The sequence below is a fragment of the Lissotriton helveticus genome, chromosome 6 (assembly GCF_964261635.1).
Source record: "Lissotriton helveticus chromosome 6, aLisHel1.1, whole genome shotgun sequence".
Taxonomy (NCBI): Eukaryota; Metazoa; Chordata; class Amphibia; order Caudata; family Salamandridae; genus Lissotriton; species Lissotriton helveticus.
In genome coordinates, this window is record NC_136067.1 from 236282330 (window position 1) to 236354418 (window position 72089).

The following is a 72089-nucleotide window of genomic DNA, read 5'->3' on the forward strand; positions in this document are numbered from 1 at the left end:
CCCGATAGACATTCACGCCTAGATTACAAGAAAGTTTTTCCTCCTCCCGTACCAGAACAGTGTTCTCTAGAACAAGTATTCCAGGCCACCGATAGAATTCTGAAACTACGAATAGGTTATAGTGAGCTTAGTACCATGCATGAACAAGAACTAGCCCGATCAGCAGTCCGATGGACTAGTGATTCTACCACGTTTCCAGATGAAATAGTGGCCCAAACGTTTCTAAAACTGCCCCCAGCCGAGCAGCGTCTGGTGGGTATGTATATGATCCAGCACCTCATTACACTGTATGGGGATCAGCATTCTGATCCAGGTCCTTTACATGATGTACTAAACGAGTTACTCCTAAACAGATGGAAAGGTCTAGGTACCGATTTAATTAGTGTCATTCTAGAACAGCGCCACAAATACAGAACGTTCCTGAATCCACATTTTGTTCCTGTTCCACCCCCAGTAAGAAAGTCATTCTACATAGACAGACAGAATCCGTTGCGAGAAGTACATCCAGTTAAGGGAGAGGGGGGTGATCTAGAACGAGTATTTGTTTACACCCCTATCACGAAAATAGAACTTCTGGAAATGAAAAAGTTAATACCCTGTCACGATAAAGATCCAGCAGGGTTCCACCGTGAATTAAAAGACATGCTCCGTATGGGAGAATACACGTATCCTGATATCATCAAAATGTTAAAGGTCCTGTTGCCTGCGGGCATATATGAAAAACTTAAAGAAAAAGAATGGGAGGTGGGAGAGAAAAAGATAGATTGGACCGCATTAGAGACTGAAGATAATACACGAGTTCCAGGTACTGGTCTTGGGGAAAAAGCTAAAGCATTGCCCGAATTGTTAATACAAGTCTTGCCAAGATTACTAGCCACGAAAAAGGAAGACTGGGATGCCATCTCAGCCTGTAAACAGAAACAAGACGAAGACACTAGTGATTTTTATTCTAGATTGGAGAAATGTTTCATTATAAATAGTGGTCTGAAAACAAGTAGTGAATCGTATCCACATCTTTTTGTTACCAAACTAGTTGAGAATTCTTTACCGCAAGTTAAAAATCGAGTACTGAAAGTCGAAAGTACCTGGCAAGCTAATACTCCGTCACAAATGCTCCAGATGCTCCAGTATCACCAGAACAGAATCAGGGAAGAGCAGGAACATGAGAGGAGGCGTATGAAAGACACGAAAATGAAAGTACTAGTTGCACAGTCTGTTCCACCAGACAGTCAGAAGAGGGGTACGAATCAAGCTAGTCATCCTGCAGCTCCCGTTAAAGGGACATGCAATTACTGTAAACAGCCAGGTCATTATATAAACGAATGTGCAGTTCTGAAACACAACATAGCTACAGGTAAAACGAAAGAGAGACCACGTCCTCCTAGACAAGAACAAGTTCCGCAGAATTCTCAGCCACCGCAAAATGCACAACAGACAGTTACTGTACCGCAGCCTATAGCTGCCACACAACACGTTACACAGCAGATGTATCAGTATGCACAGTCAGAATATCCAGACTATCAGCAGTACTCATGAAACAGCCTAGAGAGGGAGGTTGGCTTGCCTCTCATCGAGATTCCTGTAGATCAAGAGGGTCCCTATGTACACAGTCAAGTATTAGGGAAAGACAGAAAGTTTCTGATTGATACAGGGGCAAGTAGGACTACCATCAGTCATGACGAGGTTCCAGGGGCTCCACTCTCAGGCTCTAGAAATGTTTCCCTTGGATTTTCAGGAAAGCCTATTGTTAATGAAATATCGAAACCAGTTTCCCTAGAAGTTGGTCCATTGTCCCGAACTACAGACTTGTTACTCACGAAATCATGTCCAGAGAATTTACTAGGTATTAAGACCCTGAAAGAATTAGGAGCAGTTATATGCTGTTCCCCAGAAGGAGTGAGATTGTTTTTGCGAGATTTTAAAGGTCATTATGTATTACGTGATTTTGATCCAAGATTATTGAATGTACCTCAGCATTTATGGGCGCAAGGTCCAACTGATGTAGGTTGTATGCACATTACACCCTATCGTGTCACTCTGAAGCAAGGTGTTGTATTACCACGAATCCGACAGTACAAATTGCCACCTGAGGCCGTAGTAGCATTATCGAAAATTATTGACGAGCTCATTGCTCAAGGAGTAGTTGTAGAAACTGACTCCAATGTATGTAATTCCCCTATCATCCCGATTCTAAAATGTACAGATCCCAATGCACCTCCAGTTTATCGATTAGTGATTGACCTTCGAGAACTTAATAAATGTATCATACCCCAGTACCCTGTGGTTCCAGATATTTCTTCCCTATTGACAGCTATTGATTCCGAAGCTACGTTCTTTACTGTTATTGATCTCAAGAACGCATTCTTTAGTGTCCCCATTCATCCGGACAGCCAGTTTCTTTTCGGTTTCTGTTTAAATGGAAGAAGCTATAAATTCACACGAGCTCCTCAAGGTTTCACAGAAAGTCCTAGCATTTACAGTCAAGCACTTAAAAGACAACTAGACAATATTCACATGCCAACTGACACTGCTCTGCTCCAATATGTCGATGATCTATTGATCACAGCCCGTTCTGAACGTGACTGCGAATGTGCGTCACTTACAGTTTTGTATTTCCTGGCCGAGATGGGGCACAAGGTGTCCCCTTCGAAGCTGCAATTCTGTGTCCAGCAAGTGGTCTACCTTGGACACTTACTGTCCAAGAGGGGTAGGCAGTTGACACCTGACCGTATCCAGTTAATAGCACATCTTCCACAGCCCAAGACTCAGAAGGAGGTGCGAGCTTTTATCGGCCTCACTTCTTACTGCAGACAATGGATTCCTCAGTATGCATATCTAGCTAAACCACTGATACAGTTAACGACACAGGAGGCAGCCACATTGACTGTCCTCCCTTGGACCCAAGAACATACACTTGTTTTCAATGAGTTAAAGAAAGCTTTATGCCAAGCACCTGTTCTAGCGACACCAAACTACAGTAAGCCTTTTACACTTTTTGTTACTGAACGTGATGGTACTGCATTATCTGTTCTCACACAAGATCAAGCAGGACAATACAAGCCCTGTGCTTATTTTTCTAGCACATTAGATCCGGTGGCCCAGGCTCTGCCTGTGTGCCTCAAGTCAGTTGCAGCCACAGCTCTAGCTATCAGACAGAGTGATTCCATAGTGTTAGGACACTCCCTGACAGTACAAGTTCCACACTCTGTGGAAGTTCTTTTAAACCGAACACAGACTCAGCACTTGACTATTGCACGTTTAACAGGATATGAACTGACATTGTTTCAGCCACACATAGAAATCAGACGCTGCAACATTTTAAATCCAGCTACACTGTTACCCTCAGTTACTTCAAATCCTGCCACACATGACTGTGTGGAAGTTGTTAACACTATGACAAAGCCAAGACAAGACTTGACAGACATTGCATTACCTGATCCCGACCTGACATTTTATGTGGATGGTTCATGTATGAGGACAAGTACAGGAGAACTAGTAGCCGCGTATGCAGTGACTACTGAAACCGAAGTTATAGAAACGCATCGTATTGACATCCTGTCTGCTCAAGCAGCAGAGCTCGTCGCTCTGACCCAAGCCTGCATACGAGCCAAGAGCCTGAAAATAAACATATACACAGATTCACGTTATGCATTCGGAGTCGTACACGACTTTGGAGTGCTCTGGCAAGAAAGAGGTTTCATGACTTCTCATGGAACCAAGATTCAGCATGGCCCCCTCATTCAAGCTCTGTTAGATGCAATACATTTACCGACAGCCATTGCCATTATGAAGTGCAAAGCACATACGAAAGTCACTGGCATCATTTCCCAGGGTAACGACCTGGCAGATCGAACAGCCAAGCTTACAGCTCAGACTCCAGACATTCCAGTTAACACGACACAGACAGACGTTCCAGTTCAGACGACTTGTATGACAGTTAGGGACCCTACACAAGACGTACTAGATATACAGTCACATGCTACTCCCGACGAAATCAAGAAATGGTCTGAACAAGGAGGGGTCCAGACAGATCAAGGATGGTTGACGAAGGGAAAAGCCACATGGTTTCTCCCCGACTCTATGGTTCAAGTCATTATTAACACCGCACATAGTCCAGCACACTTAGGAGAAAAAGCCATGTTAGACAGTATTCAGAACCTCTGGTTTAACAAGCATTTACGAGCAGCAGCCAAGCAGAAAGTGCGTACCTGCATGATTTGTTGTCAGTTCAATCCAGGTAAAGGTGTCCCGGTGGAACAAGGTGGATTCCATCCTCCTGACCACCCTTTTGAAGTCCTCCAGATGGATTATATTCAGATGGATCGATGTCGAGGTTTCAAGTATGTCCTCGTAGTTGTATGCGCTTTGTCCAGATGGACAGAACCATATCCAGTCCCATATTACACTGCCGCGACCACTGCCAGGCAGTTGGTTCGTGAATTTTTCCCGCGCTATGGTTTACCCAGGGTCGTGTATTCAGATAACGGCCAGCCATTCTCCTCTGAACTTATGAAACAAGTATCCCTTCTGTTAGGGTACCAGTGGAAGTTCCACTGTGTACGACATCCTGAAGCAGCTGGTCTCGTAGAGAGACATAATCAGACTCTGAAAATCCGCATTGCCAAGGTATGCGCAGAGAAAGGCGTAGATTGGATAGTAGCACTGCCAGTCGCCATTTTCTACATGAGAATGGTCGCTCACTCCCGTTCAGGTCTGTCACCTTTCGAGGTAGTTTTCGGTCGTCCCCCAAACATGTGGGGTACACCTAGACCACGTACAATTACCGATGTTGACAGTAATATGCTGACAGATTACCTGGCTTCCTTGATGTCTGCACTACTCTCTTGTCGTTCACAGGTTGCCGCTGCTTTTCCAGACAACACTCAAGTGAAACCGCACGAGGTCATACCTGGCGACCTCGTATTGATTAGGAACTTTGATCGTTCAAGTCCGCTGGAGCCCCGATGGAAAGAACCAAGACTCGTTCTGCTAACAACAAGGACTGCAATCAAGGTCGAGGGTCGCAAGGGGTGGTTGCACTCCAGTCATGTGAAACGATTTCATGGACTCCGTACAAAAACTGTTTTCAAAGACTGCCCCGTTCTCAAGGACTGCCCAGATACTGACTCTAAACTTCCCCTGTTAGAGAAAACTCCGCAGCAGGAGTATAAAGAAAAGTTAAGGTCTAGTAAGTCAGCCAGTTTAATTGTCTAAGTCCCTCTCGGGTGACACGGTTAGACAGGTTCCTGATATGTATGAGATAGACCAACATAGTGAGAGAGTTAGTCAAAACTCTAAGAGAATACGTTATTGTAAGAATCTTCTAAGTCGCTGCATTGTGACTCTATTATTTTTGTTATTTCTGAGTCTTATGGTTACCTGCATAAGTTATGCCTTACATTTATGTTTTCCTATTAATTCACATGTACATCTGTCTTCTAATGTTACAGTAGAGCACACATTCAGTGAACTGCCTCCTCACGAGTTATCCTATCGTCTTGCCATGTGCAATAATACTTTTATCCGAATGTTACATTATTCACACCAGACTAGCAATGCCACAAATTGTTGGGTGTGTGGTCGACTCCCCCCTTTTCAGACACCGAAGGGAGTTCTGCCACTCTTTCCCTATCCGTTTTCACACAATGGTTCGTGTGGAGCATGGTCCACGTTAACGTCATCCTCAAACGATATGTCCCTTCTGAATAGAACATGTTTCCCAGACAAGGAAGGTCTTTCCCATAGAACAGGGTTAGATCTAGAAAATGAAGTATATGATCTAGGTAATTATTCCTCGAATTTCATGGTTTTGAATGTTCAGTCCGAAACTACTCCAGATTTGCCTGCTATTACAGTTCTACCAGTGAAAGGCGAATTATGTGTCCGAAAGAATGGTACAGTACACGTAGGACACAGTGATTGTACTACTGTGGTCGAGTATAGTGACAGTGGGAAATCTACTTTCAAAGCCTCACGTCATTCTTATTTTGTATGTGGTCAGACCGCATATGTACGTCTGCCCCTAGATTGGGATGGAACATGTTACATTGCCTTCCTACTGCCACCAGTTTTCCTAGCCCCATCCGATTATCACAGAAATACACATCTAGTACACGTCAGACATAGAAGGGAGATCGAGTCCCCAATTGTCGATCAGACTGAAACTGCCTTAGAACAGTATCAAGATTTCAATAAAGGTTTCTTTTTCTTCATAGGTCCTGTCCAGAATAGTAAGCTAATACGTAGGCTAACCAGAACCCTTGAAGCCGTAGTGAATGAGACTACTTCTGCTCTAGGTAACTTAACAGAAGAACAATCTGCTATGAGATTTGTCGTGCTCCAAAATCGTCTCGTCCTTGACGTCATACTGGCCAATAGGGGCGGAGCTTGTAGAGTCATCGGATCTAGTTGCTGCATTTTCATTCCTAATAACGCACCGTCTGTTTATTCAGCTATAACCAGACTTCATAAAATTGCCCATCAGTTACACCAGAATCCAGGCACCTGGACATGGTCCGGTTGGCTCTGGAGTATAATATCCTCCTGGGGATGGAAAGTATTGTCATTCCTAGGTATAGCAGTAATGATCATATTCAGTTGCTGTCTCTGTTTACAATGTGGCCCTGCGATTTGCGGCTTGTGCGCTACCTCCTGTATTCCTAGTCCTAAGTCCCGTCCCAAGACAATTCGAGACGAGCAAATGATGCTCTATGAACAGATAGATGGTATCATGAATATTGATGTTTCCTGATGGAAACGTAGGGCACAAGGAGGGAATGAGGAAAATTGAATTTTGCCTTGTCATGTGTGCCTACGTGTTCCCCATCCTATGTAATATGTGCATGATCAATATGCATATATCCCCCTATGATCGATTGAAGACGCAATTATAGTTGTGTCCAACGTTAGTATGCCAGTTTCCAGTTCTCGTGAAAGCAACGAGTATTAGGCCTATGTTGCCAACGTTTTACATTATGCACGTTAATTCATCGAATTGTCCCCGTTACCAGGCCTCAAAAGGGCCTGAACACCAGATTCAAGCTCCAGTCTCCTAAACCCACTCCGAGGAGCGATGCAGCCCCCACCTGCATCCCTGACCCTTCACTTACTTCCTGCCACGCAGCGCGGTGCCCGGCCTGGCTCTGCCTGCCTGTCTGCCAAGAATATGTTATGCCTCTAGTTATCAGTTCAGCTCTCCGTCTTCACATTCCTAAGATAACGAACCGCATAAACATCTCCACTTATAGTCTAGTCTTCCTTTCTCCATGCAAGAGAATTACTGTATTAATATTCATAGAAGATTCATAGCACACACAATACATGTAGAATATATGCCTACACCAGTCTTAGTGTCCTGTAGCCTTTGCTCTGATAACTTTTAGATTCTATCAACATGTACTCCAAACACCGGATACCAGATATGCTATAGGTACATGTCGTCCTGACATCGCAGACTTTAGTCTCCTCTTCTAGCACAGAAGTCAGAGCCCCCAGCCCTCCCCAGTTACACGTCATGGCCCGTTTGCGCGCACCACTAGGTTAAAGGTTCCAGCTGCCCAGGTAGCCCCCTCCATGTATCCACCCATTTATGACACTTCTGTGACGTTCTCATCACATGTCTACGTGCACGCCCTGTGCACGCCTTCTTTGTACGCCCATTTGTTCTTATCTTACGTTTGTCACTTGTTACGCCTACTGTATGTAATGCAATTATAATGTTTTACTATATATACCTTGTACTGTCAATGAGACGTTGCAGCTGCCAGTCCATGCCATTCTATTTCAGGCTGTTCCGATCCTGTCCCTTCCCTTATGCCTGATTAAAGCCTGTTAGACTCAGATTCCACGGATCCTGCCTCTTATTTATTGAGCTATCTGTTTTCATTAATGTATTCAAAAATAGTACCGGTAATTAATTATTTATTTACCACAAACCTCACCACCTGTGCTGTCCTGTGGTACATTACGCGTTTGTGATTTAATTATTTCAGCAGGTGCTATATCCTTAACAAGAGGTACAACTGAAGGTGCAGCTGAAACCCCGTGGGCTGTGTTCAATACTACAGCGTCCTTCTGGACAGCCGGAGCCTTTTTTCCACAGGTTTTGGCTAGTGACTTAGTGGCCACGGTAGTAATATCCCTTAAAGGGGGTTCTACAATTCCCTTGAGGTCATACTCAATCCTTTTTAAATGGACCTCAATCTTACCCAATCTATCCTCTAGTGGACCTAGGAGAGCTCTAAGAGTATCATAAATGACAGTTGAGTCTACATCCGTCACCCCTTCCCTGTCACCTTGACTGGGCAGCCCACTTGCTACCTGGTGCACCATACAAGGCAGTAAAGGATCTACTATGCCCGGAGCAGGAATTACAGAGTTGCCCATAACGGGCTGCTCCAGAGTGGTTGGGATTTCTCTCATGTTTTTTTGGCCTTTCTTTTTCCTCCCACCATTGTTATTTGACAGCCCTTGCTTTTTTTCCGGATTGCCCCCTGATCTCTCCCACGCAGTTGTCTAGTATTGTGCACCTTAACTACATTGGGCACAATAGGCAACTTTTGGGGAGATAACAACAGTGATTCTGAGGCCGTAGAATGACTATCAAGGGAGGCCTGTGATAGGTCACAAGAGGGGAGATGTGGAATGGGGAGTTCTAGAATTGGTGAAGCCCCAATAACACCATTAGCACCTATGTTAACAGGAGTCCGCACATTCGCAATGTGTCCCATAGAAGACCTTCTTGCAATTGCGAGTTCCTGGGAAACACGTCGCTCCATTATCGTAATCCCCTCATCAACGACACAATTCATCCTCGTTATGAACTGGTCAATGGCTCCCGTAAAGTTGGCAGTGTCCACTCTCCCCTTAGCCTCCTTAGGAGGCATTGCACAAATTCCCAAAGGACAGCAATAATGTAATTAAACAGAGTACTCACAAGGGAAGGCCGCGTAATAGCTGAAAGGGGGGTGGCCCGACCCGGCCTTGTCCTGTCTTGAACGGGCTTAAACGAGCCCGCCCTTGGCCCGGGCTTCGCCCGGGCGCTCCCATGCGCGACTCGCGGGGCGAGATGCGTTCCTCTGTTTTGACGCGCCTCTGGGTGCTCTGCTGGCGTCACTCGCACGCCACAGCCACCGGGGCACCTGGGATTTGAAGTCCCTGCCCTCCCGGCGGCGTTGGTCCTGGCGCTGTGAGCCGTTCCCCTCACGGCGATATGGTATTAGCCCCACAGCAGCAAAGATGAGCCGTTCCCCTCACGAAAGCGGGTAAGTCTCTCTTTCCTCAAAAACAATGCTCCCAGTGAGCGCTCGGCGTTCCTCTCTTTTGACGCGCCTCCGGGCGCTCTGCTGGCGTCACTCGCGCGCCACAGCCGCCGGGGCACCTGGGATTTGAAGTCTCTGCCCTCGCGGCGGCATTGGTCCTGGCGCTGCGAGCCGTTCCCCTCACGGCGATATGGTATTAGCCCCACAGCAGCAAAGATGAGCCGTTCCCCTCACGGCAGCGGGTAAGTATCTCTTTCCTCAAAAACAATGCTCCCAGTGAGCGCTCGGCACTCCTCTCTTTTGATGCGCCTCCGGGCGCTCTGCTGGCGTCACTCGCACGGCACAGCCGCCGGGGCACCTGGGATTTGAAGTCCCTGCCCTCGCGGTGGCGTTGGTCCTGGCGCTGCGAGCCGTTCCCCTCAAGGCGATATGGTATTAGCCCCACTGCCGCAAAGATGAGCCGTTCCCCTCACGGCGATATGGTATTAGCCCCACAGCAGCAAAGATGAGCCGTTCCCCTCACGGCAGCGGGTAAGTCTCTCTTTCCTCAAAAACAATGCTCCCCTGCTATTATTACAATGCACCCTATCCTTGGGGCACCTAGAGTAGGTATTAGGTGTGTAAAAAGGAATTTAAGACTTTGGAAGTACCTTTAATTCCAACATCGAATTTGGACATTGTTTTATTTTAAAAGCAGCATGCAAAGCAGGGCTGCCTTTAGAATGATAGTAGGAGCCACAGCAGTGCACACTTAGGTGCATTAAGTCCACTGGCCCTCTAAACCTACATGCCCTACCATATATTAGGGACTTTCAGGTAGGTTGTCAGTACCAATTGTAATTACACCTAATTACCATACTTTTCTTTAAAAAGAGCAGTGGGCCAGGTTAGCAGGGCCTAGGGCACAAGGCACAATAAGAGTCAGAAAACACCAGTATCAGTAAGAAAATTGATGCAAAAAGTGAGGGACAGCTGTCAAAAGCCCGGTTTTCTCACACTATTTTTGCTGCCGGTAGAATTTAATGCAATTTACCCCTGCTTGGCTATGGACACTTATGGCCTACTTTAGGAGTGACTTATCAGTATTATAATGGAAGGTTTAGGCCTGGCAACATGTTTATTTTGCCAGGTCGAACTTGCCTCTTTAAGATTGCATAGCTAAGCTGCAGTGCTAGGCTTAGAGTCATGTTTACCTTATTACTTTAGTGGTGGCAACTTATGTGTTGCGCTCCACTAGGGACATTTACCTCACAGGCGCTAGGCCACAGAGTTCACTATACTAGGGACATATAGGGAAGTTAAATTTACTACTCAGACATTGGCAAATTCTACATCTCGTTAGCAGTCAGAGCAGACACATTTGGAGCTGGACGTCAGCACCCTAGTGTACAGAGTAAATAGACAAGCTGTAAGTCCAGCAAAAATATAGGAGAAAAAGAGTGGGTGATCCTGCAAAAAGGGCATTTTTCTCACAATGATTAACAGAAAGAAGACTTCTAAACCCTCACTCAATATGCCAATTTATTGAAAGCTGCTATGGTTACAAATTCTGCACTTGAGCACAGATCTTTACATAAGCCATGCCAGCAGATCGTCCAGAGAGAAAACATTGTAGGCAAGGACTTTCTTGAGGGAGGGAAGAGTCATCACCACATACTTGAGGGTCCACCTTCTTCGAGTAATTTCCCTTTGAGGACTTACATTTCATATGCCTTTCTGTGTTTACAAGTGCAAATTCATTGTTAAGCACACTGAAGCCTTAGCCTTCTTGCATGTTTAAATGTATTTTAAATTCACTGCTATTTGCTATCCTGTGTTGTACAATGCACATTTAGCCTGACTATTTTAGTTGGCAGAGCTCTGTTCTAAATTTGGCATATTGAATTGAGAACTGCAGATATAGTGAGGTGAGTTTTAGCCACCCCTAGCTTACTGTATCTCTCCTCAAAGACATCTTGTATTCTTCCCAAGGGGAGAGCCCATCACTGCTCATTAGTACCCACTTTTAGTTTCATTTTTGTTGTGTTGTGTGTGTTACAGATAGCGGGACCCCTGTGGTCCCTGACGAACTCCACACATAGTGACGTATGAGATTCTGAGTGGTCAGGAAACTTCATGACTTAGTATGTTTAGTGAATGGTTACACTCTAAAGAATAAAGACATGTAATACAGAGTTCTTTGTGTAGAATGATCATTTACATGTATCTGGTCTAGGAAGGATGCTACAACTGGCGATTAGATTGGGGATTACGTAAATCTTGCAACCTGAAGAACCAAATGTGGTCCAGCAAACTGCTCATGCATACCACGTGGGCCTCAGTCGAAGTGAAATATCGATTGTTGGAGTACATGGAGTCAAAGCACCACTCCAGCAAGTGCAAGGCCTGTAAAGAATGTGAAGGCCTAATGGAAAGTTTGTTTGTCGTTGCCTAGAAATTTGCTGGTAGAGACAAGTGATACTGTCCATAGCCTAACACAGAGCCATCATTCATACAGTACGACAACGCCAAAGGTAGCGACAACCAGGTACAGAAAAGCGCTAAAGGCAGTGATAGCTGAACGCTAGGAAGCACTAAAAGCAGAGACATTTCTGACTCAAAGAAACACTAAAGGAAGAAGAGACCAGGTACGATGCAAAGAGGTGAGAGTGGTGAAGGTCCCATACAAAAGACACAGCAAAGAAGAAGACAGCCCCCCACAACCAGAGAGCGGGTGTGCCAACCCAAATGTTAGCACATGGCTAGTGCTTAACAATGGTGTTGGTCCAAGTGGGCAGCAGATGCTGCTGGAGCGAGCTCCGCTCTCGACAGCAGAATGTTCTACAGGTTATGATGTTGCTGCATTCGTTACACCACTGCCTTCCTGTATAGATTTTTGTTTTACATGTGCCATTAGCCCAAGGTGTAAAGATTGTGTCCGTTGAGGTGGGATTTCACACTTCAAAAATCTTAATGCTTGCTGGCTATATTTGTATTAAAGATGTGTAAGACTTCAAGGAGATGTCCGAGTGTCTGTTTTCTTTCACAACTTCCATGAACTCTACAACGGTAACAAATGACACATCAAACAACACTTCAGATTAACAATCACATTGTCATATGCATTTAGGTGATACAAAGCAAAAGGGTACAGTGGAAGTGGCAGCCTACTCTGAGCTGCTGCATCTATGTAAAAATACATTTTATTTATGATATTTTTTATGAAAGGCTCAGGTTGAACCAACAACACTTTAAGTCATATTTGATTCTCTCTGATCAGTCTGTTTGGGTTCTTGGAAGCTCAAGCACAACATTAAGGTATGCTTCAAGAAATGTAAAGAAAGTTCAGTTATTTAATGCATTTGATAATTATTAGATGCACTGAATACTTTCAAGCTGATTCCTGACCTAAGCATAAACAGGAGTTTATTCATGGGTCAAAATTAACTGACCCACTTGTAACTAGGCCGATTGAAGTGTATAAGGAAAAATAAGACAGCAAGCCTTTTCCGTCTTGGCATCCTGGATCCGGAACAACATCACCATACCCACCAGGGCTGCCACATTGCTGATTCAATTTAAGAATCAGTTGGAGACTTGTCTCTTTAAAGAACACTACATCATAATGTATTAACTGCGCATGTAAGAAATTGTGTTGTTAGTTCACTGGTGTGTGAGCCCTGGCCAAGAAGCAACAACAATCCTTGCCAGGGTCAGGCAGAAGCAAAGCCCAAATTAACCTGTGCTCACCCTCTGGTAGCTTGGATCAGATCAGTCAGGCTTAACTTAGAGGAAATGTGTAAAGTATTTGTGCAACACTTCAAATAGTAAAACTGTGAAACCACCTCCCAAAAATATTGCACAGCAGGGTAGGGCAATAGAGTTCAATTTAATGAACAAGACCAAAATGACAAAGATCCAATCAGTAGAACTAAAATTATAAATAAAAAAAATAGTAGAGTAAAGTAGCACCTAAAAGCACAAAAGTGCCAACTACAGCTATCAAGATGCACTACACTGGGTCAAAGTCAAAAGTTCAGGCCAACCACGATGAGTGTGGGCCAGATCCAGTTCCAGATTAGTCCTGCTGAAGAATTACCATCTCAAGTTTTGTGCCAAGAGTCCCGTTTGCATTGGAAAGGGCCACATGAAGGAAGGAGAGTGTCGTTGGAGGCTGTCTCTGAGGAATAAACAGTAGGTCAGGTGTTTCTGATGTGCAAGCTGAAGCTTCATGCTGAAAGGTCACCTCGAGCAGTCGCTGGTGCTGTGCGAAGAGACGGGCTGACAGCTGCTCATGTTGGTTTTTGGTGCTGGTGGTGCAGTATCGGTGCCCAAAAGCTTGATTTAAGCTTGCTGAGCCACACAACGGGTCCTTGACCTGAAGGGCACCACTTGGGGGTCAGGACTATGTTGCACCTTGGTCTATGAGCTGGTTGGGAAGGCTTTTATGTCCCTAAGCCTCAGAACAGAATGTCAGAAGATTAGCCCTTGGAATCACTCTGGGGTCCTGGGTTCAAGATGAAGTTGCAGGTCCAGTTCTCCTTCCCTAGGCAAGAGGGCAGCAACTTGTAGGTCAACACAGCAGGGCACCAGTTTGTTTAAAGCAGCAATCCAGAAGAGAGGCAGTCCTTGTAGCAGTGCACCAGTCATTTGTCCTGGCAGAGTCTCCACAAGTCTAGAAGTGTACTGAAAAGTTGGTATCTGAGGTCCAGTGTTAGTACCCAGTTGTGCCTTTGAGGTGGGAAGAACCTCCTGGAGGCATGCTTTTAAAGTGCAGAGATGCCCTGCAATTGTGGTCCTGGCTACAGGGGGTATGCAGCATTTTGTATGGAGACAGGACAAAGCCCAATTATGTGTAAGTTGGACAAGACAAAGCCCCTTCCACCTATATTGCCAGTGATAGCACACCTAGTCACATCTGTGTTCCCTGTTTTGGGTCACTGTCTAGAAGGAATACACAACGCTCAACTGGCAGCTAGCCCCAGTTAGGTGACAATACCCAGGCTGCAAGCACTACATGACTACAGCAGGAATATGGCAACTTTCAAAAAGTGGCATTTCAGAATAGCAATTTATTATCCAACTTCACCAAAGTTAGGATTTTGATTTCTGATTCCAGAGACTCAAAACTTTAACTGGTTAGTTCTTCCCAGTTGGAAATTACACCTATAAAATGTAATAATAGAACTCCAATGTTATCCTTTGGGAGAGATAGCCCTTCCTTTAATCTAAACAAATGTAAGGGTTTTTCACTACCAGGACATGTAACCTTAAAAGTACCTATCCTGCATGGCACCTTGCCCTCTGGAAGGAAGGTTGGCTCTGGCAAAAGGTTTATTTTGCTAGGTCAAAATGGCAGTATAAAACAACAAGCACAGGTTCCATAATGGCAGGCATGAGACATGTTTAGAGGGCTAACTTAGTGGGTGGTACAATCAGTGCTATATATCTATGAGTAGCAATTAATTTGAAGACCCTGGGTACATGTAGTACAACTTAACTGGCGACTTATGAGTAAATTAAATATACCAATCGGTAAAAAGTTTAGAGGAGAGCGCACAAGCACTTTAGCACTGGTTAGCAGTGGTATACTGCACAGAGGGCCAAGGCCAAAAAAATAGAATTCAGCAAAACATAGGCGATGAAAGGAAAAAAGTTAGGGCTTGAACCTGCAAAAACGGTCAAGTTCAACAGTCCAAGCTTCCCGCTCCCATTAATCGTTGACTTTATGCTTGTCTTTGACTATTTACAGCACTCCACTGCTTTTGGGCTTGGTTTGTTCAATATTAATACCATTTAAATATATATCATATGCATACATAGACACGCGCACTGCAAGTCCAACAGTCGTATTGACCAATTCAGTGCACACAGCCACATTATGCAGAAAAGTATGAGACAGACAATATTTCCATTGCCTCAGAACGCTTACAGTCTAACAGCCTTAAAAACTCACAGTAATGTTTTATTCTTCACTATGAACCTACTACTTACAGTAGAATGGGCTAAAGGCACAGTAGCTCAAAGATGAATTTCCTTTTTACTTGTCGGTTGTCTCGATTGACTTGCGTTTAACTCTTGCCTTTGAAGGTTCCAGTACTGTCCGTCAGGATATGTTACCAGAAGTTACACTTCAGGTATCTCATAATACATCACAATCTCTAGGAGGTTGTTGGGTAGGGCAAGACTCCATCACCCGAGCACAGAACAGCCCGACTTCTGTGCGCTGAGATCATCTTTCACCAGGCTCTGTGCACTCCAATTCTGCATCACCTCCACACAGGGAACCTGGGGCACTCGCATATTTTCAAGCATAAGTTGATGATACAGTTTAACTGCCAGAGCTCTTTCCCTACATGGACAGCTGCAAAGGCATGCCCTGGTCATACCTGTTCCCTCTTCGGTCAAGTTGAATAACTTGTTCTGTATTCTTGACAGCTTTATGAGACATTGTGTGCTGATGTCATGCCCACAAAACAAAAACATCTATAGCTGCTTAGTGGGTTGGCAATTAAACTGTTAAGACAGGGATTTGGTATGCCAATGGTTTACCTAAATTAATTTCATTTTGTATGGTGCTTGAGGTAGATTTTCCGTTTCTAAGCACTGTCAGGAGTGATTATAGCCAAAGAAACTGACACCCCGAAGGATATAAAGCTAAGCTATAGCTTTAATTAGTGGAATAACTGCGAAACACCTGATGTGCTCTGCATCACAAGCCATTGCTACTGTCTGTGTTTCATATTCTGAAATGGTTTCCATTAAAGGACCTTCAAACCAGCTCTAATTTAAAAATGTTCAGCTTTTCTTATTATGTCCTTATAGGAGCTGAGCATTTGAATGATGTGTTTCCGATATGCATGAGCATGGTTTACCAGATTCTACGTATCTATATGCCATCGTAATATTGCCAGGTCGAAATGGCAGTCTAAAACTACCAAAACAGGCACTGTAATGGCAGGCCTGAGTCATGTTTAGAGGTCTACCTTAGTGGGTGGTACAATCAGTGCTATAGACCCACGAGAAGCATTTAATTTGCATGCCCGGATTCATGTAGTACATCTTTACTGGGACTTATGAGTAAATTAAATATACCAATTGCATATACATTTAGAGGAGAGTACAAAAGCACTTTAGCACTGGTTAGCAGTGGTATAATACACAGAGTCCTGTGGCAAAAAAAATTGAATTCAGCAAAAATTAGGAGGAAGGAAAAAAGTTAGGGGTTCAACCTGCAAAAATGGTCAAGTTCAACAGTCCATAACCCAGCTTCCCGCTCCCATTAATCGTTGACTTTATGCTTGTCTTTGACTATTTACTGCACTCCACTCCTTTTAGGCTAGGTTTGTTCAATAATAATACCATATAAATATGTTTTAAATACACACAACGATACCAGCCATGCAAGTCCAACATTCTTATTGACCAATTCAGTGCACACAGCCACTTGATGCAGAAAAACATGAGACAACCACTATTTCCATCCCCTCAGAAGGGTGACAGTCTAACAGCCTTAGAAACTCACAGTAATGTTTTATGCTTCACTATGAACTTACTACTTTCAGTAATATATAATAATAATAATGGCATTTGTAAAGCGCAACAGCTACCTCATGCAGAGGTGTCCTAGTGCTTAACATAAAATGTAGGTGAGGATCATGCCCAACAAAGGAGCTAGCCTTGACTAAAAATCCAGGTCTTTAACGTCTTCCTGAACTCAAGTTCTGATTCAGTCAAGTGCATATGGGAGGGTAAAGAGCTCCCCAGCCTGGCAGTCCTAACTATTAAGGATCTGCCTCCCATTAGGGACTTAGCATTGTGAGGTACACAAAGCAGGTGCTGAGAGTTGGAACTCAATGTGCGTTTTTGTTGATATGGGCAGAGCCTGCGACACCACAGGCCTCTGTCATTCTTGGCTCAGAAGGCCATGGTCAGGGACTTGACCTTTATCCTTTTAGCTACAGGGAGCCATTGAAGTTATCTGATGTGGGGGAGATATGAAGACTGAACGGTACCTGTTGTATTATTCTCTGCTGCATTCGGTACCATCTGTAGTCTATTGATCAGGTAAGCAGGCATCCCCAAGTACACACTGTTTGCATAGTCCAGCTTGCATGTGACAGTAGGATGGACTTTGCGGCTTTCCTCCGGCAATAGGGGCAGGAATTTCCTTAAGCAGTTCAGCTTCCCAAAGCATGAATCTGATATATGGCGGACTTAGGCCACGAAAGATAGTTCTGTATACCATTTGATACCCAGACTCCTTTCTGAAATTGCCGGAGGTGAGACCATTTCTACCGGCCACCATAACCCTGCGGAAGGAGGGGAAGCCTGTCCTAAGAACAGTACCTCTTTCTTGTAGTCATTTATTTTTAAGCTGTTATTGTTCATCCAGTTCGAGAAGTCCTTCAGACACCCCTGAAATCTGGCATACGAGTCAAAAGAGTGATCCTTAAATGAGAACACCAACTAGGTGTCATCTGCATAGGAGTCAGCCTTCACTTCCCAAGATGCAACGAGAGTTTAAAGTGGCACGAGATAGGTGTTAAAGAGCAATGGATTCAAGGCAGAGCCCTTAGGCACTCTGCACCACAGTGGCTTAGGTTCAGATTGGTGGGGTTGGAGAAAAACCCATTGAGAGCGATCTTTAAGCTAGGACTGGAGCCAAGAGAGTACTGCCCCACAAGCCCAGTTGTTTGATTCTGCCCAGTAGAATTGGGTGCGAAACCGCTTCAAAAGCTGTAGACAGATCTAAAAGGACCTGCATCGCTGACGTCTCTGCATCTACAAACATTCTCACACATTCTGTCACTTCCACCAAAGCTGACTCAATGCTTTATCGTGACCGGAATCGAGGCTGAGTGTCATGCAGAATGTCAAGTGCATCTTTGAAATTGTCGAGCTGACGTTGCAACAGTTTTTCCAGCACTTTATGCAGGTGCTGGCAATAGTGAGATCAGGCTGTAATTACTAAGCTTTGTAGGGTCAGCATTCGTTTTTTCAGTAGGGCTAGTCGGAAAGAATGTTTCTGGATATCTGGGAAAATGCAGGTGGATAGCGAGGTGTTCCAAATGTGGTTGTCCCGAATGACTAGCATTTAACTATGTGCTTTGAATTGTCCAGTACTGTCAGTCAGGTTATGTGGTGGGAATGTACACCTCAGTTATCTCATTATACATCACTTTCTAATGGAGGTTGTTGAGCAGGGTGAGACCCCATCGCCTGAGCACAGAACAGCCCGGCTTCTGTACTTCGAGATTACCTTTCACCGGGCTCTTTGCATTCCAATTCAGCATCACCTCTACAAAGTGAAACTATGGCACTCGCCTATTTTCAAGCATAACTTCCTGAGACGGTTTAACTGCCCGAGGCCTTTTTCCACTTGCACACCTGCGAAGGCATGCCCTCGTCATACCTGTTCCCTCTTCAGTAAAGTTAAATTACTTGTTCTGTATTCTTGACAGCTTTAATGGCTGTTGTGTGTTAATCTTAAATCCACAAAACAAAAACGTCTACAGCTGCTTAGTGTGTTGGCAATTGAACTGTTACTACAGGGATTTGGTATGCCAAGGGTTTACCTAAATTATTGTAATTTTATATGGTGCTTGATAATGTCGTTTTTTCTGTTTCTAAGCACTGTCATTTACAGGAGTGAATAAAGCCGAAGAAACTGACACCCTGAAGGATACAAAGCTAAGCTATAGCTTTAATTAGTGGAATTACTGCAGAAAACAGCTGGCGTGCTCTGCATCACATTATGTTCGAATTTAGGACCTTCAAACCTGCTCTAATATTAGAATGTTCAGCTTTTCATAGAACGTCTTTATAGGTGCTAAGCATTTGAATGAGCATGGGTTACCAGACTCCACTCATCCATTTGCCTAGTAATGACTCGGCCTGCACCCAAGTCCATTGTTGTAGAAAAAGACCATCTTTTGTGTAGCATACCCCGAGTTGTTTGCCATAACTGTTTTTGCTGGCTGTAGAACTCTACGCACTTTATCATTGTTTGGCTATGGACACTGAGGGGCATATTAACAAGGGCTTTATCTCTGCTTTTTTGGCTTTAAAAGCCAAAAAAGTAGAAATAAAAATAGCGCCCTATCAGCAACAGGGTGCTAACTCGCAAATTCGCATGTTAGCACCCTTTTACTCTACGCTTCCCCTCTCATCTCTAATGAGATGCAAAGGGGGCGTTCCAGAGTAAAATATTAGGAGAAATTTCGCTATTCTCCTATTATTAGGGATATCGCCAAGCGATAAAAAAAGCACCGCTAACTGCGGTTAACGCTGCTTTTTTACTTCTGGTATTTGTCTGACTTAGCCATGATATCCTATGTAAGGTGGATATCATGGCTAAGTATGTCTATCCCTATCAGCAAGCTATCACCAAACCTTGTGGGATTATCGCTGTATTTTCAGCGATAATCTCACAATTGGCAGCTTGCGCTCTGAATTTTATCGCTTTGGAGATAAGCGTTGCTGATAGCACGCTATCTCCGCGATAAAATTCAGAGTTGGCCGGCGATAATTATACTAGCGCTAAGTGTGCTTAGCGATAATTAGCGCCTGGCCTTGTTAATATGCCCCTTAGAGTCTACTGTAGCAGTGACTCATACGTACTAAAATAGAGGGATTAAGTCTTGAGAAATGTTTATTTTAGCAGGTCGAATTTGCAGCATTAGAACTGCATAGTTAGGATACAGTGACAGGCCTATAGTCTTGTTTTCCATGCCACTTTAATGATGGCAATCTAAGTGCTGCAGTACACTAGGGACATTTAACTTACACGCACTGGGCATACAAAGTACTATATGCTAGTGACATATAGGTAAGTTAAATATGCTAATCAGGGAATAGCTTATTCTACATCTTGTTGGGAGGCAGAGCAGATTCATTGGAAACTGGACGTCAGCACTCCAGTTTGCAGAGTCATTAGACGAGCACTAAGTCTAGCAAGAAGATAGGCACAGAAAGTGGGGGTGCTTTTCATAAAAAGGGCATTTTTCTCACAATTAAGAGGAGGAAGACTTCTGAGCCCTTGCTCAACAGTCCAATTTAATGAGATTTGATCCCACTACAGGTGTATAACCAGTCCTTCTAGTAAAGCTGCTATGGTTACAAATGCTGCACCGGAGCACAGATTTTGGGAAACGCCATGGCTGCAAATCTTCCAGAGACTAACATGGTAAATAAGAGCATTCTTGAGGGAGGAAGAGAAATCACCACATACTCGAGGCCCCCATTTCTGTCAGTAAATTCCCTTTTAGGGGCCGTTCTCTGGTAATGAACGCAAATTAGCTTTTATATCAACTTAAAACAAACTAAGGTCAGATGTACAACCAAGAAAGTTGCGAATCGCAAATTGCGACTCTTTTGTGAGTCACAATTTGCGATGCTCAATTTCCAATGTACAACAGTGTATTTCACACTGTTAGCAATTCCCAATGGGGTCACAAATTGCGAGCATGCTGGGCTCAGTAGACCACCATGTCTGGGACTGCTTCTTTTATTTTTAAATGAAGCATGTTTTCCTTGACCCCTTTGGTGCTCACAACGGCTAGGAGCCATCATGAGACACAGTGGGCCTGTGCTCATGACGGCTCCCGGCCATCATGACACCCACCCATGGGGGAAGTGCTGGCTCTCCCCCCATGGAACACCGATCGCCCTGCCACCCCATCCACCTCCAAGTCATCAATGACGTCAGCACGCAAGGTGGGCTGACGTCATTGGAGGTTTCCCTTTGTTTCCCGACGTGCTGGGCCGCCAGGGATTTTTATTTTTAAATGCCCTTTGTGTTTTGGGGAGCAGTTCTTGGGCAAGGATTGCTCCCCTTAAGGGAGAAACATGTGTAGTTGGTTCTGCCCCTCTTGCGGGGGCAGATCGGATCATCTTTTGTAAAAAAAAGTATGTGGTGCCCACTGGTCCAACAGGGATTTTTTTTTTGCAAATGCCCTCTGTGTGTTGGGAAGCGGCCCCTTGGACAAGGTTCGTTCCCGTTGGGGGAGCAATTTGTTTAGGTGGGTCTGGCCCCTGTGCCCACTAGACCACCAGGGATTATTTTTTAATTAAATTATGTTTGTGGGGAACGGCCCTTTAGGCAAGGGTTGCTCCTCTTCGGGGATCATTTATTTTGGCCGTTTCAGCCCCCCTTGAGGGCAGATTGGCCTTGTGAGTCTAGGACCATCTGCCCCCAAGGGGGGGGGGGGCAGAAGCCATTAGACACCAGGGATTGTTTTAGTGTTGTTGGGTAAGCGGCTCCTTGGGCAAGGGTCACTCCCCTTTGGGGAGCATTTATTTGGTCTGTTTCTGACCCCTTGGAAGGGCAGATCGACCCAAATTAACAAGTATTTTTATTGTATTCCCACTAGGCCACCACAGATTGTTTTTGTGTTGTTGGGAATGGCCCCTTGGGCAAGGGTCGCTCCCCTTTATGGGGTATTTATTCTGGTCATTTCTACCCCTTTGGGGGCAGATCGACCATATGTTTTCAGGCCCATCGGTCCCCTAGGGGGGCAGAAGCCAGTAGACACCAGCGCTTTTTAAATGTTGGTGTTGGGGAGTGACCCCTTGGGCAAGGGTTGCTCCCCCTTTATGAGGGTGAATTTTTTGGCTGTTTCTGCTACCTGTGGGGGCAGATCGGCCTTATTCTTTTAGGCCCACCTTTGTTTGGCTGATGGATAGTATGTGGACTAGACCATTATTTGAATATGTGATTGTAATGTTTTATTTCTCCTTTTTATTCGAGTGTAAAGCTTTTGATTCCGGTTTGTGGTTTTGGCAGTGGTTGTTCTACAGTTTTGTGTAGTTGCTTTTTTTTGGTAAGAAAAACATTTTTGTTGTATTTACTCCAAATGAGTATTATTGTCATGCATGAATGAATTTTTTTGTAAGTGGTGTCATAATAGCAGCATATTTAGTTAGTGTTTTGAGCATGAAATTCTTTGCAATGTGTTTTGCATTGTCTTATGAGTAATTTCCTTTTCTTTTTCTTTTTTTAGTGGGATATTGTTGATCCTTACTGTGTCTGTGCAGAGAAGGTGGTGGAGAGTCCAGCTGCTTCTGGCAAGTGAGTGGTAACATTTTGGAGTATATAGGTCTTTCTGATAAAGAAGCATTTGGTCTATTACTTATTTTACAAAGTGTTTGTTGTTGTTGACTTGTTTGACAAGTTACACCTTTATTAGTAAGGATTATGGCTAGCCGTAGAATGAGTGCTCAGGAGGTGGTTGGTATGCTTCTTGATTCTTCCTCTGAGCCAGATTATGAGACTAACAGTGAGTCTGAGGGAGAGGATGGAGGGGTAGATTCAGGCAGCAAGTTTTCTCTCCACATGGAATCACCGGATGATGAAGGTACTCTCAGTGCAGATGAAGCTACTCTCGGTGTGGATGAAGCTAATCTCAGTGTGGATGAAGTGCCTGTTTTAGAGGAGGACACTGCTGTGTCTTTCATGCAAGAGGCATCTGGATTGCAGCCTGAGACTGCAAGGCTTCCTACTGGAAGTGCTGGACTCTGGGTTGATCCAAACATGGTGCAGCCGGTGTTGCCTGCCTGTAATGGTGATGCAGGGTGTAGAGTGGATTGTGAAAATGTTTTGCCTATACAGTTTTTTCAGTTGTTTATGGATGATGTATTTTTGGGTGAGATTGTTAAGCAGACTAATATGTATACTGAACAGTTTTTGAGGGACAACAGTGCTACACTTAGGCCCCACTCTAGAGCTACCTGGTGGACTCCCACAAATCTGGAAGAGATGAGGAAGTTTTTGGGTTTGAATTTATTCATAAGTTTGATAAGGAAGCGGTCCATGGCTTCATATTGGTCTACCAGTCCCTTGATGGCAATGGCCATATTTCCCGCAATTATGACTTGTGATCGGTATTTACTTTTGCTTCAGATGCTGCATTATGTTGATAATGCTTTGGCGTTGCCACGAGATCACCCTGACTTTGACCATCTTTTTAAGATTCAGCCTGTTCTTGATCACTTTGTAGATTGATTTTCAGAGATCTATACTCAAGGGAAAGAAATATCTATTGATGAGTCTTTGTTCCTGTTCAAGGACTGTCTGCTTTTTAGGCAGTACATTCCTAGCAAGAGGGCACGTTATGGAATTAAGCTGTAAATGTTGTCTGAGAGTAGGACAGGATATGTTTTTAATTTCCGTGTGTACACTGATAGGGATTCCACTATTGACCCCCCTGGTTGTCCGTCCACTTTTGGAGTTTCAGAGAAAATTGTGTGGGATCTTGCTAGAGGACTGTTTAACAGAGGCCACCATTTGTACCTTGATAACATCTACATTGCTGTGCAATTGTTTAAGGAATTGTTCAAAGTGGACACTTTTTCTTGTGGCACAATCCGCTCTAACCGTAAAGGTTATCCAAAAGAGCTAGTTTGCAAAAAACTTCAGAGGGGACAGTGCAGTTCCTTGCATAGTGATGAACTACTAGCTGTGAAATTTGTGGACAGGAGGGATGTGTACATGCTGACTACCATGACGAGAGTACTTCACCTGTGGCTGTTAGGAGTCAGATTGCTGAAGTGCGCACAACTGTGTGCTTTTTAGACTACAATAAGCACATGGGTGTTGTTGATAGAGTAGATCAGAGGTTGGGACCTTACACTGCTATTCGTAAGTCTCACATTTGATATAAGAAGTTGGCCCTCCATCTCTTCAATTTAGCAACTTTCAATGCTTTTGTTGTATTCAAGGAGTGTTCTCCTGCGTCAAAGTTAAGTTTTGTTCAGTTCCAGAAGTCTGTGATAGGCAGCCTTGTTGTTGTGGAACAGGCAAGTGTTCCTAGAGTTGGAGTGATGGAGGATGTGGCTAGATTGAAAGATCGCCACTTTCCTGATTTAATTCCTCCCATGCCCAAAAAAAAATCCCTGTAAGAGATGTAGAGTCTGCTTGCGAAGAGGTGTGCGGAAGGAGAGTCCTATGCACTGTGCCGATTGTCCTTCTAATCCTGGGCTGTGTGTGCCCACATGTTTCAGATTGTACCAAAAAGAGTTTTTGGGCGCAACCATGAGTCTAATAGTGTACTGCCTGGTCTGGACATAGAATGATGTCTTTAGTCACTGCTGCTGTTTTTGTAGTTATAGTTTTGTATTTAGTTGCAGTTTGTTTGTGTTTTAAAAAAATGTATCGCAGTGTGCGTGGACTGGCGCTTGGCTGGCAGTGTGCGTGGACTGGGGCTTGGCTGGCAGTGTGCGTGTACTGGCGTTTGGCTGGCGGTGAGTGGACTGGAGCTTGGCTGGTGGTGAGCGAACTTGCGCTTGGCTGGCGGTGTACGTGGATTGGCACTTGGCTGTCGGTGTGTGCGGATTGGCGCTTGGCTGGTGGTGTGCATGGATTGGTGCTTGGCTGGTGGTGTGCATGTATTGGCGCTAGGCTGAAGGTGTGCATGGATTGGTGCTTGGCTGGCGGTGAGTGGACTTGCGCTTGGCTGGTGGTGTGTGTGGATTGGCGCTTGGCTGGCGCTGTGTGGATTTGCACTTGGCTGGCAGTGTGCGTGGATTGGCGCTTGGCTGATGGTGTGCGTGGACTGGTGCTTGGCTGGTGGTGAGTGGACTTGCGCTTGGCTGGCGGTGTGTGTGTGTGGTTTGGTGCTTGGCTGGCGTGCGTGGTTTGGCACTTGGCTAGCGGTGTGCGTAGACTGGTTCTTGGCTGGCGGTGAGTGGACTGTCACTTGGCTGACGGTTTGTGTGGATTGACGCTTGGCTGACATGCGTGGATTAGCCCTGGGCTGGCGGTGTGCATGGACTGGCGCTTGGCTAGTGGTGTGTGTGGAAGGGCACTTGGCTGGTGGTGTGTGTGAATGGGCGCTCGGCTGGCAGTGTGTGAGTAGTGACTTGCTGCTGGTCACTACACACGCTGCTAGCCAAATGCCACTCCACGCAATCCGTAAACTGGTGTGGTTGCTGTGTCAGGAATGTGGGCGTTGAGAAGTGATGGGCCCTTGAATGGTGCTGTCTGCTGGTGTGAGTGTTTTAATGTGCTGGGCCAGCGGCTGGCGGTGTGAATGGTTTTGTATGTGCCACATGTATGAAAGGTATATGAATGGCCTGTTAATAGGTTGGTGCCTTTTCGTGGCTTTACAGCTCACAAGCTTTGAGTCAATGGTTCAGTTTCTCGTCCTTTTAATTATTGACAGCGCATTTCTTTTTTGGGAAATCTCTGGTTAATACAACTATATATACTGAACCATCACTCACCCTCTTGCCAAATCCAACCAGTATGTATGTGTGCTTCAGAAATAGGTGGTTGTGTAGAAAAAAATGTATTTTCTGTTTTTGTCAAGCAGGGTGTACCTTGTCCCTTTTTGTGAATGTTGTAATGTGCTGGTTTTATGCCTGGTGGTGTGAATGGTCTTGTGTGTTTCATGTATGAAATGTGTGTGAATGGCCTGTAACGCGGTTAGTGCCTTGACGTGGCTTTACAGCTCACAATCTGCGAGTCATTGGTTCAGTTTTTTGTCCTTTCAATTATTGACAGTGCATTTCATTTTGTGAAATCTCTTGTTAATAAAATGTTATATACTGAACGATCACTCGCCCTCATGCAAAATCCAACCAGTATGAGTGTGTGCTTGAGGACGGCTGTGCAGTAATCATTGTCTTTTTTGTCTCTCTGCCAAGGTGTACATTTCATCTAAATATAACCTACCATCTGGGAGTACATGGTGATGTCTCTCTTGTGGATCCCAACAAGTTATCTTACCCACAGTGTCCTGCATACATTAAAATGTGAATCTGACATTTTCCTTGCATTATTGTGCAAAAATGTTCACACTGCAAAAGGTAACACCAAATTTCCTCCCACCCAATTTGCCCCCAGGTCTCCCGATAAAAATGGTACATCACTTGTGTGGGTGGGTCAAGGGCCCGTGACAGACAAGGGCCCAAAACCTATTGAGGCAACATCAAAATTACCTATCACAAAAAAAACTGGTTTTCCAAGGGTGGTCCCATGAGTTTTTGGCCCTTGGCTCAGCGGCCATCCAGGGAAACCTACCACACCCACACATTTCTGGAAACTAGACACACAGGAAGTCCAGCGAGGTATGGCTTGCGTGGGTCCCCCAACATTCTCCTACCTAGAATCCCCTGCAAACCTCAAATTATGATGAAAAAAAATCACTTTTTTCTCAAATTTCTGTGTGGTAAAGTTCTGGAATCTGCGCGGATCCACCAATTTTCTCCCATCCAGCATTTCCCCAGGTCTCCCGATAAAAATGGTACCTCACTTGCGTGGGTGGGTCAAGGACCCACTACAGGCAAGGGCACAAAACCTATTGAGGTGACATCAAAATTAGCTATCACAAACCAACCTGGTTTTGGTAGGGGAGTCCCATGAGTTTTTGGCCCTGGGCTCGGCGGCCATCTAGGGAAACCTAGCAAACCTGCACATTTCTGGAAACTAGACACCCTGGGGAGTCCAGCGAGTTATGGCTTGCAGGGGTCCCCCAACATTCTCCTACCCTGAGTCCCCTACAAACCTCACATTTTGCCTAAAAAACTTACGTTTTTCTCAAATTTCTGTGTGGGATAGTTCTGGAATCTGCATGGATCCACAAATTTCCTCCCACCCAGCGTTTCCCCAGGTCTCCGGATAAAAATGGTACCTCACTTGAGTGGGTAGGCATAGTTGCTGCAACAGAAAATGGCCCAAATTGTACTATGGAGATTTCAAAATTACCTATAAGGAAACAATCTGGTTTTGGGGGGGGCACCTGAGATTTTGGCACCCCCTCTCGGCGGCAATCTTAGGAAAGTGCCAATCCCAAACATTTCTGAAAACTATACACCTGATGGAGTCCAATGAGGTATGGCTTGCGTGGATCTACGTTTTCGTACCCAGAATGCCAGGCAAACCTCAAATTTAGCTGAAGAAAACACATTTTCCACATATGTTTGTGTGGAATCACCGTGCCGGCACAAATGTCCTAACCCACAGCGTTCCCCAGAGTCTCCCGAGTAAAATGATTAGGACCCAGAAAGTAGCCAAAATACAGCTACATTTTATTTTGGGGGGAAAAGTTGGAAGAAAGTGCTGCAAATGAAAGCATCTGGGTTTTTCCCTGCAAATGGTATCAAGCAAGGCTTTGCAGGGCTGAAAACACCATCTCCCCAGCTTTTAGGGAATGACAGACTTTTGTCAGAAAACCAAAATTTTGTACACAATTGTGGCATTTTTCTGGGACATTTTTGCTATTGTATGTGCCATCAACGTCCTTCCAGTTAATGGTAGAAATGGGTATGAAAGCAATTATTGGATCCTGGACAGCTAGACATTTTAGAAAAGTAGACAAAATTCTGAATTCAGATCCTTCAAGGTTTCTTTATAGAAACTAACAGCTAAATATAGGAAAAGTTGAAAAGTAGTTAAAAAAAACTGCCTTTTGTGTCAACATTTTCACCTGTAACTTCTTGTAATTATGACATTTGTTTGAAAGCAATATACCATTACATCCGGGTGACCTTACTGGTTGTGGGGATAAATAGGACTTGTAGGTTCACCCAGAACTCAACGAACCCAGAGCCTAGCAGCGACTTGCAATGTTTTTTTATTATGTACATATAAGCAATATATGTATATAGCAATTATTCTTGGAAAATGTATACAAGGAAAAATCGGTATGAAAGACACCTATTTATTTCTGAAATGGGGACAAAATATAGAGTTTTGAAACAGTAGATATTTGCACATTTCCGAAATTGGGAATACTCATACTAACATGAGAATTATCTGTCATTTTTCAAAATGACTTCTTTTTTACACATTGTCTTTCATTTGGAAGGTAGAAATGCATTGAAAGTAAATAGGTAATAAAAGTTGCTTTACAAATCTCATTTACCCTACGTCTCCTGATAAAAATGGTACCTCACTTCTGTGGGTAGGCATAGTGCCCACGACAGGAAACAGCTCAAAATGCAACGTGAACATACCACATTTTCACAATGAAAAATTACCTTTTTTTGCAAAGTGCCTAGATGTACTTTTTTAACCCTAGCTCTGCCGGCATCTAGGGAAACCCAGCAAGCCTATACATTTTTGAAAACTAAACACACAGGGGAATCCAGGAAGGGGTGACTTGACAGGCTCTCACCTGGTTATGTTACCCAGAATCCCTTGCAAACCTAAACATTTTTCCAGAAAAACACATTTTCCCCACATTTCTGTGGTGGGGAAATCCACAAACCCTGTGTACCTTTAGAATCCCCATGATGTTGAAAGAAAAGGACGCAAATTTGGCATGGATACCTTATGTGGTCAAAACGTTACAGGAGCCTAAGCGTGAACTACCCCAAATAGACAAAAAAAGGCTTAGCACAGGGGGGGAAAGCCCTAGCAGCGAAGGGGTTAAAGAAAAACAGGATGCATTTAAAAAAGAAATATTAACCTTTCATATTCATTTTTTTAAGGGCAGGCAGTGGTCTCTGGAACCACTGCCTGCTCTTAAAAAATATTTTCCAACATACTCACAAAGGGAAAGGGGTCCCCTGGGGACCTCTTTCCCTTTGCTAGTGGTTTAAACCTACTTACAGTAGGTGGCAAACCGCGTGTGTTTTGTGGCTGCAAATGCCATTGCAAAACATTAGTACATAGCATGTTGACTCACTATTAGGAAGGGACGCATTTAGTTTACAGACCCTGGGCAAATGTATTGCCACTGTACTAGGAACTTCTAAGTAAATTAAGTATACCAATTGGATATAGGTCAATGTTACCAAGTTCAGAGGAGAATGTAGGCACTGAAGCACTGGATAGTAGAGGGAACGTGCACAGAGTCCTAAGGACAATAAAAACAAATCTAGCAAAAACACAGGAGGAGGAAGGCAAACAGTTTGGGCATGACCATGCAAAAAGTCCACAACCCAGCTTCCCCCTTATTAATCATTGACATTTTGCTTGCCTTTCACCAGCAGTCCACTCTCTTTGGGCTAGGTTTCTTCTATAAAGTAATACCATACACATACATATCATATGTGTACAATAGCACCAGCCCGACTCGTTCAACAGTCATATTGACAAATTCAGTGCACACAGCCACCGTGTGGTATATAAATAAATAATACCGGATCTAGGTTTTACTGGACCTAGTAATAACAGATAGCTCAATAAATAAGAGTCAAGATTCGAGGTAGTAGGAGTTTGCAGGTTTAATACAGCATAAAGGACAGGAACAGGACAACCTGCATAGGAATAGGATGACAGGGCCCGGCAGCTGCCGGGGCTGGATCTGGGATGAGCGCGCTAACTTTAATAACAGTACACAAGCATATATACTAAAACAGTTGCATTACAGTGAATACAGTAGGCGGAGCAGTGGGTGTGGTCAATAGCAGTCGCGAAAGATAAGGGTGAAAGTAGGTGTAACAGGAGGCGTGTACATAGACATGTGATGTAAACGTAACAGAATATGTCATAAATGGGGTGGAAACATGGAGGGGGCTACCTAAGGAGCCGGGACCTCTAACCTAATGGTGCGCGCAAACTGACAATGACGTGTTACTAGGAGAAGCTGGGGGCTATGACTTCTGCGCTAGGAGCAGAGACTGAAGTCTGGAGAGTCAGGGCGACATGTACCTAAACACTATCTAGTATCTAATGTTTAGAGAACATGTTGATAGAATCCAAAAGTTATCGGGGTAAAGGCTAACAGACTCTAAGACTGGTGCATGCATTATTCTACATGTAGTGAGGGTTGAAGAATATTAAATGACCATAAATACAGTATTTCTCTTGCATGGAGACGTAAAGGCTAGACGATGACGGAAACTATTGATGCGGTTCAGTAGCTTAGGAATGCAGAGAAGGAGGGCTGGACTGATAACTAGAATCATAACATACTCTTGGCAGACTCATAGGCAGAGCCAGGCTGCACCGGGCACTGTGAGGCAGGAAGTAAGTGAAGGGTCAGGAATACAGGTGGGGGCTGTATCGCTCCTCAGCGAGGGTTCAGGAGACAGGAGCTGAATCTGGTGTCCAGGCCCTTTTGAGGCCTAGAAACGGGAACTTTACAATGAAATAACGTGCACACTGAGAAACGTGGCAACGTAGCTTTACATAGGCCTGATATTCGTAGTATTCACGAGAACTGGAAACTGGCATACTAGAGATGGACACAACTGTAATTGCGTCTTTAACCAAACATGGGGAATACATATGCATATTAATCATGCACACATAACATAAGATGGGGAACACGTAGGGACACAGAACATGGCAAAATTTACTTTTCCACATTCCCTCCTTGTCACTACGTTTCCATCAGGAAACATCAATATTCATGATACCATCTATCATTTCATACAGTATCATTTGCTCGTCTCGAATTTTCTTGGAACGGGATTTAGAACGGGACTTGGGACTAGGAATACAAGAGGTAGCACAAATGCCACATATCGCAGGGCCACATTGTATACAGAGGCAGCAACTGAATATGATTGTTACTGCAATACCTAGAAAGGACAAGACTTTCCATCCCCAGGCGGAAATTATATTCCAGAACCAACGGACCATGTCCAGGTGCCTGGATCTTGGTGTAACATATGGGCAATTTTATGGAGTCTGGTTATAGCTGAATAAACAGACGGCGCGTTATTTGGAATGAAAATGCAGCAACTAGATCCGATGACTCTACAAGCCCCGCCCCTATCGGCCAGTATGACGTCAAGGACGAGACGATTCTGGAGCACGACAAATCTCATAGCAGATTGCTCTTCAGTTAAGTTACCTAGAGCAGAAGTAGTCTCATTCACTACTGCTTCAAGGGTTCTGGTTAATCTACGGATTAACTTACTATTCTGGACAGGTCCTATAAAGAAGAAGAAACCTTTATTGAAATCTGTATACTGTTCTAGAGCAGTTTCAGTATAATCGACAATCGGGGACTCGATCTCCCTTCTATGCCTAAAGTGTACTAGATGTGTGTTTCTGTGGTAATCAGATGGGGCTAGAAAAACTGGTGGCAGTAGGAAGGCAATGTAACAGGTTCCCTCCCAATCGAGGGGCAGACGAATATATGCGGTCTGACCACAAACAAAATAAGAATGACGTGAAGCTTTAAAAATAGATTTCCTACTGTCACTATACTTGACAATAGTAGTACAATCACTATGGCCTACATGTACGGAACCATTATTTCTGACACATAATTCGCCTTTAACTGGTAGTACTGAAATAGCAGGTAAGTCTGGAGTAGTATCAGACTGAACATTCAGGACCATAAAAGTCGAAGAATAATTACCTAAGTTATAAACTTCATTCTCTAGATCTAACCCTGTTCTGTGGGGAAGACCTTGCTTGTCTGGAAAACATGTACTGTTAAGGAAAAACATATCTGTTGAGGATGACGTTAACGTGGACCATGCTCCACACGAACCATTATGTGAAAATGGATAAGGAAAAAGTGGCAGAACTCCCTTCGGTGTCTGGAAAGGGGGGAGTCGACCACACACCCAACAATTAGTGGCATTGCTGGTCTGGTGTGAATAATGTAACATGCGGATAAAGGAATTATTACGCATAGCAAGACGATAAGATAGTTCATGAGGAGGCAGATCACTAAACGTGTGCTCTACTGTAGAAATAGAAGACTTATTTACATGAGAAACTGGAAAACACAAATAAAATGCATAACTGGTGCAGGTAGTCATAAGGCTGAAAAACAATATGAAACTTAGAAAAACGATACATCGGATTGAGTTTTGACTAACTCTCTCACTATGGGGGTCTATTTTATACATGTCAGAAACCGGTCTAACCGTTTCACCCAGGGGAGGACTTAGACAATCAAACTGGCTGACTTATTTTACTAGACCTTAATTTTAGCTTATACTCCTGTTGCGGAGTTTTCTCTAACAGGGGGGGTTTAGTATCATTGTCTTTTGCGGGACAGTCCTTAAGAATAGTACTTTGGCAGTCTTTTAAATCCTCGGGAATGTTCTTAGAAACAGGCTTTAGTCCGTAAAACTTCTTCACATGAGACAAATGGACCCAGCCCTTCCTGCCTTCCAGCTTGACGGCAGTACGGGTGGCCAGGAGGACCTGTCTGGGTTCCTTCCAGCGAGGCTCCAGCGGACTTGAACGATCAAAGTTCCTCACAAGAACCATGCATCCGGGAACGATGTCATGCGGTGCCACCTCGGTATTGTCTGGAAATGCGGCGGCAACCTGTGAACGACAAGAGTGTAGGGCAGACATCAAGGAAGCTAGGTAATCTGTCAGCATATTACTTGAAACATCTGTAATACTTCGGGGTCTAGGTGTACCCCACATGTTAGGGGGGCGGCCGAATACGACCTCATACGGGGACAGACCTGATCTGGAATGCGCGACCATGCGCATATAAAATAAAGCGACTGGCAGAGCTACTAACCAGTCTACACCTTTCTCTTTACATATTTTAGCAATGCGGATTTTCAGGGTCTGGTTATGTCTCTCTACGAGACCGGCTGCTTCTGGATGGCGTACACAATGGAACTTCCACTGGTACCCTAACAAAAGGGAAACATGTTTCATCAACTCAGATGAGAATGGCTGGCCGTTATCAGAATATACGACTCTAGGGAGTCCATAACGGGGGAAGAACTCACGAACCAGCTGCTTGGCAGTGGTCGTGGCTGTGTAATCTGGGACTGGATATGCCTCTGTCCATCTGGACAAAGCGCATACAACTACGAGGACATACTTGAAACCTCGACATCGCTCCATCTGAATATAATCCATCTGGAGGACTTCAAAAGGGTGGTCAGGGGGCTGGAATCCACCTTGTTCCACCGGGACACTTTTACCTGGATTAAACTGGCAACATATCATACAGGTACGGACTTTCTGCTTGGCTGCTGCTCGTAAATGCTTGTTGAACCAAATGTTCTGGATACTGTCTAACATAGCTTTTTCTCCTAAATGTGCTGGACTATGTGCGGTATTGATAATGACTTGAACCATAGAGTCGGGGAGAAACCATGTGGCTCTACCCTTCGTTACCCATCCCTGATCTGTCTGGACCCCTCCTTGTTCGGACCATTTCTTAATTTCATCGGGAGTAGCATGTAACTGGATATCTATGACATCTTGAGTAGGGTCCTTAACTGTCATACAGGTAGTCGGATCTGGAGCATGTGTCTGTGTTGGATTAACTGAAATGTCTGGAGTCTGTGCTGTAAGCTTGGCTGTGCGATCTGCTAGATCGTTACCTTGAGAAATAGTGTCAGTAACTTTCGTGTGTGCTTTGCACTTCATGATTGCAATAGATGTCGGTAAATGTATGGCATCTAACAGAGCTTGAATAAGGAGACCATGCTGAATCTTGGTTCCATGAGAAGTCATGAAACCTCTCTCCTGCCAGAGCACTCCAAAGTCGTGTACGACTCCAAATGCGTAGCGTGAATCTGTGTAAACATTAACTTTCAGGTTCTTAGCGTATATGCAGGCTTGTGTCAGAGCAACTAGCTCTGCTGCTTGAGCAGATAGGGTGTCAATACGGTGTGTTTCAATAACTTCAGTGTCAGTAGTCACGGCATACGCGGCTACTAGTTCTCCTGTACTCGTTCTCATACATGAACCATCCACATAAAGTGTCAGGTCGGGATCTGGTAATGGAATATCTGTCAGATCTTGTCTTGGCTTAGTCATAATGTTGACTACTTCCACACAGTCGTGTGTGGCAGGATTTGAATTAACTGACGGTAACAGTGTAGCAGGATTTAGAACGTTGCAGCGTCTGATTTCTATGTGTGGCTGGAACAGTGTCAATTCATAACCTGTCAAACGTGCAATTGTCAGGTGCTGAGTTTGTGTTCGGTTTAAAAGAACTTCCACGGAGTGTGGAACTTGTACTGTCAGGGAGTGTCCTAATACTATGGAATCACTTTGTCTGATAGCTAGTGCTCTGGCTGCAACTGACTTGAGGCACGCAGGCAGAGCCTGGGCTACAGGATCTAATGTGCTCGAAAAATAAGCACAAGGCTTGTACTGTCCTGCTTGATCTTGTGTGAGAACAGATAATGCTGTACCTTCACGTTCTGTGACGAAAAGTGTAAAAGGCTTACTGTAGTTCGGTGTAGCTAGAACTGGAGCTTGGCATAAAGCTTTCTTTAACTCATTGAAACTAAGTGTATGTTCAGATGTCCAAGGGAGGACAGTCGATACGGCTGCCTCCTGTGTCGTTAACTGTATCAGTGGTTTAGCTAGAAATGCATACTGAGGAATCCATTGTCTACAATAAGAAGTAAGGCCGATAAAAGCACGTACCTCCTTCTGTGTCTTGGGCTGAGGAAGACTCGCTATTAACTGAATACGGTCTGGTGTCAACTGCCTACCCCACTTGGACAGTAAGTGGCCTAAGTAGATCACTTGCTGGACACAGAATTGAAGCTTCGAAGGGGACACCTTGTGCCCCATCTCGGCAAGGAAATACAAGACTGTAAGTGATGCTCGCTCGCAAGCACGTTCAGAACGGGCTGTGATCAGTAGATCATCGACATACTGGAGCAGGGCAGTGTCAGTTGGCATGTGAATGTTGTCTAGTTGTCTTTTAAGTGCTTGACTGTAAATACTAGGACTTTCTGTGAAACCTTGAGGAGCTCGTGTGAACATATAGCTTCTTCCATTTAAACAAAATCCGAAAAGAAACTGGCTGTCTGGATGAATGGGGACACTAAAAAACGCGTTCTTGAGATCTATGACTGTAAAAAATGACGCTTCGGAATCAATGGCTGTCAATAGGGAAGAAATATCTGGGACAACTGGGTACTGGGGAATAATACATTTATTGAGTTCTCGAAGGTCAATCACTAATCGATATACTGGGGGTGCATTGGGATCAGTACGTTTCATAACGGGAATGATCGGAGAATTACATACATTGGAGTCAGTTTCTACAACTACTCCTTGAGCCATGAGTTCGTCAATAATTTTGGATAAGGCTGCTACAGCCTCAGGTGGCAGTCTGTACTGTCTGATTCGTGGCAGGACTACACCTGGCTTGAGAGTCACACGATGGGGTGTGATTTGCATATAACCAACATCAGTTGGACCTTGCGCCCATAGATGCTGCGGAACATTGGACAATCTTGGATCAAAATCTCGTAACACATAGTGACCCTTGAAGTCACGTAGAAACAAGCGTATTCCCTCTGGGGAGCAGCAAATAACTGCACCTAATTCTTTCAGTGTTTTAATGCCTAACAAATTTTCTGGACATGACTTAGTAAGTAATAGATCAGTAGTACGGGACAATGGACCTACTTCTAGAGTAACTGGCTTAGATATCTCGTTTACAATAGGCTTTCCTGAAAATCCAAGGGAAATATTCCTAGAGCCTGAGAGCGGAGCCCCTGGAACTTCGGCTTGACTGATGGTGGTCCTACTTGCCCCTGTATCAATCAGAAACTTTCTGTCTTTCCCTAGTACTTGACTATGAACATAGGGACCTTCCTGATCTACAGGTATCTCGATGAGAGGCAAGCCTACCTCCCTCTCTAGGCTGTTTCATGAATATGGCTGATACTCTGGATACTCGGACTGTGCATACTGGTACATCTGTTGTGTAACATGCTGTGTTGCAGCAATAGGCTGCGGTGCTGTAACTGTCTGTTGTGCATTCTGTGGCTGAGAAGTCTGTGAAACTTGTTCTTGTTGAGGCGGACGTGGTCTTTCTTTAGTCTTACCAGTAGCTATATTATGTTTCAGAACTGCACACTCGTTTATGAAATGACCTGGCTGTTTACAATAATTGCATGTCCCTTTAACGGGAGCTGTAGGATGACTGGCGTGATTCGGACCCCTCTTCTGACTGTCTTGAGGAACAGATTGTGCAACTAGTACTTTCATTTTCGTGTCTTTCATACATTTTCTCTCGTGTTCTTGCTCTTCCCTGATTCTATTCTGGTGGTATTGGAGCATCTGTAACATCTGGGACGGAGTACTTGCTTGCCACGTACTTTCGACTTTCAAAACTCGATTCTTAACTTGTGGACTTGAATTCTCGACTAGTTTAGTAACAAAAAGATGAGGGTATGACTCGCTACTCGTCTTCAAGCCACTGTTTATAATAAAACATTTCTCAAATCTAGAATAAAAATCACTAGTGTCTTCATCTTGTTTCTGTTTACAGGCTGAGATTGCATCCCAGTCTTCCTTTTTAGTGGCTAATAATCTGGGCAAAACTTGTATTAATAGTTCTGGTAATTCTTTACATTTCTCTCCAAGACTGGTACCTGGTACTCGTATCTTATCTTCGGCTTCTAGGACTGCCCAATCGATCTTTTTCTCTCCCACCTCCCATTCTTTTTCCTTGAGTTTCTCGTATACCCCTGCGGGCAACAGGACTTTTAACATTTTAATTATATCTGGATATGTGTATTCTCCCATACGGAGCATGTCTTTTAGTTCTCGGTGGAACCCTGCTGGATCTTTGTCGTGACAAGGAATTAATTTCTTCATTTCTAAGAGTTCCATCTTTGTAATCGGGGTGTAAACAAACACTCGTTGCATTTCACCATCTGTTGTCCTGACTGGGTGTACTTCTCGTAACGGGTTCTGTCTATCTATGTAAAACGGTTTACTTTCTGGGGGTGAGACATGAACAAAATGCGGGTTCAAGAACATACTATATTTGTGACGCTGTTCTAGAATGACACTAATTAAATCGGTACCTAAACCTTTCCATCTATACTGGAGTAACTCGTTCAGGACATCATGTAACGGACCTGGATCAGAATGTTGACCCTCATACAATGTAATGAGGTGCTGGATCATATACATACCCACCAGTCGCTGCTCGGCTGGGGGCAATTTCAGGAACATTTGTGCCACTATTTCGTCTGGAAAAAGTGGTAGAATCAGTAGTGCATCGGACTGCTGATCGGGCTAGTTCTTGTTCATGCATGGTACTTAACTCACTATAACCGATTCGTGATTTCAGGATATGATCGGTAGCTTGGAATACTTGTTCTAGAGAACCTTGTTCTGGTGCCGGATGATGAAAAACGGACTTGTGTTCTAGGCGTAAATGGCGGTCTGGAAATCTAGATTTTCCTACATACGCGATTCTGGCGGGATTCTCGTCTTCTACCTCTTCCGTAGGAGAGTCATTCTCTTTCTCGCTTACTTGTGCTTCTTTGCGTTTCTCGTGTAACTTTATTATTTCCTTACCAATTTTCTTGTACATACTCTCTATACTACTGATAGTTCTGTGCTTACCCTCGGCTATATTATCACTCCACCTTGTCAGGATTCTCATTTCAGCTGGATCTTTGGTCGGATAATCTTGTTCCCTTATTAAACAATTAATCAGAAACTTCAATATCATAAGCTGGATTTCAGCTTTCCTTTGAGACATGGCTTCGCTAATGCTTTCTGGATCATTCCCTGTACGGATGAAACGATATATTCTGTCTAGATCTTCTTTCATATCTGGTAAAGTGTCCAAATACCCGGTCACCCGTCTTACACGGATGGAATATATAACTGTACTATCATCACCTGCGACTGGATCATAGCGGCATTCAGTAAGAGCTCGTCGGATATCTGCAACGGACTTATATTTGGGCGTACGCTGTAACGCACATTCATGTAACTCGGCTAACGTTCTACGTTGGTGTGGTGGCGGGGTACCAGGAGGACCTCCTCCTGCGGCCCCTAAACTGGAATCATCGACTGATACTCTTCGTGCTGGCAGAGTGGGAAATTGTAATGTAGGCTGGACCGGGGGTACCGTAGCAGGTACTCCGGTGTCTGGAGGAACAGGAATTGCCTGATTTACAGGGACTGGCGGAACAGGATTTGTATATTCCGGGACTGTGTCGTCCAAATAGGACGAGATGAAAATATCAGCTGCGGTCGGTTTGTGACGTAGCTTGGTCGGAACTAAGGGTGGCGGAAAATTACTGGATGCCTCCGGGGTCGCTTTTGGCAAGCCCTCGGCAAGAAGAGGATACATACCCTTAATAAGGGCATGCCTCTGTCTATCTGACTGTTCGGTTTTGACTCGTTCACCTATCTCGATTAATTCCCTTTCTTGGGCTCGTTCTAAGGATTCTCTACTTAATTCTGACCTTCTGATCTCTTTTTCGGTTCTTTTATGAGATTCTTTGCGCCATAACTCGATGGCATCTTTCTGTGACTGTCTGGCTTTCTTTTTCCATAATGCTTCTTCTACTCGCATGATGCACTCGGCATCCCACGTACCTGATACGGGCCATCTATACTTTTCCTCTAACTGTTTGGTATACTCTACCCATAAATCTAGATATAATATGGCACTTATGCCATGCTTCTGATACATAAAATGACCTGGACTGTCCCTAGGCGGGACAGGAACTGCTGCTTCTAGCAGACCTTTTCTGGTTTTTAACTGACGTAGTTTAGAAAATAAGGGCATGACTGAACTGTAACCTAGACACAATACGTAATTACAATACACAATGAACACGATAATTACTCCACATTCATACCACGACATTAAAATACATGAAGAACATTTAAAAATAACAGATCGAACAGAATACTACCTGGAATACGGAAAACAGAATACATGAATTTTCTCGAGAACAGAACTGACTAGAACAGAAACTAGATGCACTGCTAAAACAGTACGAAACTCACCGGTCTCATAAAGAGACACGTCAGGACCCGCATCCACCGAAGTGGACACTTCGTTTTGGGATCTGTGTACCACCAAACCCCACGGACCAGAGACAATTAGATTGACCCTGTCTAGATACTACCCCAGCAACGGTACTCACCGGGCAGCAAGAACGGAAGGCCTCGGACTGGACTGGACTGCTTCAAAGTCGGACGGACGAACTTCGGACTTCTGTTATGGGTGGGCCTCCGGATACCTCGAACCTTGGACTCTCGGCTTGGGCTCTGGTCGGGACTCGCCGCGTTCCTCCACCGCCTCGTCTGGATGCTGGACCGCAACCTCCGTCTCCTCCGTGGGCCTGAGGGATACTTGAAGCAGAAATATCTGCACGTGCACGGTATGGTTCCGTCACGGCTGCAGAGGATCAGGGGGCATACGTGGCTTCACCGGCGCGTGGGGAAAGGGCAAGTCCCTGTTCGGGCGCCATTATGTGGTATATAAATAAATAATACCGGATCTAGGTTTTACTGGACATAGTAATAACAGATAGCTCAATAAATAAGAGTCAAGATTCGAGGTAGTAGGAGTTTGCAGGTTTAATACAGCATAAAGGACAGGAACAGGACAACCTGCATAGGAATAGGATGACAGGGCCCGGCAGCTGCCGGGGCTGGATCTGGGATGAGCGCACTAACTTTAATAACAGTACACAAGCATATATACTAAAACAGTTGCATTACAGTGAATACAGTAGGCGGAGCAGTGGGTGTGGTCAATAGCAGTCGCGAAAGATAAGGGTGAAAGTAGGTGTAACAGGAGGCGTGTACATAGACATGTGATGTAAACGTAACAGAATATGTCATAAATGGGGTGGAAACATGGAGGGGGCTACCTAAGGAGCCGGGACCTCTAACCTAATGGTGCGCGCAAACTGACAATGACGTGTTACTAGGAGGAGCTGGGGGCTATGACTTCTGCGCTAGGAGCAGAGACTGAAGTCTGGAGAGTCAGGGCGACATGTACCTAAACACTATCTAGTATCTAATGTTTAGAGAACATGTTGATAGAATCCAAAAGTTATCGGGGTAAAGGCTAACAGACTCTAAGACTGGTGCATGCATTATTCTACATGTAGTGCGTGTTGAAGAATATTAAATGACCATAAATACAGTATTTCTCTTGCATGGAGACGTAAAGGCTAGACGATGACGGAAACTATTGATGCGGTTCAGTAGCTTAGGAATGCAGAGAAGGAGGGCTGGACTGATAACTAGAATCATAACATACTCTTGGCAGACTCATAGGCAGAGCCAGGCTGCACCGGGCACTGTGAGGCAGGAAGTAAGTGAAGGGTCAGGAATACAGGTGGGGGCTGTATCGCTCCTCAGCGAGGGTTCAGGAGACAGGAGCTGAATCTGGTGTCCAGGCCCTTTTGAGGCCTAGAAACGGGAACTTTACAATGAAATAACGTGCACACTGAGAAACGTGGCAACGTAGCTTTACATAGGCCTGATATTCGTAGTATTCACGAGAACTGGAAACTGGCATACTAGAGATGGACACAACTGTAATTGCGTCTTTAACCAAACATGGGGAATACATATGCATATTAATCATGCACACATAACATAAGATGGGGAACACGTAGGGACACAGAACATGGCAAAATTTACTTTTCCACAACCGGATGCAGAAAAGAATAAGACGCACAATATTTCCATTGCCTCAGAAAGGTGACAATCTAAAAGCCTTAAAATCTCACAGTAATGTTTTATGTTTCACTATGCACCTATTACTTTTAATAGTATAACCTTAAGGCATGGTAGATCAAAAATTACTTGATGTTTACCTGTTGGCTGTCCCCAATGTCTGTCAGGTAATATGATGAAAAGATGCGCCTCAGCTATCTCATAACGCAGCACAGTCTATTTGAGGTTGTTCAGCCGTGCAAGATCCCACCAGCCAGACACGGAACAGTCCTGCTTCTGCTCTTTATGAGCAGCCTTCACTAGGCTCAGTGCGCTCGGAATTAGGCATCACCGCCAAAAAATGAACCTGGGGCACTCACATATTTTCAAGCATAACCTCTCGATACCATTAGACTGCGGGAGCCCTTTCACCTTTTGCAGAGCGGCAAAGGCATGCCCTAATTATATCTGTTCCCTCCTCAGCCACGTTGAATAACTTGTGCTGTATTCCTGGCAGCTTTACTGGTCGTTGTCTGTTAATGTCACGTTCAATAAACAAAACATTTCCAGCCGCTCAGTGGCTTGACAATTGACCTGTTATTACAGGGGTTCTGGCATGCCAAGTGTTTATCTCAATGTAAATGTATTTCATATGGTGTTTCATAATGTAGTTTTGCAGTTTCTACGTACAGTTATTAACAGGAGTGACTGTAACCCAAGAAACGGATCCCTGAATGATGCAAAGCTAAGTTATAGCTTTAATTGGTCGAAAGACTACAGAAAACAGTAGGGTGCTCTCTCACTAGCCATTGCTACGTTTCTGTGTTTTACATTCTCAATATGTTTCAATTTAGGACCTTCAGCCATGCTCTTATCTAAGAAGGTTTAGAATTTCATAGTATGTCTTTATAGGTGCTAAGGGTTTCAATGATGTGTTTCCAATAGTATGAGCGTGATTTACCAGACTCCATCGATCCATAATCCTGGAAATTACTAGGCCTGCGTCCAAGTCCATTGTTGTAGAAATGTACCATCTTTTGTCTAGCCCACCCTGAGTTATTTGCCATTACTGTTTTTGCTGGCTGGAGAACTCTGTGCACTTTTCCCCTGCTGGGCTATGGCCACTTTAGGATTAACTAATAAGTATTAAAATGAAGGATTGAGGTGTGGCAAAATGTTTATTTAGGCAGGTCGAAATTGCAGGTTAAAAAATGCATAGTTAGGCTTCAAAGGCAGGCCTAGAGTCTTGTTTTCATTGCCACTATAGTGGTGGCAACCTAAGTGCTGTAGTCCACTTGTAATATTTAACTGATATGTCCTGGGCACACAGAGTACTTTGTATAATAGGGAAACATAGGTAAGTTAAATACACTAATCAGGGATTAGCCAATTCTACTTCTGGTTAGGGGCCAGAGCAGATACATTGGGAGTTGGACGTACACACCCTAGAGAGTAGAGTTATTAGACAAGCTCTAAGTCCAGCAAAAAGATAAGGGCAAAGAGAGGGTGTGATCCTGCAAAAAATGCACTTTTCTCACAACAATTAAGTGAAGGAGGACTTCTGAGTCCTTGCTCAACTGCCCAATGTATCTCACTACAGGTATCTAACTTGTTGTTCTGGTGAAGCTGCTATGGTTACAAATTCTGCACTTGACCACAGAGCATGGCATATATCATGCATGCAGATCTTCCAGAGACAAACAAGGTAAATAAGAGCATTCTTGAAGGGAGGGAAGAGTATTCACCACATACTTGAGGCTCCACCTTCTGCAAGAGATCTCTCTTCGAATTCATACATTTTCCTATGCCTTTCTCGGTTCATTAATGCAAAATAATTTTTATATTAACTTAGAGCACGCTAAGGTCCTGATTATGATGTTGGTTGGAAAGCTCTTTCTTTGAAACGGTTCTGGCAGGCAGGTGGTCAGAGGTTCCGACTGATCGATTATGATGCATCAGAGCACCATTTGGAAGGTCTCCCATTGACTTCATTTGGAGCCTGTGTTCCATCCGACAACACAGGCTCCCATTGTAAAAAGAGGTGGTTTCAGAAAGCCTCGCACCCAGTGGTGGGCACCCCATGGTTCCTGTTACACTGTGCATGGTTCTACAGGGGGGGTCCCTTGGGTACGGCAGTGGCCCTGAAACGGAGACCTCTGTATGAAAGAGGGCCTGCTTGGGGCACCCAAAGTCAGTTTCCGACGGCCATTTCATGTCGGACAGACCGTGTCAGAAAGGTTGTCAGGATCTGACATCGTAGTCGGTCGGTTGGCAACTCTGTTCATTGAGCTGTACGAATCGGCTCCGACCGACTCAGAGTTTCCGAATGCTGATCAAAACCGAGTCCATCACAGTCGGTCAGTCGGAAATGTTTCTGACTCAGTCAGAAACATAGGTTCCGACACGGTTTAGGAAAATCCAAATGCCGGTCAGAGCCTTATTAAATGACATCGTTGTCAGGACCAATATCCTTAGCATTCCTGCTTGTTTAAATGTATTTGAAATGCACTGCCACCATGTTATCCTGTGTTGGACCATGCACGTTTAGCCTAACTGTTCTTGTAAGTGTTGGTCTATTCTCAATTTGGCACTTTGTAGCAAGAACTGCAAATTTAATGAAGTCCTCTCTAGTAAGAGCTAGCTTACTGTATCTCTTGTAAAATACATCTTGTATTCTTCCCAAGGGGAGAGCCCAGCACTGCTCTTTAGTGTTCTTTCCTCCATTAACTACATTGAGAGAAAAGGTATACATGTAGTGCCGAAATGTATAGATTTTAGTGTTACATGCTCCATCTGACCAAGGGGTAAAGATGTTGTCCATTGAAGTGGTATTTTGCCCTTAAAAAATGTTGATGCTTGCTACCTATATTTGCATTAAAGATGTGTTAGACTTCGACGAGATGCCCAAATGTCCGTTTCCTTTCACACCTTCCACGCACCTAACAATGGTTATAAAAGACATAAGAAACAACACTTCTTCAGGTATACTATCTTATTTTCATATGTATTGAGGTGATTCTAATGATTCTAATCCAAATTGAACAGTGGAAGTAGCAGCTTCTCTGAGATGCTATGTCTATTTAAAAATACATTTTAATTTTGATATTTTTCAATGACAGCCTGTTTGGATTCTTGGCAACTCAAACACAACAGCAATGTATGCTGTCAAAATAACACGCACACTGATGCTTTCGTACAAATGTAAACTAAGATCTAGTACATAGATAGATATTTGGTCCACAGGCTATGAAGCTTAATCTCAGCATCACCCCCACAAAGTGAACCTGGGGCACTCACATATTTTAATGCGTAACTTCCTGAAACAAGGGGATCTTTCACGGCTGCCCTGATCATACCCGTTCCCTGCTCAGCCAAGTTCAATAACTTGTTCTGTGTTCGTGATAGCTTTACTGGTCATTGTGTGCTAATTTCACGTGCACTAAACAAAACGTCTACAGCTACTTAGTTGCCAAGGATGACCCTAAAATGATCTTCATTTTATAGATGTTTTATGATGTAGCTTTGCTATTTCTAAGCGCTGTCTGTCATTAACGACCCCTAAAGGATGTAAAGATAAGCTATAGTCTTTTAGGTTCCAGAAAAGGTTTATTGAAAAAAATTAATATGATCATAAAAACAATACTTCGTAAATGCAGTTATTTGTTGATACAAAGATGCATAAGGGTGTACTAAAGAATACTAATGATGTATAATATCCATTAAAATGGTAAAAGGATAATATATAAGCTGATAAGAATACAGTCAAAGGTTCACAGAAATCGTAAATAGCAATATATGACAGAAATACACAATTTTAAATAAAAAAAAAAGAAATAAATGAATAAATATTATATATGACTTTCTATTTTGAATAAACAAGACCGCTATGAATTTCACCTCCCCCGGAGTGCTGTTGTTCCTTTGAGGGAAGGGACCTTTGAGCGTTCATATATATATATATATATATATATATATATATATATATATATATATATATATATATATATATATATATACATATATTATAAGAGATGATACATCAAACATAATTACAGACAAATTGTATGAGGTCAGGGAGGCTTGATAACTTCTTGCTGTGAGGGAGCAGGTAAAGAAATTCTTTTCACTTTGTCATCTAGAAATTGTGTGAGTGGGCCCCAAAGATGAGAACGTTTAGTGGTAAGAGAGAGAGGATGAACGAGTGATGTCTCGAGGCGATGGTTGTGACATGCGGCATACCACCAAGCTAAATAGGAGAATTTAGAGGAATCCTTCCAATTTTTTGATAGTTGCTGAAAAGCTACAGCTATTAACAAATCAGCGAGTGCTAGCTGAGATAGACTTGTTTTCCGGTCCAATGTTAAGCTACCTAGAAAAATGTTTGAGGGGGAAAGGGGAAGTGTGGTATGAAATATATTGTTGATTTGGTGCCAGACCTGTTTCCAAAATATAAGAACATGTGAACAACATATGATGGAGATCAGCGTCAGCCTGGGAACATGTCCAGCAAATGTTGAGATTTGTGTTGTGTATTTTTTGTAAGTATGCAGGGGTAAGGAACAATCTATTGTAAATAAAGAAGAGTGTTTGTATTGTGCTGGCTGCTCTGGATGATTTCCTAAGTTTCGTCCAAATTCTGTTCCAAAAAGAAATAGGCCAAGTCATTTCCTGGTCGGATTCCCACAAGAGTTCTACTTTGGTTTTATCTCGGACCACAGGAGGTATCATTAAATGGGAATAAATGGTGGACGCTTTGGGGTTTATGTACAGAAGGTACAGAAGGTTATGCCACGGGAAAAGAGGGCGCAAAGGTGAGGAAGGTAAAGATTTAAGTTTTTTATCAACAAAAGAAGAGTGTCCATGTAGAAAGGACTGAGCCAATCACGGGAGCATCAGAACAACCTCACTGGGATGTTAAGGAAGGCCCTCACTCACCACCTAGTGATGACATGCTTCATCATCGGGCCCCACCAAAGAGACCGAGTGTCTCTTTGGTGTGCTGCAACGCCAGAATTACTGCGGAGCGGGATGGTGAGGAGAGGGCGTGTTGCGTGCAAACTTAAACTAGTGAGTGATGGAGGATTAAAAAATGTCAGTAGTGTATCAAAGAAATTTTTTTTTAATTAAATGATCACTAAAGACAATGGAGTTAAAAATATGTGAGGGACCAGTCCACTTTTAATTGAGTGGTGGGTTCCTACAATGTTGTCTTTAAGTTTGGCATAAGTATCAAGTATTGTGGTCTGCAGTGACAAAAATGTAGGTTTAAAAGAAAAAGGTAGATGATAAATAGTTTGCAATTGCCAAAATAGAGTGGGTTTGCCCTGATCGAAAAATTGATGAACACAGATTAGGCCCTTGTTTCTCCACACCTTCCAATATATAAGTTTCCTATTGAGAAGAATTTCTTTATTATTCCAAATAGTAGAGTTAAGAAAAGTGTCTAAATTATGTACTGCTGAGTGGGGTGCAGTGGACAGTAGTTTACAGGATTGCTTGATTATGGGGGTAGACAGCTTTTGTGGTTTGGGAGTGAAGGAGAGATATTCCTGAAATGAAAAGGGAGCTAAAAATGAGGTCTCGAGATCCACCCAGAGAGGTTTATCCTCGTATTGATTAGTGATCCATTTTGATAGATGTCGTAGTTGGAAGGCTTTAGGATAATTGGAAAAATGAGGGAATTTAACACCGCCTTCAGATTTTGGTCTTGTTAATTTCTGTAACGCCATTCTTGATTTTTTAGCGTTCCATAGAAAAGAGGTCAAAATAGAATTAATCTTTTGGAAGAATTTAGATGGAATGGAAAGTGGAATGATAGAAAGGGTATACAAAACTATCGGAGTCAACATCATTTTAATGGTGTCTAAACTACCCCACCAGGAAAGATGAAGGCGATGCCATCTTGCGACCAATGATTTAAGTTTTGCAGACCATTTTTCCATGTTTAGATAATTGGCTAAAAGTTTGCCAGATTTCTTTTGGCCACCATAATATTTCGCTGAGGATTTCAGTAAGAATAGGGAGGCCTGTTCGGTAGTGGATTCGTTAAAAGCGATTTTTGCATTGATGAGATTATTAAGTGTGGAAGGAATGCTCAAGTTTTATAATCTTAGCAAGAAGTGTATTATGTAATATGCGGGAAATTTTACGCTTATTTGACACATATCTAATGATAAAATCCCGAGTGGTGGCTTTAAAGGCGTTCCACACTGTATGAAAAGAGACATCACTCATTAAATTAATATGAAAAAACTCTTGAGCGAAAGACGGAAAAGATTAATTGAACTTAGGGTCAAGGAGTAGGAAATTATTGAAACGCCATTTCTTTGGTAATGTGGATTGATTTAAAATGTGTAGTTGAATTGAAACAGGTGCATGATCCGAAATGAGGATAGGGCCTATGTCAGCAGAACATAAGGATTGGGAGATGTTGCATGAAATAAAAATATGATCTATTTGAGATTGTGTTTAATGTGGAGAGGAAAAAAAAGAGTATTCTCTTGTGGACAGGTTACAGAGACGCCATGAGTTTTTTTGTTGAATAGTACGTGTGAAAAATGTGTGTGGTGTGTTTGGGATAAAGGGGGATTTAGAATTTCTATCAATAAACGGGTCCATCACTTGGTTACAGTCTCCTGCAAGAATTAATTTTTCTGATGGGTATTTGAGCATTAACTGAGATGTACAAGACCATAACGTGACATTGCCACTAGTGGGGGCATAAATGTTAAGGAAAGACAAAGGGGTCTTCCCTAGCATGAGGATAGTGAGAATATACCTACCTTCTGTGTCAGATTCTTGAGATACAAGCTTAGCATTCAAGTTTTTATGACAAAGTGTCATAACCCCATTCCTTTTGCCATCTTCTGGTGAGAAAAATATTTCACCAACCCAATTCCTTCTAAGTTTTAGTGATTCGACTTCAGTGAGGTGTGATTCTTGCAATGTACCTACACATATCAAAGGGCACCTCCTAGACCCAATCTTCAGCAATTGCACTGAACTAGTGGTCGGTCAATCAATCTGCCTGCCTTGGACAGACCACTCCCTCATTCCTTTTACATGGACCATGTGCAAATCGTTACCCCCCATCCCCCTGATCAGGCACTCCAGAAACTGGGCCAGACTACCAGTTGACCTCTGGTGCCACAATCTGATGCACACCTGTCCACTGCGTAATGAGGACCCGAGCATAGCCAATCAAGAATAGGAGGATTGGATATTAACATCTCTTGAAGCTACCCTTCCCATCCGTAAAGTCACATCAAAACGTTCACATAAAACTGCCCCCTGGTTTTCAAAATCCCTCAGAGATAAAAAACGCCTCTGTAGGAAATTAGGAAGGTGGCGCCTGGACTACGCACCGGATGCAAAAACCCAATACAGAGAGGCAATCAACTCCTACAAAAGCGATGTAAAATCTTCTCAATATGCCTATTTCTCAGGAAAGATCATGGAAGCTAAGTCCAAACCTAAGGAAATCTTCCATATAGTAAAAAGCCTCACTAAAATCTCTACTTCAATCACGCCTCCTGCCAAAACTTCAGCTCACTGTAACGACCTGGCAGAATTTTTTCACCAGAAGGTAAACCTAATTTACTCCTCATTCCCGGCTGCAGTAACAAACCCTAGGGCACTGGGACAGGGGAATCTGGAGGTGGTGTCCCTCCAATCTCCAGTAACATTAGATCATTTCCCTCTGCTAGATTCCGAATCCCTGGACCAACTAGCTCGCCAAGTAAAATCAGGATCACCATGCGATCCAGCCCCGCCAGAGATAATGTTGTTAGCTAGACAAGTCGTACTTCCCACCATAATGAATCTCTTAAATGCCTCCATCACCTCCTGCACTGTCCCGCCTGCATGGAAAAAGGCCAAGGTCCGGGCTCTGCTCAAAAAACCTAACCTCGATCCTGAGGATCCCGGCAGCTATCGTCCGATTTCCCTGCTCCCATGGGTGAGCAAAATTCTCGAGAAACATGTCAACATCCACCTAACGGATTTTCTCGAGAATTACCAGCTGCTAGACGCCACTCAAACAGGCTTCCGACCTAAGCACGGAACAGAACCCGCTCTGATAGCAGTCACTGAGGAAACTCGAAAGATCTTAGATCAAGGGGGATCAGTGGCAGTGGTCCTCCTTGACCTGAGCGCTGCTTTCGACACGGTCAGCCATGTCACCTTGCTGAGCCGCTTATCGGACGTAGGAATATCAGGCGGGGCACTTCTGTGGCTTGAATCATTCTTGAGCTCTCGGTCTTTCCAGATTTTTGATGGAGATACTGTCTCAACAAGCAGACTATTGAACTGTGGAGTCCCGCAGGGCTCCTCCCTAAGCCCTGTGCCTTTTAATATCTGTATGAAACCACTGGCTGAGGTTGTTCGTCTGTTTTGCATCAAAATCATCTCATACGCGGATGACACTCAGCTAGTGGTTTCTCTGGCGCAGGAGGACAGCCAATCACCTTCATCGGGACTATTGAAATGCTTGGAGGCAGTTTAGGGATGGATGACATCATCCTCCCTCAAACTCAACGGGGATAAAACGGAGCTGATGCTCCCGGGACCCACTTCTCTGGAATACTTCAACTCTCTCTGGCCTCCCTGCCTAGGCAACCCCCCAGGCCCCAAAGACAACATAAAGAGCTTAGGGGTCTGGCTGGATAAGGCTCTTTCCTTCAACACTCAGGCCACAATACTGTCCGCAACTTGTTTTGGCCTTCTCCGGATGTTGAGGAAAGTCCTCCCTCTCCTGCCTATGGAGGCCAAACAGGTAGCCGTCCAGGGCCTCATTCAATCTCGGCTGGACTTCAATAATGCTTTGTATCTCGGCGCCCTGGGATACACATTGCGAAAGCTGCAGATAGTGCAGAACTGCAGCGCCCGAACTCTGCTCCAGCTGCCCCACAGACAATCAGCCAAATCGGGGCTGAACAAGCTGCACTGGTTACCCGTACGACAAAGAATCGCCTTCAAGGCGATGTGCATCTCCCACCAGGCTTTTTGGTGCACAGGTCCAGCAATTGGCCGCCAACTTTTAACCCAGTACCACCCCACCACAAATCTTAGATCTAGTCAGTCTTTTCTGGCATCAGTGCCAAGAATAAAAAGAGCAAGAGCTGGTGGCAGGATGTTTTCCCTCAATGCTGCCAAACAATGGAACTCCCTTCCCCTCAAACTCAGGTTCAACCCCAATCTCCTCTCGTTCCGGAAACAGCTGAAAACCCTTCATTTAATGCCCATCATTAACCCTCCTAGTAGAACCTCTTCTGTTCAGCAAATACACCTTTTATCAGCGCTTGGACGCCCCAGGGCAGCAACCGCGCTTTATAAATACCCATTTCATTTCATTTCATTTCATTAACATCTAATTTGGAGAGGTGAGATAAAACTCTCTGTCGCTTAATGGGGGAGTTCAAGCCTCTGACATTCCATGTAACAATTTTCAAAAACATTTGTGAGATGAAAGTAATAAAAACATAAGTGAACCAATAAAATCTTGTATACTGTGTACAATATTACTTGTGAGAAATTCAACAATAAGAACTATAAAAAACATTGAGATAAACCTTATAATAGGTAGAAAGATATTAAAAATTAAAACCCATTGAGAGGAACTGAAAAAGAAGAAGAAAGAAAGAAACGGGATTGAAGAAAGAGGGAGATGATAGAAACGTGTATGATAAGAAGAAATATGAGAAAATAAAGAAAAAGAGGTAAGAGCTACAAGGAAGAATGTGAGGAAAAGGATCATATCCAACAGAGGTCAAAACAATGGAAGGATGGGGGGGAGATACCACCTGGAATGATGACGTACCCAGACTCCATGAGGTAAGATGGGTAAGACATCAGGATGTACACAACATTCAAGATTAGAAGGACCAAGCACATGAGGCTAGAACCTGTTAAAAAGAGACACAAAATGGTTAATACAAACAAGATGGAACGTGTCATGACACATTATGACACAAAGCAATATAAGGTTATAACCTGAAATGGAAGAAGATATTGAGAGCAACAAATTATTATACTGTGGAAAAATCAATTTTCGAATACTGTAGATAAAACAACATACCGACCCTATTCCAATCTATAACGGAACAAGAGCTATTAAGAGGTTAATGAGAGCGGAAAAAGCCAATATAGCATGGCAAAGACTATACTAAACTTTTATAATTGAACCAGCACATTGAGGATGTAATCCCTATTCAAATATATTCCAAAATAGAAACTATTTAAAGCGAGTGCTGCAAATATCCATCTTTTCTGGGCAATGTGCGTTAAGGAAACTCTTTAGCTTTGTTGGGTCCTCATAAGTCCTGGTGTTATTGTTGAGAGTGACTTTAAACAAGCATGGATAAAGCAAACCGAAACGTGCTCCAATTAATCGCAATGCTGGTCGCATATCAAGGAATTCTTTGCATCTATCTGCTGTAGATTTGGCATAGTCTTGCGACAAGAATAGTTGATGACCTGAAAATGAAATATGTTTCAGAAGCCTAACTGCAGAAAGCAATTTGATAAGGTCCGTATACTCACGAAAATACAATCTAACTCCTCTTGGTTTCTTCGTACTTCAGGGTGATGAATGCAGTGGGCCTAGTCTATGAGCACGTTGTATATTAAGAGTAGTGCCCTCTGGTAGATTTAGTACTGATGGTAGAAATTTTTGAAAGAAGGAGATGGGATCTGATCCTTCCGTGCCTTCAGATAAACCATAGATGCGAAGGTTGTTGCGTCTGTTTCTATTTTCAAGGCTTTCAACCTGTTTTTCCAAGGATGTAATTTGGGAATGGAAGAAGTCTACTTTGTTGCAACATGCACTGAGAGTTTCAACATTATGTTGAGCCTTGGTGATTCTTTCTTCCAATTTTTTCCAGGCCCCAGTTAGGATTTGTATTTTAGAATTTGTCTCCTCGATAAATGGCCATTGGGCTCGACTTTGCTCCAGAAAGAGATCCATTGAGACAGACGAAGAAAGTTTTGGTGGAGAAGGTGGATTTTGCTTAAGGCGTTTAGTTGTTACCTTAGTGAGAGAAGGGGTGCCACTAGTCACAGTCGAAGAAGCAGTTATTTTAGGCGCTAATATTTGGGAATCCTCCATTTTAATGTAGTTCATACGGGGCTTTGAATGGACAGGAGATCTACGATGTGAAGATATTTGTAATGAAGATACTCTTTTTGACCTACCCATGCAATGGGGAGTGTTAAAACCTATACAGGACAGATTATATGGAGCTGCAAGGTATCACGTAAGTGCACAATTCCACCTAATAATAGTGGGCAAGGTACACTACAGCAGACCTTGCGTACGTTTGGCGTATGACAGAATGTAAAAACATACAATTAGCAATAGGCAAGAAATGAAACATAAAGATATCTGTGAGCATAAAAGGAAGAGAATACATGTATGAAATGTAAGTCACCACAATACATTACATGAACATAAGAATTCCCAAGTAAGTCATACCATATTCTTAACTTAATAAGATATCCAAAAGAGCTACTTTAAATAAAGAAGCTCGCAGTGCACTCATATAATATTGTAGGTTCTGAGAGAAACACATTTAAGAAATGTGAAGACCTGCCCACACACAAACTTTAGCAATACAGAAATAAGGTTACAAAGATGCCCACCCAATGCTTGCTATTACAAGCGCATGAAAGTAATGACCAAAAACATTTTCCTACATGACTACTGGTGTCAAGCATCTATAATCTATGAGCCAGGATCAGTAAATGAATGAAACATTCCTCCTTATGAGTAAACTCAACGCAGAATGAAAATAATTCCCTACCAGTAAGCTGAAGACATCAAATGAGTAAATCACTGCCCCTTTAAGAGGAAATAACACACACTGAAAATATTGTCCTCAGCAAGCAAGCTGGTGTTGAGTCAAAATAAATTCAGAATGCCCTTCATGCTTTAGTCCTTAGTTGCGACCTTTACTCTGTTAGTTTCCTGACATCAATGCTTCATTGCATGCTTTGAAGAAATATCAACACTTTGTGAAAGTAAATTCCCTCGCCCTGACAGCTTTAAATTAACTGTTTTTATTTGAGCTTGTTCACCGCTGATGAAGAGCAGAAAAAAGGGAGTGCTATGTATTAGAACACATCCATGACTCACTTCCTTAATTATTCTTCAAGTGACATCCTACAGCAGTAAATCTTCACTTAGCTGGTGAGAGAATGCAGACATGAAGGCGAAGACGCACTGAACTATGATAACCGGTTCCCTCAATGCTCGGGCGTAATGAAGAACAGAAAGGGAGTGCTAGGTGTTAAAACACGGCCATAACTCACTTCAGTAATTTAGAAGACAACATTCGGCATTATATTTTCCACATAGCCATTGAAGGAATGCATACATGAATTCAAAGACGTGCTGTGATGTGAAGGCCTGTTGCTTCACTCAGCGCATGAAAAGCACTGAGGTAACAGTGGCTATTGCCGGAACAGCAGCTGGAGGCTCAGTGAATAATAACATATTATTCACGTCGGAGCAGAGTTGAAAGACCTGTCACCTCGTAGCGCTGATACGCAGGTGCTTAATCTTTAATTTTAACGGCGATTTATGGTCCAGGCGGTGCAGGAAATCCCTCAGACTGCCTCGCTACCCAAGGCGAGTAATGGGAGTGCCGCCATCATCCTCGGGAGCTAGCCACACCCACCCAAGCTATAGTCTTAATTAGTGCGATGACTGCAGAAATCCGCAGCGTGCTCTTCCTCACTAGCCATTTCACACCCACATTTCACAAGATAACAAAATCACAGGTATAAAATATCTGAAACCCGAAACATGATGCAGAACTGAATATAATAGTCACCATTTTGGATTCAAATATTCAAATATTCCGCGAAATACCCAAGCCTGCATTTGATATAAGCATCTTGCATAAATGCAAGCAGAACCAAAGCATGAATATTGTTTTTTCACCATTGCTGGAAGCCATAGTCTAACAATATAATAAAACGCGACAGTAATGGCTAGCTGCCAGAGGATGGCATCTTCAGAATATTGCCAAGGGCAGGCCTGGCTCTTATCAGTACCTGTCACTCAACCTGTAGGGTAAGCATTAATAGAGCGTGGGCTCACCTGCTCGTTTTACCACCTCACCTGGGCAGATTAAAAGATACACACTTTGAACAGGTAAACCGACGCTAATCAGAAATTTAATTTAACCATTTAGGACCTATACCCTTGACTTACCAATCCTTGTCACTGGTACCTATAGTCCTAAAGGATCAAGGGAGTTAGCATAATAGCCAGTATATAAACATTTGCACTCATAAAGAATGACAGACTCGGGAAAGGTTTAAACACTTTATCTATGCAAATTCTTATTTTTGCAGAGTTTTATATAGCGCGAACTATACCCAAACCGAATCAGGTATCAGAGCGCTTTACATATTTTCCAGTCACGTTACATGAGAACACACTTTCATTTTAGGCACGGGGAGATTAAGTGATTTGCCCAGAATCACAGGAGGTTTTGGCGTCGTTATCGAGACTCGAACCCAGATTCCGAGGTCGAGCGCCCTAGTCGTTAGGCCAACTCCTCTCCTCCATACCAATTCAATTAAAGCTAGCTCAATTAGAAAGAATATAATCAAAGCAAGATGATGTGAAAATTATTACGAGACTTTCTTTAAGCATTTAAACATAGGATGGGTAAGAAAAAAGGGCAACAATACAATGACATACCCAAAATTGATTTACAGTTACCTAAAATGGTGTGAAGACCAACCCTGGCCATGGGCTGGGATAAAGGACAGGGCCCTCGATAGTTCAGGTGCCAACAGGACAGGACAGGTGAAGATCAGAATCAGGACAAGTACGGACCAAATTGGATCAGGACAGGACGGGACCACCGCCGCAGGTCAGGACCGGCACCCACAGCTAAAGTGCAACGCCAGCGTCACACCCCTCTCTTCAGCTAACAGTCAGACCCCGATTGGGTTATCAAACCTTCTCCCACAGAACCCCAATTGGGTTTTTCGAACTCCTTCCCAGAACCCAGATTGGGTTATCGAATCTTCTGACATAGTGCTCTGCTAGCACCTCTGCTCTCGATTGCCTATTGAGTGCTTTGGGACAGTGACAGGTCAGCTATTCGGACAAGTCGGACAACCTAGCTAGCTAAGCCTACCTTAGATATACCATTTTCCATGGCAGTGAACCACCCCCCAATGTTGCAAATTTGTGTATTCCCTCAATTTGATTGGTCAAAAGATGAGGAGATGTCATCACACCATACCAGTTATGAGGTTAATTCATTCATATATTCAAATTAATGTTCCCTCCCATGAATTTATTTTTCCCATGCAATTTTATTCCACCCAACAATGGATGTTTCAATAACAAATACATTGTATACCTTTAGGTACATCCGAGCTTCCTTTGAGAGGTCGAAGGGTGAGTTTCTCACGCAAGTCTGTTTCTGGCACTGATTCAATGCCATGGCTTGTGGACTCGGGGGTTTCAGCACATGTGCAGTCGCGGGACCCAAGATGGCGAAACATTGTACTTGATTGGTCCAAACACGAGCTAATAGCAAAAGTCAAAAAGAACAGTTTTAGAACAAAGAATAAATGAATGCACTGTAAACCACTTATCTCTACTTTATTCCCATTATTTTATTTTAACTACAACATTAGGAATTAAGCAGACCAAACAATTTAGTAATAGCAGCAATGCAAGGAATAGCATGTGAAAACATAGAGCAGCCATCTTTAGTTCTAGTGCGCAGAAGCAAAGATTTCCCACCAAAGCAGAGAATATGTCATGTCACTTGAGTGTGACAAGTGCATGCGCAGAAAAGTTCCTACATTGCGACGGACATTTTAGGTCACTCGAGTTATGGTTAGTAAAGGCACATATAAAAGATTCCCCTAGATACTAGAAATGTCAAGTGGTGCATTATTAGTAAGACAAAACATGTTTATTAGTGCATTACGTTTTATTTTGAGATGATTGAATCCGACCAAGTCTCTTTACGAGCGAAACCCAGCTCCATCAGCACCATAGGAATTGCATGAATGCCGGTTATCGAACTAATCAGATCAAACAACAGCAACAATCCACAATGCTACCTTTCTTTGTTTCATAATCTGCTTTTGTTGAAGGGATTCTGCAGTCACAGAAATATGCTTGGGACACAAGAACCTTAGTAGGCAGGGACTGCGTCATTCTATCACCTTAGTACCCATCAGCTCAGGACCGACTAGCTTTAGTATCTCACTTGCCATGCTACTCACTCACAGAGGACTAAGTGATTAGACATCCCCAGAACACAACTCTCCAGACCCTCTCAAGAATCGCAGTGACAGGACACACCCTTTCCCTCTCACACTTGCGCTTGTCCATAATAAGAGCTGACACAAAGAAAGTTTAAAATATATATATATATATTTTTTTAAGTTTAAAGTTTATTGAAAGAGAAAAATGTAGCATCCATAGAGAGAAATATCATTGATGAAAAAATTACAATGAAAAACTTTCACATTAAGTGAAAAAAGGAGGGGGAGGAAAAAGGGAAAGAAAGAAAAGAAAAGGAAGGGGGCAGAACAATAGGGAACAATAAATGCAAGAAAAAACATTACCTGAACCCAAAAAGTAATTCATCAATAGTAACGATTGCAAGAACAATATGAAACATAAACATTAAGATGGAATCCATACAGGAATAAATGAGTAATATCAAAAGATAATCATCTAGAATATAAAGTAAAAAGACAACAAAGAATTTAAGGAGGTTTCTGAACTTCAGACGGAACTTTAACTATAGTGGAGAAGTTTGAGACTGCATCTGTTAGATATGAGGATAGAGGGAGCCATAAAAGATCTCTCTTAATACACAGGGAAACTGGGGAGACATTGTTTGTATGTAATCTATGATGAAAACAAACAGCATTCCACCAAGCTCTAAAATTAACTTTCTCAGTCTGCTTCCAATTAGAAGTAACTAATTGAAGTGCTATCACTAGTAGCAGGTCAACTAATGAGGGACTGGAGGTAGGGTATGGTCAGGAGGGTGATAAGGAGCCTAAAAAGATGTTGCAGATGGAAAAAGGACATGAGTGTTGAACATTTTATTAATTAGGGACCAAAATAAAAGCCAAAAACGGGAAAGGGAGGGGCAATCAAAAAGCATGTGTTTTAAATCAGCGGAAAATCCTTTACATGACCAACAGGCTGAGGAGAGATCTGCTGAAAAGGAGGCTAATTTCAGTGGAGTAAAAAGAAGGCATTTGTAGATGAAGAATAGAGTTTGAGATGTATTAACTGCTCTTGACGTTTTATGAATCTTTAACCATAATTTGTCCCAAAATGAGACAGACCAACATTCTACAAGATCCTTTTCCGAGGCCAATTCAGATTTACCATTGGGCCTAACAGAAGTGAAAAATAAATGTCTATAAAGAGAAGAGGCCGAAGTATTAGTAGACAATAAAGGAAAGAGATTAGAACATTTGGCAGGAATATTTGTAGTAGGTGACAAGGAGGATAGATATTGCAGAAGAGAAGGAAGAAGTAAATCATATTGAGGAGGGTAAAGAAAAGTGTGATTGGAGATCTGAAAAGGAAAGAGGAAGATTATTAGATATTAATTGAGAAATCCAGAGTAAACCTTTGGATCTCCACGATTTCCAATAGATGGTACGGCCTTTAATACGAATTGAATTATTATACCAAATATGTTGTTGACTTAATGAAAAAAAAGCACCATATGAGGACGGAAGGAGGGGTGATAATATTTTACGTGTATGAGAGATTACTTGAGGGCGAAAAGTAGAAATGTTATTAGTAAAGGCAAGAAATTCATCAAACTGAAAAGGAGCTATAAATGATTTCTCAATATTCAACCAAACAGGAGGATGGATATCATGAACAGGATCATGAGAAAGCCAACAAGAAGGTTGTTTTAAGCAAAAAGCATAATGATAAGATTTGAAATCAGGAAATTTGAGACCGCCAGAAGGCTTATCAGCTTTGAGAGCATTGAGGGCTATTCGAGGAGATTTATTCTTCCAAAGGAATTTGTTTAATATTGAATCAATTCTTTTAAAATAGAAACCAGGAATATGAACCGGAATCATAGATAACAGATATAAAAGTAGCGGAGAAAGCATCAAATTAATAGAGTCTAGGCGACCCCACCAGGAGAGAAAAAGTGGAGGCCAACGGTCGATAGAAGAAGACAAAGTTTTAGAGCGATTGTCAAAATTACCTCTTAACGAATCTGGTATGGTAGGAGAGAACCATAAACCAAATATGTAATTTTAGAAGTGTTGCAAGGAAAGCCAGTATCTGTTTTAAACAAAGGACATTTAAAGGAAGAATTTCACATTAATCCGAGTTAAGCCGGTATCCGGACAATTGAGAGAAAGTATCAACTTGAGAGAGGAATGCTGGAAAAGAAGTAGAAGGATTAGAACAATAAAGAAGAATGACATCAGCGTAGACGGACAATTTAACATGTGAAGAATCGAGTTAAAAACCAGAAATATTTTCATCTAACTGAATTTTTGTTAAACAATTCTCTAAGGCGATTATAAATAATAGGGGAGATAGGGGGCAGCCTTGACGTACGTCTCTGAAAAGAAAGAAGTAATCAGAGGATTTTCCATTAACAAACATCGAGGCTTTCGGGCCAGAATATTATAATGAGATGAGAGAAATTAATTTAGGAGGATACCCAATCCATTTAAGGGCTTGGAACATAAAATCCCATCCGATTCTATCAAATGCTTTTTCAGCATCTAATGCTATAGCAGCAATGGGATAGTTAAGGGAAGAAGCCTTACTTAAAATATTAAAGAAAACTCTGGAATTGTCTGAAGATAATCGACCCTTGACAAAGCCAGATTGTTCAGGGCCAATAATATTGGGGAGAACGGTATCAATGCGAAGAGCAAGAATTTGTGAAAAAATCTTATAATCTAAATTAACTAAAGATATTGGGCGATGATTTTTACAAAGAGAAGGATCTTTATTATCTTTGGGGATTAAACAGCTCATAGCTTCTTGAAAAAAAATCCGAAGAGGAAGCGTCCTTCACAAAAGACTGATAAAGCAAGAAAAGAGGTGGAAGCTTTAAGGAGGCAAAGTGGGAATAGAATTCAATATTAACGCCATCAGGGCCAGGTGCTTTACCTCTTTTTAATTTAGAAACAGCTGGGCATATTACCAAGCAATAGCGATAATTATCGCTATTGCTTGGTTAGAGACAAAAATTTACCGCTGAACTGCGGCGATTTTTATCGCAGATAAACCTTGGTATTAACTAATTGAAGTGCTATCACTAGTAGCAGGTCAACTAATGAGGGACTGGAGGTAGGGTATGGTCAGGAGAGTGATAAGGAGCCTAAAAAGATGTTGCAGATGGAAAAAGGACATGAGTGTTGAACATTTTATTAATTAGGGACCAAAATAAAAGCCAAAAACGGGAAAGGGAGGGGCAATCAAAAAGCATGTGTTTTAAATCAGCGGAAAATCCTTCACATGACCAACAGGCTGAGGAGAGATCTGCTGAAAAGGAGGCTAATTTCAGTGGAGTAAAAAGAAGGCATTTGTAGATGAAGAATAGAGTTTGAGATGTATTAACTGCTCTTGACGTTTTATGAATCTTTAACCATAATTTGTCCCAAAATGAGACAGACCAACATTCTACAAGATCCTTTTCCGAGGCCAATTCAGATTTACCATTGGGCCTAACAGAAGTGAAAAATAAATGTCTATAAAGAGAAGAGGCTGAAGTATTAGTAGACAATAAAGGAAAGAGATTAGAACATTTGGCAGGAATATTTGTAGTAGGTGACAAGGAGGATAGATATTGCAGAAGAGAAGGAAGAAGTAAATCATATTGAGGAGGGTAAAGAAAAGTGTGATTGGAGATCTGAAAAGGAAAGAGGAAGATTATTAGATATTAATTGAGAAATCCAGAGTAAACCTTTGGATCTCCACGATTTCCAATAGATGGTACGGCCTTTAATACGAATTGAATTATTATACCAAATATGTTGTTGACTTAATGAAAAAAAAGCACCATATGAGGACGGAAGGAGGGGTGATAATATTTTACGTGTATGAGAGATTACTTGAGGGCGAAAAGTAGAAATGTTATTAGTAAAGGCAAGAAATTCATCAAACTGAAAAGGAGCTATAAATGATTTCTCAATATTCAACCAAACAGGAGGATGGATATCATGAACAGGATCATGAGAAAGCCAACGAGAAGGTTGTTTTAAGCAAAAAGCATAATGATAAGATTTGAAATCAGGAAATTTGAGACCGCCAGAAGGCTTATCAGCTTTGAGAGCATTGAGGGCTATTCGAGGAGATTTATTCTTCCAAAGGAATTTGTTTAATATTGAATCAATTCTTTTAAAATAGAAACCAGGAATATGAACCGGAATCATAGATAACAGATATAAAAGTAGCGGAGAAAGCATCAAATTAATAGAGTCTAGGCGACCCCACCAGGAGAGAAAAAGTGGAGGCCAACGGTCGATAGAAGAAGACAAAGTTTTAGAGCGATTGTCAAAATTACCTCTTAACGAATCTGGTATGGTAGGAGAGAACCATAAACCAAATATGTAATTTTAGAAGTGTTCCAAGGAAAGCCAGTATCTGTTTTAAACAAAGGACATTTAAAGGAAGAATTTCACATTAATCCGAGTTAAGCCGGTATCCGGACAATTGAGAGAAAGTATCAACTTGAGAGAGGAATGCTGGAAAAGAAGTAGAAGGATTAGAACAATAAAGAAGAATGACATCAGCGTAGACGGACAATTTAACATGTAAAGAATCGAGTTAAAAACCAGAAATATTTTCATCTAACTGAATTTTTGTTAAACAATTCTCTAAGGCGATTATAAATAATAGGGGAGATAGGGGGCAGCCTTGACGTACGTCTCTGAAAAGAAAGAAGTAATCAGAGGATTTTCCATTAACAAACATCGAGGCTTTCGGGCCAGAATATAATAATGAGATGAGAGAAATTAATTTAGGAGGATACCCAATCCATTTAAGGGCTTGGAACATAAAATCCCATCCGATTCTATCAAATGCTTTTTCAGCATCTAATGCTATAGCAGCAATGGGATAGTTAAGGGAAGAAGCCTTACTTAAAATATTAAAGAAAACTCTGGAATTGTCTGAAGATAATCGACCCTTGACAAAGCCAGATTGTTCAGGGCCAATAATATTGGGGAGAACGGTATCAATGCGAAGAGCAAGAATTTGTGAAAAAATCTTATAATCTAAATTAACTAAAGATATTGGGCGATAATTTTTACAAAGAGAAGGATCTTTATTATCTTTGGGGATTAAACAGCTCATAGCTTCTTGAAAAAAAATCCGAAGAGGAAGCGTCCTTCACAAAAGACTGATAAAGCAAGAAAAGAGGTGGAAGCTTTAAGGAGGCAAAGTGGGAATAGAATTCAATATTAACGCCATCAGGGCCAGGTGCTTTACCTCTTTTTAATTTAGAAACAGCGGGGCATATTACCAAGCAATAGCGATAATTATCGCTATTGCTTGGTTAGAGACAAAAATTTACCGCTGAACTGCGGCGATTTTTATCGCAGATAAACCTTGGTATTACCAAGGTTTATCGCAAATGCGATAAAAAACGGCTGCAATGCATGAATATCGCTGAAAAGTCAGCGATATTCATGCATTACCGAGCTAATGCTCTTAGCCATGTTATCCACCTCCCATTGGATAACATGGCTAAGAACTGCTCAGGGCAGGTGTTAGCTTTTGGAGATATTCGCGCTTAGTGCGAATATCTCCATAAGTTGGTAATAGGAATTGCGATGTTAGCGACTGTTTCCAGTCGCTAACATCTTGGCACGCCCACTTTGCATGTCATTAGTGATAAATATCACTGGCATGCAAAGTGGGGCCCAAGATGGTCGCTATCTCCTACTAGCTGTCGCTAACTGGTTTTAGCGACAGCTAGGTAATAGGGAGATAATTTTATCTCCGCTTTCTTGGCTTTTAAAGCCAAAAAAGCGGTGATAAACCCCCTTGGTAATATGCCCCAGCATTCTTAATTTCAGATAAGGTGATGTCCGTTTCCAGTGAGATAAAATCGGTATCGTATGAAAGAGGGGGAGGAATTGAGTGAAAGAAAGAGGAAAGTGCAGTAGGGGAAGGTTGTAGCTCTGGTGTGTATAACTTCTTATAAAAAGAGACAAATTCATTGAGAATATCATTATCTTTGAATAGGGAATCGCCAGCATTATTACAAATAGATTCAATTTTAGTCCGTTCCCGACGAATCTTTAAATATTTTGCAAGTAGTTTGCCCATCTTATTTTGGCTCCATAATATCGGGCACTGCTCCTTAAAAGATAAGATGAAGCAGTTTCTGTAGAGGATTTATTAAAAGATATTTTTGCCTCAATATAATTCTTTAAGGAGATTTCAGAATTAGAGCGATAATAAGAATATTCAAGATGCTTAATTTCGGCCAATAACTGGGTTTTTTTGGCTTCAAAAGACTTCTTTTTCCGGGAAACAAAATGTATATTAAAACCTCTAGCCGCAGCGTTAAAGTAGTCCCAAACCATTACAGGTGAAGAGTCTGTAGTAGAATTAATAGAGAATAATTCAGAAGCAAACAATGTGAATTGGCCAGTGAAATTGGGATCAGATAATAATGAATTATTAAAACGCCATCTGCGAGCCTACGGTGAAAAAGGGAGCAGATCAAAATCTACAGAAAGTGGAGCATGATGTAAAATTAGGATGGAACCAATTTCAGAATGAGAGACAAGTTGGGTGTCCTGAAGAAAAGATAATCTATTCTAGATTGTGAATTGTGGGGAGGAGAATAAAAAGTATATTCCTGTAAGTCTGGATTACAAAGCCTCTAAATGTCAGTTAAAGCTTTACGTCGTATAGTAGAAGTAAATTGTGAGTCCATCTCGGTGTTAGAAAACTTTACAGAAGAACGTCTATTTAGAATAGGGTCAAGGACCAGGGGGCATATTATCAAGGGGCTTTATCTCCGTTTTTTTGGCTTTAAAAGCCAAGAAAGCGGAGATAAAATTATCTCCCTATTACCAAGCTGTCGCTAACACCAGTTAGCGACAGCTAATAGGAGATAGTGACCATCTTGGGCCCCGCTTTGCATGTCAGTGATATTTATCACTAATGACATGCAAAGTGGGCGTGCCAAGATGTTAGCGACTGAAAACAGTCGCTAACATCGCTATCTCCTATTACCAACTTTTGGAGATATTCGCGCTAAGCGCGAATATCTCCAAAAGCTAACACTTGCCCAGTAGCAGTTCTTAGCCATGTTATCCAATGGGAGGTGGATAACATGGCTAAGAGCATTTGCTCGATAATGCATGAATATCGCTGACTTTTCAGCGATATTCATGCATTGCGGCCGTTTTTTATCGCATTTGCGATAAACCTTGCTAATAGCAAGGTTTATCTGCGATAAAAATCGCCGATGTGCGGCGATAATTTTTGTCTCTAAATAAGTTAGAGACAAAAATTATCTCTATTGGTTGGTAATATGCCCCCTGGTTACAATCACCACCAAAAATAACATAGTCATCATTGAACCTGACAAGTTTCTCTGAAATTTGAGTCCAAAAAATGTTATCAACAGTAACAGGTGCATAAACATTGAACAAAACTAAGGGTATCTTATCGAGAAGTAATTTAACAATCACCCAACGACCCTCAAGATCATTCTCTTGATGGATTACGGAAATAAGTTATTTTTATGACACAATATAGTTAAACCATTTTTCTTTCCTATGGCAGGGGAAGAGAAAACTTGACCCACCCAACCACTTCTCAATTTAATTGCTTCAGCATCTGATAAGTGAGTTTCTTGAATAAAAGCAATATCATATTTAATCTAGCTAGGTGGGTTAACACACGTTTTCTTTTTATAGGATTATTAACTCCTTTAACATTCCAAGTTAGAACTCTAAATGAGAACTATTGAAAAGAACATGCACAAGTGCTATATAAGCGTCAAAAACGTATCTGTCAAATAGAATATAAACAATAAGAATTAAGAACAAGTAAGTACAAGTAATAAAAGAATTAGGAATACATTGGTAACAATAGCATGTACAAATTGTATATAAACAATTGAAAAAAGATCTATCAAATACAATGAGAGCAAACAAGAAGTCAGCAGAATAGCATTGTAAACTGTTAGCATTAGGGAGAGAAAGAGGAAAGGAAACGAGAAAGATAATTAGATTCAGGATTAAGTAGGAAAACAGGAAGAAGAAAAAAGGTAGAAGGAGAAAAGGAATATTGGATAATGCGAAAATGAAGAGACAGCAAAAGAGAAGAGGGACAACGGAAAAGAACAGTGTAAAAAAGAAGAAAGATAAGACCAAAGATGTAATTCAATAATAATATATGACATTGAAGAAAAACAACAAAGAGACATACCACAGAAAAAACAATGAGAATGGGGGTGGTGGAACCACATGAGGAAGTGAACACACCCAACCGGGAAGACCACAGGGACGAGCGCAGGGAGAACGACCTCCAAGTGAACAAGAAGAGGATATAAATCAAGGGGTCACAAACCGCATCCAGAAGAAGTCAAAAGAGATAATGTTAACAAAAGCAGAAAACAACACAAAATACAAAATACAAAGTAGAAAAAATAAAACACAAATGGAGATGAGAACAAGAAGGACATCATAACGAACAAAACACTCCAATATATAGAGAATCCATGCACAATAGTTATAAACGAGGAATCTCCCTCGAGTCGGTTGTACAAGAGTCTAGAAACTGCTGGAGCACCGCCGGGTCTTCATAATTTGTTGTCTTGTTATTGTACGTTACTTTAAATAGGCAAGGATGGAATAAACCGTAGCAGGCATTCAGGCCGCATATCCAAAAATTTCTTGCGAAGGTCTGCAGTGGATTTGGTGTAGTCATGTGCAAAGAAAAGATTAGATCCATTCCAAATGATTCTCCCTTTCTGCTTGGCAGACTGAAGAACTTTGAGTAAATCAGTATATTCCAAGAAGTACAGGATAACGCCTCTGACTTTTACTGTAGAGGAGGAGGAAGTAGAGAGACAAGAAGGTGGACCTAGGCGATGAGCTCGTTGGATGTTTAAAGCTGGAGAGTTTGGGAGACCAAAAAGCTTGGGTAAAAAGGATTGGAAAAAAGTGATAGGGTCTGATCCCTCAAGACCCTCAGCAAGACCATGAATGCGTAGGTTATTACGCCTGTTTCGGTTTTCCAAATTTTCCACTTGGTGCTTGAGACTGTGAATTTCTCTCTGCATACTCAGAACTTGCTCAGTTAGAACTTGAACCGAGGTTATGGTTTTCTCAAGATTTTCAACTTTTAGCTCCGTGTGAGACCAGTTATCTTCAAGATTTTGAAGTCGAGCATTAGTGTCTGCCATGTAGGATTTGAGAGAACGAATTTCCTCCATATAAAGTTTGAGTGAGCGAATATCTTCTAGCAGAAGCTCCATAGAGATAGAAGAAGTTGTGTTGGTAGGTGATGGAGGATTCCCTGGAGTAGAAGCAGACGCAGAGGGTAATTTAGAAGTCATTTTTGTGTTTGAACGAGAAGTATGAGGAGAAGAACATTTTGTGGAAGGAGAGTCATTGGCTGCGTCATCTAAATTCTCTTGCAAAACACTGAAGGGGTTAACATACTCCAGGGATGAGTTGGAAAAAATACCATGCTGGGAGGAGTTACAGTTATGACGGGACACTGCCATTGAAAGAGCTGCTCAAAGGATAAAAATTCTGAAGATGTGAGCCGAAAAACAAGACTGTATGAGTAGTAAAAAGTCAGACCTCAAAAAAGACCAATTACTTCATAGTAGGAGGGAGAGAAATTCACATCTGTAGTAATAAGAATATTTAATAAGAAACATTTCCAATATCCAGTGCAGCAAAAGAGTGAGATAGTAGAATGTGGGTAAATTACTGAAGAGCTGACAATACCCTGATCCTTTTACTCCTGAGGCATAGCCGGGAGCTCTGTGTGGAAATTGTATTTTTTTTAAAAACGAATATTGTGTGCTATTTTAAAATCCTACCTGTCTCCACTTGCTCACACTCTGGTGGGACAGCTTACTTCATCCAGGGACACCCGCGCAGCCGATCTTAACGCTGCGGCGGGCTTGTAATTTTTTCTCCTTGCCGCCATTAGCGAGAGAGCCTGTCTTGCTGACACGCCCACCTCCGACGAGGCCACGCCCCCCCACCCTACATAATCGAGCTGATCACTAGCTCAGAGCAGATCCTTTTACTCCTGAGGCATAGCCGGGAGCTCTGTGTGGAAATTGTATTTTTTTTAAAAACGAATATTGTCTGCTAGTTTAAAATCCTACCTGTCTCCACTCGCTCACACTCTGGTGGGACAGCTTACTTCATCCAGGGACACCCGCGCAGCCGATCTTATCGCTGCGGCGGGCTTGTAATATTTTCTCTTTGCCGCCATTAGCGAGAGAGCCTGTCTTGCTGACACGCCCACCTCCAACGAGGCCACGCCCCCCCACCCTACATAATCGAGCTGATCACTAGCTCAGAGCAGATCCTTTTACTCCTGAGGCATAGCCGGGAGCTCTGTGTGGAAATTGTATTTTTTTTAAAAACTAATATTGTGTGCTATTTTAAAATCCTACCTGTCTCCACTCGCTCACACTCTGGTGGGACAGCTTACTTCATCCAGGGACACCCGCGCAGCCGATCTTAACGCTGCGGCGGGCTTGTAATTTTTTCTCTTTGCCGCCATTAACGAGAGAGCCTGTCTTGCTGACACGCCCACCTCTGACGAGGCCACGCCCCCCCACCCTACATAATCGAGCTGATCACTAGCTCAGAGCAGATCCTTTTACTCCTGAGGCATAGCCGGGAGCTCTGTGTGGAAATTGTATTTTTTTTTAAAACGAATATTGTGTGCTATTTTAAAATCCTACCTGTCTCCACTCGCTCACACTCTGGTGGGACAGCTTACTTCATCCAGGGACACCCGCGCAGCCGATCTTAACGCTGCGGCGGGCTTGTAATTTTTTTCTCTTTGCCGCCATTAGTGAGAGAGCCTGTCTTGCTGACACGCCCACCTCCGACGAGGCCACGCCCCCCCACCCTACATAATCGAGCTGATCACTAGCTCAGAGCAGATCCTTTTACTCCTGAGGCATAGCCGGGAGCTCTGTGTGGAAATTGTATTTTTTTAAAAACGAATATTGTGTGCTATTTTAAAATCCTACCTGTCTCCACTCGCTCACACTCTGGTGGGACAGCTTACTTCATCCAGGGACACCCGCGCAGCCGATCCTAACGCTGCGGCGGGCTTGTAATTTTTTTCTCTTTGCCGCCATTAGCGAGAGAGCCTGTCTTGCTGACACGCCCACCTCTGACGAGGCCACGCCCCCCCACACCCTACATAATCGAGCTGATCACTAGCTCAGAGCAGATCCTTTTACTCCTGAGGCATAGCCGGGAGCTCTGTGTGGAAATTGTATTTTTTTTAAAACGAATATTGTGTGCTATTTTAAAATCCTACCTGTCTCCACTCGCTCACACTCTGGTGGGACAGCTTACTTCATCCAGGGACACCCGCGCAGCCGATCTTAACGCTGCGGCGGGCTTGTAATTTTTTCTCTTTGCCGCCATTAGCGAGAGAGCCTGTCTTGCTGACACGCCCACCTCCGACGAGGCCACGCCCCCCTACTCCGCCTATAAAACATGTGCATCACTCATACGCGCAGCGCAGCGGACCCAGGCCCAGCCACTCTGCCCAAATCCCCTGATGGCCGACTAATCTATACTAGAGATAGTCTCCTTGCACACAACTCCTCCAAAAACCCTGCGTGCAACTATCTCCATCTGGGAGGAATACCCTTCACCAATTGTGATATGTGTAATCCCGCCCCCACCATCATTGCAGGAGAGAACAGCACACAGCTTGGCCTTCTCAACTGCCGGTCCCTTCCCAAACACTCCCACGAAATCAATCTTCTGATTAGTGACCATGGATTCGACGTTTTGTTCCTCACGGAAACGTGGCCTACCTCCTTGTCTGAGTCTGACATCATTGACTCCCTACCTCCAGGGTACCAAATTCATTATCAAAACATACCCCTCGGCAGAGGAGGTGGCCTGGCCATAATCTATAGAGAACCGTTTTTATGCAGAACAACTGACGCCAACATCACCGACTGCGAAAGCTGCCACTTCATGTTACAAATATCCCCCCTGCACTCCTTATCGGGGCTGCTGATTTACCGCCCGCCGGGAACCCCAGGAAAATTCCCCAGTGCTTTTGTGGATACTATTACCCAAATAGCAACTATCGCTCCCAACTTCCTCATTGTGGGAGACCTCAACCTCCATCTTTTAGACTCCAGTGACTCGATCGTGTCCGAATTTCTGGCTGACCTCACGTCATTTGAGATACGATTAGTAAATTCTGAACCCACTCATGACAAAGGACACCTCCTGGACCCCGTATTCACCACCATAGCAAACCTCACTTCCAGCCCCCCTCTCCCCCTTCCCTGGACTGACCACTTCCTAGTACCCATCTCTTGGCACCTGTCCACCCCACCCACCCAACAAATCAAAACTCAGGTCACAGACAGACGATGGCATAAACTTTCGCCTGATGCATGGGCATCCACTCTTATGGCGTCCTCCCCTGCCCAGACCTCTGATCCAGCCACTGCAGATAACCAGTTCAACTCTTGGCTCACCACGTCATTGGACGAACTCCTTCCCAAAACCACCATCCTTAAGCGAATTAAAAGAGTGACCCCGGCTCCTTGGTACACTCCCGAGCTTAATCTCCTCCGGAAGGAGTGCAAAAGAGCAGAGCGATCCTGGAGGAAAGATAAAGCAACTGCTAAAAAAGTCGCATTTCGTACCTGCCTAAAAAACTATAAAATCGCTCTGCGCAACACTAAGAGTACTTTCTTTCAGGAAAGAATAGCTAATTCCTCCTGTTCCGCTAAAGAAACCTTCACCATTCTAAAAGAACTTTTGAAGGTCCCAGACTCGGCTCCAAAACATCCGCCTGATTCCAAGGCAGACGAAGAGAAATGTACCAAACTGGCCAAATTTTTCGAGGAGAAGATTCAGAATATCCTCGCTTCCCTCCCGGCCGTTGACTTTAGCACGGCTGAGGAAATAGACATGAACTTAAACTACACCACTCCCCACTTAAGCTCTCTTGGGCCAGTCACCATTGAAGAGGTTTTAGCCACTTCAGATTCTATCAAAAGCGGTTCCCCTAGGGACCCTGTCCCTCTACGCATTCTTAAAAAAGTGGCCCTCACCATCGCCCCCCCTCTCACGCACCTCATCAATGCCTCACTGCTTTAAGGTAAAGTCCCTACAGGCTGGAAGGCGGCGGTTGTGAAGGCGTTACTGAAAAAACCTTCTCTGGACTCTTCGGAGTTGGCCAATTACAGGCCAATTTCTCTCCTCCCCGGTACCAGCAAAATCGCGGAAAAACTAGTGAACATAAAACTGTCGCAATATCTGGAAACTAACAAATTGCTCAGATGTTCACAAACTGGATTCCGCCCAGGGCAGGGCACTGACATCGCCCTACTCGCAGCAGTGGAGGAGGCCAGAGCCCTGCTAGATGCAGGAGGATCAGTGGCAGTGATCCTCCTGGACCTCAGCGCAGCCATTGATACCGTCAACCATCGGGTGCTGATCGAGCGACTCAAGAACATTGGTGTCGAGGGCACGGCTCTGAACTGGTTCAAATCATTTCTCGACCACCGCTCCTTTCAGGTCTGGGAGAATGACGCCCGCTCCTCCGAAACCCTCCTCCAATATGGTGTGCCCCAGGGCTCATCATTAAGCCCGACATTATTTAATATCTACATGTCCCCTTTGGAGGAGGTTGTCACCCCGTTCGGAGTGAGAATCATCAGTTATGCTGACGATACACAACTAGTGGTGTCTCTATCTCACCCGAACCAGGAACCATCAGACCTTTACAACTGTCTTGTAGAAATCCAAGGATGGATGAATAGGTCGTCTTTGAAACTTAACGGTTCAAAGACGGACATTCTCCTCCTTGGCCAGAAAGGGCTCTCTCTCCCGCAGAACATCTGGCCCCCCTGTTTGGGTGAACCCCCCACCCCCAAGTCTGAGATTAAAAGCTTGGGAATATGGATTGAAAAAGACCTGACCTTCATGACACAAGCCATAAAAATCGCTGGGACCTGCTTCGGGCTCCTTAAAGCTATTAGGAAGATGCTGCCCTTGCTTCCTCCTATTTCCCAGAAATTACTAATCCAAGGCCTTATTATATCAAGGCTGGATTATAGTAACGCCATCTATCTTGGCGCTCCCGAGGCAACTTTCAATAAACTGCAGAGAATCCAGAACGCAGCAGCACGGATTCTCACTAACACCCCGGCCAGATCCTCCGCTAAACCAGCCCTGAGACAGCTCCCTGGCTCCCAGTGAGAGAGAGAGTGGCGTTCAAGGCTCTTTGCCTGTCACACAAAATTTTACAGGACAAAGGACCCCCTATTCTAAAAAAATTCATCAGGCCCTACAAAGCCCTGAGAGCCCTCCGCTCGGACCATGAAAACCTCGTCACTATCCCCAGAGTGAAGAAGGTGCGCACGGGTGGACGGCGTTTCTCCATCAACACGGCCCGTCTTTGGAACTCCCTCCTCCGTGACCTTAGGATGGAATCAGATTATCTCCGATTTAGGAAGCGGCTGAAAACACACCTGTTCCCCTGATCTTCCTGCCCCATCCCCCTCTGGGCTTCCCTCTGGTCTGATCGGATCTTAGCGCTGGGATACTTATGGGTGACTACGCGCTTTATAAAATCCAATAATAATAATAATAATAACCTTGAAGCTATCATGAAAGTCACAAAATGTAAAAAGCGTTTGTCATACGTGGTAAAAACATATAAGGAAAGTAGTTGCAAGCCTGTGAGGTAAAAGCTTATATCCAAAATGGCGGCAATGTATAACTTTGAGCTGAAGCATGGATGGAGAAACAGTTCATATTGTCAAAATCCTGAAGGCTACAAAATGGTGGACGCAATCAAACTCAGTCCGTTGCCGAGAAAGCCATAAAATAGAGGCTGCTGCTCACCCCAAGCATCGGAAGTAATGACAGTCGAAGCAGCAAGCGTTCCGGAAACAGAAGGTGTGAAGCAGCGGACCTCATAGACGTTGGGAGCACTCCAAGGTTTCCCGATTCGTCTACGCCTCTGCGGAGCTAATCGGAGATGTGGCCATTTCCAGCGGCGCCGAAGCCACGCCCCCAAAAATATTTATTTTAACTATCGTTCTCTAGTATGCAATATGCTTGCCACAATACGTAGGAAAAGGCTTAACACAAATACCATCAGCATAGTAAGTAATCCATAAATCATAAAACGAGGTGTCATGGTAGACTAATCCCCTCCCCTTCTACAGAAGCAAAGTGATTATATATATCAAAAGATCTCTGGGTGTTTTCAGCGGACCCCGTACCTTAGCATGCACAGGTGAAACGTCTACATCTCAAGTGTAGTCTGATCATTTCTCAGAAAAACTCTCTAATGTGCGTTTTGCATGTCTGTGCCTACCTATATGACAAAAAGTATGTGTTCCCAAACAACAGCTGCGTTAGTGTGTTTTGTCTGGATGCTAGAGGTTGACCAGAATAGAATAACAAGGGGCATTGTTGTTTGACCTTGTCTACTGTGTTCAGACTGAAAACAAGGAAAGAAGAAAACACAAAAACAATTGCAGGTTCTCTGTGAAAGAAAAGTGTGGCACAAAGCAAAGTATGTGTGTATAGTAGCATGCGCCAAGCAGAGGGATGCCTGCACTGTGCTCAGGATAACATTGGGAAAACGAAAATGGCCTGCACAGGACATACAACACCCTCCCCTTGGTCAGGATGGCAGCCCCAAAGTGATGACAGAAATCAGGTGATAAGCAAAACCAAAACATTTGAAAAGTAGGTTTGTTATTTGTCTTGCAGAAGGATCAATGCCAATAAATAGTAAAAAAAATCATGTCTATCATAGTAATCAATTAAAATATGTTGCCGGAGCCCACAATGTGGGATGCCAAGTGAAAAGCCAGTGATTACAACAAGAAATCTGAACCGCCTGAGGTAAAAATATCAGCCATCTCCTTGTATTTGCTTTGTTGGCCTTAAGTTGGCAGTGTATGCCCAGCCGTGGGTCCCTTGCTAACCTTGCCACTGGATTCAAGGTAGCCTGGTTAATGAGTGGTGTTACCCCAAAACCGATCCCAGGATGCATGTGTTCGGACCAGGAAAGCGCTGTCTTGGCTGTTCCGGCTGAACTGTTCCTTTAAGGAACAGGATCAAGACTGATTTGCATATGGCTCGGTCTGAACTGGGGTGGCAAAGTGAGCTAAAGAACAATGATGGATTCAACCCAGATCTGTGACTCGGGGTGAGTGTCTTAAAATGTCAGCACATTGTCCATCAACTCCCTATGTTTGCATTGTTAACCCTAAGTTGGCAGGGTATGCCTAGATATGGGTCCCTTGCTCACTTTGCCACTGGATTCAAGC